This window comes from Cajanus cajan, chromosome 2 (assembly GCF_000230855.2).
Source record: "Cajanus cajan strain Asha chromosome 2, NIPB_CcT2T_4, whole genome shotgun sequence".
In the NCBI taxonomy this organism is placed as follows: domain Eukaryota; kingdom Viridiplantae; phylum Streptophyta; class Magnoliopsida; order Fabales; family Fabaceae; genus Cajanus; species Cajanus cajan.
The window spans coordinates 7,673,108-7,745,196 of NC_138518.1; the positions used below are offsets into that span (position 1 = coordinate 7,673,108).

Here is a 72,089-nt window from a genome sequence, read left to right on the forward strand (position 1 = left end):
TTAAGAGATAGGATTGGCCAAATCCATTATTAACTTCACATAATCGATAAATTCAATCATTTTATATAAGCAATTGCTTTACCACATTATTTTCAACGTTATATTCCCAATGGAATACTTACTAAGAGGTTTTTCAACCATGCAACCTCATAGTCAATCATATCAAGAGAAATAAACTCTAACTCAACAATTATTTAATTGGTTGATCTCAAAGTAATTGCACCACATCCAAGTGTAGTGACATAACTACAAATGGATTTTGTCTCATTTTGATCAAAAATCAAATAATAATCATCATTGTATTTCTAATACAATGGAAAATCCACCATGTTGAATACCATCAATTTATGGTATCTTTCCAACATCTCATAGTATTAAAAATTATAATATAGATAATTTCACACTTCATTATGCAATTAAAATATTTAATCAAATAATATACTAGATCAATACTAGCTATCTTCTCATAACTTGAAGTTTCTCTCTCATGTAATGTCATGTAGGTCAAACTCATATATAATCATGTATTACCTCGAAAGTAAATAAAAAAAAATATACTAGTCATCAAATCAAGTATATGATCACAAAAATATGAGGGAACTTTAAACCAATATCTCAATATATAGCAAATATGTTCAACAACACATAAAATAATGTACCTAAAGCTCATCATATATAATTATATTGGTGTTAAAGGGAAGTTTCATCTCATTTATGAAAATTAATAACAATAATAAGGTGTATTAATAATTAAATATTCTCATCATGAAGAGAATCTAAAAATATTCATTGCCTACATCATTTCTCATATGATGTCTCGCAATTACTCTTCTCATCCTCTCATCACACCTCATCTTTTCTCTTAAGTGATAGTATTTTTCAAGATCATACTATACCACTAGTTATATCTGTCAAAGCTATATTAATCAACCTCCAATATTATAACTATACTTTATTTTTTATTTATTTTATAAAAAATTACCTTTTGACTTTGCAGCTAAGCCAAGGAAACCTCACTTGCACCCAGTCACATTCCGTAACAAATTTCATATTGTTTAATGTAGTTGTACTCACCGATCAATATACCCATTAAATCCAAAAATTACAAAATTTCAAAGAGATTTTCATGGACAACATAAGTCCTTAAGATTGTTGTATCAAATTGGCGGACGCAAGTCGTATAAACCTGGAACCTGAAACACTGAACAACGGCGTTAGTAAAATTCTCCCTGAGGCGTGTGATGGCACTGACCTTAAGGACTTATTCGCGGTATACGCGCAAGCCCCCCAGGATACAATAGGGTCGTCTCAGTAACAAGGAGCAGAACTGGCAGTCGAAGACTATGAGAACTCAGAGAGAGGTAGAGAAAAGCATTCAGGTTCTTCTTAATTAAAATTGTCGTGTCCTGTATATATAGAGTCTCAAAAACCCTAATAGGATCTGACCGTTTAAAGTAATTAACCCGAATTAATTAAAATAATAAATCTGGATAATTAAAGAAAATTAATTCGGATTTGTAACGGTAAGATTTTAATGACAGAATCAAATTTCAATTTGAAATATGAAAAACTATCTTTTTCAGATAAGGTTTCCTTAATTAATTAAATTAATTTAATGTAATCAAAATAACAATATTTCTAGATCTCATTTTATTTTGGAATATCATATATGTACAACATTAACTTTGTAGCCACGAATTACCATCGATATTGCTCGATTTGACACTTTTGATGATTTTATGAATTATCAACGTCCCCATGATGATAATCGACATAAACCATGAACTCTAAACTCCAAACACCTCTTTCCTTCCAAACATAAATTATTTTAAATATATACTAAATTTGTCCTCCATAGCTGATGCCTATTTTAAAATTATTTACATTCTCACCATGTCATGTTAAATATTTTATTTTATTTGTTCAATTTGGCTCTAAATTATAATCTTAAATATTCCAATTTTTCTACTAGATAATTAAAATAGCTATTAGTGTGATTCACATTGAAATGTGCAAAATCAATGTATAGTAATGACTAATAGTATGAAGCTAATAAAATTTCGAGCTTGTTACGCTAGACAAGTTTAGTATATTGTTCAATGATGTATAAGTGAATAGTAATTATTTTTATTAAAATTATTTAAAATTATTAAAATACCCTTTTTTAATATGATGTCTCCTTCACCATACGTGTGGCCGCATGACCATCTTTTCACTCAATTCAACTAGAAATTGAAAAAGGTTTTCAAACACACTTGGGAAAGCATTTTTATCAATTCAACTAGCAGTGAAGTTACAACTGATGCTTCCAAGGTAGATTTTATTTAACTCAAAATTGAGTTTCAAGCATCAAAACCAAATAACATATTCTCCTTTTTGTATTATATTTTTAAAATATGGATGTCTAATAAAATATACATGTTTTTTTTTTAAATATAACACTAAAACTAAATTAGTGAATTTAAAACAAAACAAAAAAAACTTGAAAGAATCCGAGCCGTGAATAGTTCTATTTATATATTTTTATTAGAAATGTTTATTTCATTTTGTATACATTCTTTTTTCATTTCCTACATAATTAAATAAAAAAAAATTGCTTCTTTTCCAATCAAATATTTTAAAACTGATATATTTTTTTATTTACATTTTCTTCTAAATTAAAGATACTGAATAATAATTGTGTAACTTACTTTCAGGAATTTGAACTAAAAAAAGGAATTAGAATTTAATTAGTTGTGTTGGTCATTAATTAAATCACCGACTTTGCAGGTAGTGGTAGAGTGAAAACGGAAATAGATCTCCTGATTTTATAGGAAAAACGTTATGATAATTTAATATATTTAAATTATTAAATTTATAATAATAGATCAGATTATAATATGTATATATTTAAGTTAAAATATATATTATATATGTGTTATAATTTAATTTATTTTTATAAATTTAATGATTGAAATGTATTAAATTATCATAATTTTAATATTTTTAAGATAGAGAATCCGAAGAAAACGTGTAGGAAGAGAGTGAAGTAGTGAAAGAAAAGTGTTATTTGTAGCAGGCTCTAGCAGTAGATATAGATGCTCCTTCATCCTTATCCGAAGCTACCTTTTGCTATAACAAAGTAAGGATAAGTCTCTCACAATTTAAAATTACTGAAATAAATAATTTATTTTATTTTATTTAGTTCGTGGCTATAAATTCGTTATTATTAAGATGATTCTACACATGGATGGAAGCTGTTATGAGGAGCTCATGTTCTGAAGCTTCCAACTGTTCTCAACATGACCCAAATTCTCCTTCCAGCACTGATTCAGGTACTTTCATGATTGTTCCACCTTAGTCACAGGTTCAGGTGTTAACAGGTGGAGCTATTTTCAACTTTGTATTTGATGAGTTTGATTAAGATTAGGGTATACTTGTATTGTTCAGTTAATATCGGTTGTTAGTTAGCATATGTATGTTTAAGACCCGTCTAAGGAGATGAGTTTGTTGTCTTTCTGTGTACACTCGGGATCAATTTTACCCTTCAAGTTCAAACTCTCTTCTAATTTCTACTTTCTACTTTCTGTGCAGTTTCCAACTTATAACTCAATTGGGAGTTTCATGTCTCAACAATTGGACGATGTATTGAATGTGATATTATTTGGTAAGTATTTATTTACTTATAGTTTAATATATAGAGAGGTTTTTTTTTATTTTTTTTATTTACTTTTCATTCTTTTTTGTTATAATTATTTTGATTATTAAGAAATTTGGTATAAGATTTTTTTGGAAAAAAAATATTCATGATATATCAATTTTAAAAATGAATTATTTGTCAAATTACCTTCTTATTTTTTGAATTAGTTTTTACTTGTAGACCAATAAAAGTTATTTTATCACTTAAAATTAATTTTAAAGTATTAATTCCAAATATGTCTGTTCACTTGAAATTTTTTTATTTTTGCTTAGTCATGGAAGTAAATTGGTTGTTTCAGCTCATAAGTATATTGAAGTCTTTTATTCATAAAGTCTCTACGTAAAAATAAAAGCTTTTTTTTTGAAAAAAAAAATTAATATAGAATTCTTTCAAAATCTAAATTCAAGTCTTAGAAGACTAAATCGACTTTAAGTCATTATGTATCATCTAAGAAGATTACAGCGATAAAAAAAAATAATAATAAATAAATAAATAAATAAAAAAAGTTTCTTTTGAATTTTCTTTGAAAGATAATTTTAAAGAAAAATTTAAGAAAAAAATATTAAAGACTTTTTTTTTTTTTTTTAGTTTTGAAGATGAACATGAAATAGAGAAAATAAATAAAATAAATAGTAGTTGTAACGCATATTTTTATAGTTAATATAAAATAAATTACTCACCAGTCATATTTATGTAATTATTACCGTAATATTCTGAAATTTTGATACAATATTATGAGTTTTCTTTGTAACGCCTAATCATATTAATATTAATTTCAATAATATACGTATATATATATATATATATAATATTTATAGATAGAAAATACATGTATAGTAATAATATTATACATAATAACATACTAAAAATATTTACCATTACGTGCATAGTTACTTATTTTTATATATATATTATATATTATTAAAAATATTTACAATACGTGCCTATTTATATATTATAATTTCTTTTTCTACTTCTTTTATAATATTTAGATGGATGGTTGAAACAAATTTATAATTGTATTCACATGGTTAGCGGGCGGTAAAAAGAAAGTGACTATTATTGGGCCGTCGATCATTGTAGGGATTTCTTGGTTTGGAGAGAAGGTAAAAGTAGGGGTGTTCATGGATCGGTTTTTTCAAAAAACTGATCCAAACCGAACCGAACCATTTTATAAAAGTGGATCAGTTAACCGATCCATTTTTTATAAAGTAGATCGGTTTGGTTTTTTTAAAATATAGATCGGTTTTTTTGAAATTGGATCGGTTCGGTGCGGTGCAGTTATCCACTTTTTTACTCATATATGGATCGGTTTTTTTAGAAAATCAAACCGAACCGAATCGATCCACTTTGTAAAAATGGATCGGATAACTAAACCGGTTTTATAAAGTGGTTCGGTTTGGATTTTTTTTCAAAATGGATCTGATTTTTCAATATGGATCGGATCGGTTATGGATCGGTTCGGATCAATTAAGATTTTTTGCACACCCCTAGGTAAAAGTCGACACTGCCACTCCTTTAAATATGACAGCGTTTGCTTCCACATCTACACTCCATGTAGTTCCAGAAAATACTGCAGATATTACTGAGGGAAAAAGTCCTGGAATGTTGGGCGCATCCATCTATATATAAATTAATACAAATTTTAAACAAAAAATATAAGGAGCGAAAACAATTTTTAAAGAAATATTTATGATCACGTAACATGCGTAGAAATAGTTAATAATAGAAAAAATATATAAAATTTTGAATTACACTTGCAGTGACTAGTAAGGATAAATGAGCATTACAATATCAACCAACAAAAGGATTTTTAATCTTAATTTAAATTCTCAAGGTCAAACTTTCAACTACAAATAATTTAAATTTTATCTTCTATGACCATGGAATAATATTTATCTTTAAAACAAATCAAAGATATTTTAACAAAATTATATTATAGTTAATCATAAAAACAATTACGTTAAATAAATTGGAGTATTTATCATTATTTAAGCTCTAAATAAATAACATACACTTTAATGAAATATATTAAGAGCATCAATCAAGTAAATAATAATGATAATTATTATAAAATAATTAAACAATATAAAATATGAACATATTAATAATTATTATGGATAAAAATAATCATAAGTTAAGCAAATAAATGAGGTTAGGGACACCCCACTAAATAAATATACATAAAAAAATAACATAAATAAATAAACATAGTAGTATATAAAATTTTAAAGAGATAAAGTTCTCCTCCCCTTAACTTAAAGTTGTCTATCTTTCTTTCTTTTTATCTTTCTCTTTCTTTCTCACTTTTCTCTTTTGCTCTCCGATCACTACCTCTTTCTCTTTTTTTCACTACCTCTTTCTCTTTTTTTTTCTTACCCCGATTTTGTTCACTCTGTAATATTCCTAAACTCAGTAGTATAATATTATAAAATTTTCTTGTTATTATTTTATTAGAATAATGATTTTAAATAAACTCTAACATAATATTCTGAATTTTATTGTTAATCTTTTATTTTTAGAATAATGATTTTAAATTTTTATTTTTATCATATTTAAAATAGATAAAGATGGATATTTTATTTTGATACTTTATAATAGAAATACTTATTATCCAATTTTATTTTTTTAAATAATATGTGTATTATTATATATAATTGTTAAAATTTTAAATGTTTATAAATGATTATATTAATTTTTTATATATAGATAAATATATTATAAAATAAAAATAAAAATCTGCTAGATAAGAATCTACTGCAACTATGTACGAAACTTATACATATTTATCACCTTATTGATGACTTCTTATCTCTAAGTAACGAGATTCCAAAAATTTATCAACTATATATATATATATATATATATATATATATATATATATATATATATATATATATATATAAAAGGTTAAAAAAATAATAAATAAATAAATAAAAATCTGCCTATAAATAGGTCAAGGAGGGATCAAGACAGTAACGGTAGTGAGCAGAAAAAAAATAGTGGAAAGAGAGCACTAGAGTGAGATTGAAAAAGGAGAAAGAAAGGGTTAGAGAAGCGTAGTAAAATTTTCTTCGTAGTTAACTTGTGATAATTCTACCTTCTAAGATAAGGGGGAGGAGAACTTTATCTCTTTAAAATTTTATATACTACTATGTTTATTTATTTATGTTATTTTTGATGTATATTTATTTAGTGAGGTGTCCCTAACCTCATTTATTTGCTTAACATATGACTATTTTTTTTTATAATAATCATTAAGATGTTCATAGTTTATGTTGTTTAATTATTTTATAATGTTTGTCATTTTTATTTAAATCATTGGTACTTTTAATATATTCTTTTTACGTAAATATATTTATTGTAAATGATAAATATTGTTCTATGACCATAGAATATAAAGTTTGAATTATTTGTAGCTAGAGGTTCGACCTTGGAAATTTAAATGAGTAAGGACTTATGGTGAAATACCCTGTTTGATATTTGGTTGATATTATGATAATGTTCATTTATCCTGACTAGTCACTATTAAAATAATTTAAATTTTATTATACTAATAAAAAATTAGTTTTCATGTTTACTATAGATAATCTTGTTCTTTATTTAATTAATTATATTTATTTAATAAGTGTTCTCACTCCTTATTTTTTTTGTGAAAAATTTAATATATCATAATATATATGGATCTACAGGCTATACCAGGTCCTTTTACAGTAATTATCACTGCCATTTTTCCCGGGGGTAATTGGGGTGTAGACAGTATCTCCAACTCAGTCACTTTTCAAGGCATAGGGCTGTCTTCGTTCGTCTTCTTTCCCGATCGAGAAAATCCCACTATCATAGATGGACCTATTATAGTGACTTTCTTTTTACCACCAGCAAATCATACAAATCCTATTGTAAACTTATTTCCACCACAAATGTAAAAACTATCGTAGTAGTAGTGGAAAAAAAAATATAATATGTAAGGCATGTACTCTCAATAATAGTAGAATAATATGTATGTAAATATTGAAAATAATAATGTAAGATATGAGTAGTTTATAGTTATGTATATATTTTTGCAAATATTTTAAGATTTTTATAAGTTAATTATGTGTATCTGAGTTTGAAAATTTCCTTTTATTACTTATTTGTGTTCTCAATCTAAAACAAAATATATATATATATATATATATATAAATTATATGCAAATATATAAACGTATAAAATTAGGGTTAATATTTATATTTTAGACGTTACATTTTAGTGGTATCAGAGCAACGTTCCATGTGTAACTTGGGGAAATGTGCTAACCATGTTTCTAGTATGATAAACTAATCTATAAAATTTCAGATGAACAATACGGGCCTATAAATAGGAGGAGATAGTGAACGGAAATTGTGTGAAAAGAAAGAGAGTGAACTGCGTGAGAAAACGTAAAAGAAAAGAGAGAAAGAAAGAGAAAGATAAAAAGGAGAAAAAAAAAATAAACGACTTTAAGGTAAGGGAGAGGAGAACTTTATCTCTTTAAAATTTTATCTACTACTATGTTTATTTATTTATGTTATTTTCTATGTGTATTTATCTAGTGAAGTGTCCCTAAAATCATTTATTTTCTTAACATATGATTATTTTTATCCATAATAATTATTAAGATGTTCATATTTTATATTGTTTAATTATTTCATAATGATTATCATTGTCATTTACTTGATTGGTGCTCTTTAATATATTTCATTTACATAAATGTTATTTATTTAAAGCTTAAATACTGATAAATACTCAAATTTATTTAATGTGATTGTTTTTATGATTAACTATAATATAATTTTGTTAAAATATATTTGACTCATTTTGTTATTATTTCTTCAAGTATTTAAAGATAAATATTATTCTATGGCCATAAAAGATAAAATTTGAATTATTTGTAGCTGGAGGTTTGATCTTGAGGATTTAAATGAATAAGGAGTTAAGATTAAAAATTCTTTTGTTGGTTGATATTATAATGTTCATTTATCCTGACTAGTCACTGCAAGTGTAATTCAAATTTTTATATGTATATTTTCTAGTGTTAACTATTGTTACGCATGTTATGTGATTATAAATATTTCTTTGAAAATTGTTCTCACTCCTTATTTTTCTTGTTTAAAATATTTAATTAAATATGAAAAATAGATGGATCTACTAATCGTTCCAGGCCCTTTCACTTCCGTTATTACTGCAGTTTTTCTAGGTACCAGTTGGGGTATGGACGCATCTGCAAATGCCGTTACATTTCAGGGAATAGGAATATCGACTTTTGTATTTTCACCAATCCAGCAAAATCCCGTTATCATAGATGACCAAATAGTAGTCACTTTTTATCTACCTCCAACAAATCACGTTAATCCAATAGTGAACTTATATCAACCCGACATGTAAACAGTATATAATTAGTATAAGAAATAAGTAGATTATAAGTATGTACATTATTATAATTTTTTTTTGTTTAATATATGATGCAAATATAAAGTTCTAAATGTAAGCAAGTTTATAATAAAAAAATTTCTTTTGTTTTATGTATAATAATATTAATGATATAATGTACTTAATTATTACATACGTATAAAATTGGGATTAATATTCCCACGACTAGGCGGTTACATTTTAATGGTATCAAAGCAACGTTCCATGTGTAACTTGGGGAAATGTGCTAACCATGTTTCTAGTATAATAAACTAACCTATAAAAATTTCAGATGGCAGGAAGAAGAAATATAGAACTGACTGAGGCTATGCAAGCTATTAAGGACATGGCTGCCGCCTTGTTAAGAAATCAACGACCGAAAGGAATGGGGGAGTCATAAGGATTGGTTGAATTTAGGAGAAATAAACCTTCTCATTTTGACGGAGGGTATAATCCTGAAAAGGCTGAATTATGGATTAAAGAAATAGAAAAAATATTTCGAGCCATGAACTGTCCTGATGACCAAAAAGTAAATTATGCAGTATTTATATTAGTAGGAGAAGCAGAATATTGGTGGGATAGTACTAGAAGACTATTAGAAGGCGGAGGAATAATTATTATATGGGAAGTGTTTAGAGCTAAATTTTTTGAAAAATATTTTCCTAATGATGTTAGGAGGGCTAAAGAAATAGAATTTATGCAATTAAAACAAGGGAATATGATAGTGGGAGAGTATGCTTCAAAGTTTGAGAAATTGGGAAAGTATTCTGTTTTCTTTTATCACCTTGATGAAAGGATGAAGTGTATTAAATTTGATGATGGACTTAGACCAAAATTAAGAAAGGTAGTAGGGATATTAGAAATCTCTGTTTTTCCCACATTAATACACAAGTGTCAATTTTTGGAAGGTTTTGATCATAATAAGGATAATAGATCAAAATCTTTTGGCCCTAAGTTTAATAAGAAAATGAATAATGAAGGAAAACCTTATGATCGTCCACAATGGAAACCCCAAACTTCTCAATTTGCAGGAAATTCCAGTAGACCCATGAATAATCAAGCTAAGTGTCTTAAGTGTGGACAGGGTCATTATACTAAGTATTGTCATCTCAAAGGACCTGTTTGTTTCAAGTGTGGAAAGTCTGGTCATGTGTTTTTTGAGTGTGGACAACCAAAGGCACCCGCGAATACTTCTGGACCCAAACCGAGACCTCCTACGACTGGGAGAGTTTATACCATGACCGGAACTGAAGTTTCTCAAAAAAATGATTTAATACAAGGTAAATGTTCATTAAAGGTAAAACTTTAAATGTATTGTATGATTCAGGCGCAACTCATTCATTTATCTCCAATGATTGCGTTAAACACCTTTAATTACCAGTTTCTTCTTTAGAGAATAATCTAATTGTTTCAACCCCTACAAACAAATCTGTAATTGCCAATAAAGTTTGTTTAGATTGTCCTATTTTTATTGGTGATAGAAAATTTCTTGTAAATTTGATCTGCTTACCTTTATCACAATTAGATGTGATTTTAGGTATAGACTGGTTATCTTCCAATCATGTCCTTCTCAATTGTGCAGAAAAGTCTGTAATGTTTTCTGATTCTAAGGACCTATCGATTTCATTATCCAAACCAATAAGCAAGTTTTCGTGGGGTAAAGTTCAAGGATATCTAATCTTATCTTCTATGGAAGCTAAAGAGAAAGTTGACTTGAAAAACATAGCTGTTGTTCAAAATTTTCCTGAAGTTTTTCTTAATGATATTCCTAGTTTGCCACCTAACAGAGAGGTTGAATTTTCAATTGATTTAATACCTGGAACTAGACCAATTTCAATGGCACCTTATAGGATGTCACCTTCTGAATTAGCTGAGTTGAAGAAACAATTAGAAGAGTTGCTTATCACCTTGGGGGGCTCCTGTTTTGTTAGTTAAAAAGAAAGATGGAAGCTTTAGGTTATGTGTAGACTATCGGCAATTAAATAAGTTTACCATAAAGAATAAATACTCTCTTCCTAGGATAGATGATTTGATAGATCAATTGAGAGGAGCCACTGTGTTTTCTAAGATAGATTTAAGATCAGGATACCATCAAATCAAAGTGAAAGCAGAAGACATACAGAAAACTGCATTTAGAACAAGGTATGATCATTATAAATATCAAGTGATGCCTTTTGGAGTAACCAATGCACCTGCAGTGTTCATGGATTATATGAATAGGATTTTTCATCTGTATTTAGATCATTTCATTGTGGTCTTTATAGATGATATCCTCATATATTCTCGAACTCATGAAGAGCACGAAGAACACCTTCAAACTGTTCTCCAAATTCTGAAAGATAAACAACTGTATGCCAAACTTTTTAAGTGTGAATTTTGGTTAGAGGAGGTTAAGTTTTTAGGACATGTGATTTCCAAAGATGGAGTGTCTGTGGATCCGTTTAAAGTAGAACTATGGGAACTCCAAAGACGGTGATAGAAATTCGTAGTTTTTTGGGTTTAGCAGGATATTATAGGAGATTCATTGAGGAATTTTCTAAAATAGCTATGCCTTTAACTCAACTCACTAAGAAAGGACAACTCTTTGAGTGGACAGAAAAATGTGAGAATAGTTTTCAAGAGCTTAAGAAAAGATTAACCATTGCACCAGTCTTAGCCTTACCCAATCTTAATGAACAATTTGTCATATTTTTTGATGCCTCAAAAATGGGATTAGGGTGTGTTCTTATGCAAGATAGAAGGGAGTAGCATATGCTTCTAGACAATTGAGAGCTCATGAAAAGAATTACCCAACCCATGACCTAGAACTGGCTGCCATTGTTTTTGCGCTCAAGCTGTGGAGACATTATGTGTATGGTGGTAAGTTTGATATTTTTAGTGATTATAAGAGTTTAAAATATTTATTTGATCAAAAGGAACTAAATATGAGACAAAGAAGGTGGATGAAATTTTTGAAAGATTATGATTTTGAATTACGTTACCATCCAGGAAAAGCCAATGTTGTGGCCGATGCACTGAGTAGAAAATCTTTACACATCTCTATATTAATGATTCATGAGATGAATTTGATAGAAAAATATAGAGATATGAGTTTATCAACTATAGTAAGTCAGGATAGAATACAATTGTATGCAGTTCAAATTACTAGTGACTTACATGGACAAATTGGTGTACACCCTAGGGCAACAAAAATGTATCAGGATCTCAAGAGAATGTTTTGGTGGCCTAAAATGAAAAAAGAGGTAGCACAATATGTAGCTACATGTTTGATTTGTCAAAAGGCCAAGATAGAACACCAAAAGGCAGCATGAATGTTACAACCCTTAGATATACCTTAATGGAAATGGGACAGTATAGCAATGGATTTTGTAGTTGGTTTACCACGAACAATCCATAAGTTTGATTTCATATGGTTATCGTGGATAGACTGAAAAAATCTGCTCACTTCTTACCCATTAATATTAGGTATTCACTAAAAAAATTGACTAAACTGTACATAAGGGAGATTGTACGATTGCATGGTGTACCATCTAGCATAATATCTGACAGAGATCCTAGGTTTACTTCTAAATTTTGGGGAAGTTTACATCAAGCATTGGGAACTAAGCTTTGTCTTAGCTTTGCATATCATCCTCAAACAGATGAACAATCAGAGAGGACCATACAATCCTTAAAAGATTTATTGAGAGCTTGTGTGCTAGAGGTAGCATAGGTATGGCACCCTATGAATCTCTATATGGGAAAAGGTGTAGAACTCCTTTGTGTTGGTTTGAAACAGGAGAAAATTTAATCTTGGGTCCTGAATTGGTGCAACAAACCACGGAAAAGGTCAAAATGATTCAGGAAAAATTGAGAACGACTCAAAGCAGGCAGAAAAGTTATGCTGATAAAAGAAGACGACCTCTTGAATTTCAGGAAGGTGATCATGTATTTTTGAAAGTTACACCAACAACTGGTTTTGGTAGGGTAATGAAATCAAAGGAACTCACACCTCGATTTATTGGTCCTTACCAAATCCTTAGAAAAATAGGTTATGTTGCTTACCAAATTTCTTTACCCCCTTTTCTTTCTAATCTTCACAATGTCTTTCATGTGTCTCAATTAAAAAAAAATATTTCTGATCCTTCTCATATAATAATGCCTGATACGGTACAATTAAAGGATAACCTTACATATGAAACAATGCCTGTAGAAATCACAGACAGAGAATCAACCAACTGAGAGACAAACAGATTTCATTGGTAAAGGTCATTTGGAATGAAGACACGGGAAACGCTACGTGGGAACTGGAAGAGAAAATTAGGAAAAATTATCCTTATTTATTTTAAGCAATAAAAAAATTTCAAGGACGAAATTTATGTAAATAGGGAAAAATTGTAATATTCTCAAATTTTTACTCTTCTTAAGATAGTAATCTAAATTTATAGTTATTATATCTATATATATATATATATATCTAATAGAGAATAAGTAAAATATTTTATATAATTACAATATATTTAATTTTTATTACAAAATTTTCAGTAAAATAAAATAGAATTCTATAATATTTATTCACAATTTTATTATTATTATTATTAATTTTTTTAAGACTCTTAAATTTAGTTAATATATTTAAAATGAATAGATAAATACTAGTAGGTTATTTTTATTTATATTTAGTAAACTAAATATATATATATTATATATATATATATATATATGATATCCAATTATATTATAAATATTTATAATATCTTATTATAATTAGATAACAAAACAACTTATTATAAGGTAATAGACATATAAAATGGAATGGTTGAATGGTTTGAGTAGTTATGCATAGAGACTATAAAGTATAGGTCATAGGTTCAACTCATGTTGGGTCTTTATTATATCTATTTTAGTAATTAAATAAGTTTTTTATTCAAAATATATATAAATATCTATATATATATGCAATAATAATAATTTGCAGCGCTATCTATATATATATATATGCAATAATAATTTATACGGAATAATAATTTGCAGCGCTATCTATATATATATATATATGCAATAATAATAATTTATACGGAAAAGGCAGTTACGTGGGCAATTATGTATATTACGTGTATTAGCAATAAATGAATGAGATTACGTGTCCCTGGTGCATTGCCTTAGAAATGAATTTATAGTGTCCCTAATTTATAAATGAATGAGACTACGTGTCCCTGGTGCATTGCCTTAAAAAAATAAACGACCTTAAGGTAAGGGGGATAATAACTTTATCTCTTTAAAATTTTATCTACTACTATGTTTATTTATTTATGTTATTTTCTATGTGTATTTATCTAGTGAGGTGTCCCTAATCTCATTTATTTGCTTAATCTATGATTATTTTTATCCATAATAATTATTAAGATGTTCATATTTTATATTGTTTAACTATTTCATAATGATTATCATTGTCATTTACTTGATTGGTGCTCTTTAATATATTTCATTTACATAAATGTTATTTATTTAAAGCTTAAATAATGATAAATACTTAAATTTATTTAGCGTAATTGTTTTTATGATTAACTATAATATAATTTTGTTAAAATATCTTTGACTCGTTTTGTTATTATTTTTTCACGTATTTAAAGATAAATATTATTCTATGGCCATCGAAGATAAAATTTGAATTATTTGTAGCTGGAGGTTTGACCTTGGGGATTTAAATGAGTAAGGAGTTAAGATTAAAAATCCTTTTGTTGGTTGATATTATAATGCTCATTTATCCTGACTAGTCACTGCAAGTGTAATTCAAATTTTTATATGTATATTTTCTAGTGTTAGCTATTGCTACGCATGTTGTGTGATTATAAATATTTTTTTGAAAATTGTTCTCACTCTTTATTTTTCTTGTTTAAAATATTTAATTAAATATGAAAAATAGATGGATCTACCAATCGTACCAGGCCCTTTCACTTCCGTTATTATTGCAATTTTTCCGGGTACCAGTTGGGGTATGGACGTATCAGCAAATGCCATTACATTTCAGGGAATAGGAATATCGACTTTTGTATTTTCACCAATCCAGCAAAATCCCGTTATCATAGATGACCAAATAGTAGTCACTTTTTATCTACCTCCAACAAATCACGTTAATCCAATAGTGAACTTATATCAACCCGACATGTAAACACTATATAATTAGTGTAAGAAATAAGTAGATTATAAGTATGTACGTTATTGTAAAAAAAAATTTGTTTAATATATGATGCAAATATAAAGTTCTAAATGTAAGCAAGTTTATAATAAAAAAATTTCTTTTGTTTTATATATAATAATATTAATGATATAATGTACTTAATTATTACATATGTATTAAATTAGGATTAATATTCCCACGACTAGGCAGTTACAACTATAAATACATTTACTTTTAATAATGACATAGCACAATTAAAAGATATAATTGGTTGCCAGTGTAAAAAAATTTACACGGGCAGTGTATAGGTGATTAACTCTATATATTTTGTGGTGTAAGTAATTTCACAGTAGATAATTATGCTCAGGAGAGTAGCATTAAACGAAGGAAGAGAAAGTGAGAAAAAAAAGAGAGAAAGATAAAAGCAATTTTATTTCTTTTAAGGAAAGGGAAGGAGACTTTTATCTCTTTTAAATCTTTATGATTATATTTATTTTATGTTTGTCTATGTAACGCCTAGTCATATTACATATTAATCTCAATATTATACGTCTATATATATACATATATATTTATAGATTAAAAATATAAGTATATTATTAATAATATTATATGTGATAACAAAGAAAGATTTTTCAAACTCTTTTACATATGATTAGTTTACAACTTACTTACATATTAAACTAAAAATATTTATCACTATGTGCGTAGATACTTATTTTTTTACATATATATTACAATATTTACAGATTTGGCTGGTGCAGATTTACAATAGGATTAACATGGTTTACGGGAGGTAAATAAAAAATAACAACTATAGGGTCATTGATCACAGTTGGAATTTCTTGGTTTGGAGAGAATGTGAATGAAGACACTGTCACTCCATTGAAGGTAACCGAGTTGGCTAAAGCATTTACACTCCACGTAGTGCCAGAAAATACTGTGGATATCACTGAAGGGAAAGGGGTCGAAATCGCTAGGGAATCCATCTATATTTATTTATTTATTTTTATAAATTTATTACATATATTACACAAGAAACATAAGGAGTGAGAATAATAATCCAATAAATATCAATAATTACACAATTTGCATAGAAATATTTAATACTAGTAAATATTAATTTTTTTATATAAAAATTTGAATTATACTTGTAATGACTACTTAGGATAAATGAGCAATAATAAATAACTAAAGGTTATTTCACATTAAATCTTTACTCATTTAAATCCCCAAGGCAAATCTCCAACTACAAATTAATTTAAACTTTCATTCTTATGACCATAGAATAACATTTATCTTTATAAATGAATGAAGATATATCAATAACATAAGTTTAAGATATTCTTAATAAAACTATATTATAATTAATATTAATATCAAACAAATACTTGAACTAAATTATGTAAATGGAATGTATTAAAGAATATTAATCAAATAATTGACATTGATAAATATCATAAAATAATTAAACAACACAAACTAGGAACACCTCATTAATTATTATGAGAAAATTATCATCGATTAAGCAAATAAGTGAGGTTAGGGACACCTCACTAAATAAATATATATAAAATATAATATAAATAAATAAACATAATAATATATAAAATTTTAAATTTTACTTTATGTTATATTTATTTAGTGAGGTGTTCCTAACCTCATTTACTTATTTAATTTATGATACTTTTAACTCTAAATAATTAATAAGGTGTTCTTGATTTATGTTATCTAATTATTTTGTTATTTATAACTGTCATTTATTAGATTAATATTCTTAAATGCATCTCATTTATGTAAGCTATGTTATACCAAATTTTAAATAATTAAAAATATTCTAAATTATTTAGCTTAAATATTTTTATATTAATTCTAACTATAATTTAGTTTAAAAAAGCACTACATAGTATTGCCACCTTTTAGGATAAATCGATAATAAATATAAATATAAAGAAGAAAATTAATTAAGTGGCTAGTATTTTTGCCTATTTATATATAGAATACCCTATCTTCAGTCTCAGCAAGTATGTTATGAGATATAACAAAGAGGAGTGCACCTTCTTATTTGGAGGCAAGGTCAGTCATTCTGCTTTGATTATGCTGTTAACCACGACTAATATGACTTAACCAAGTCAGATGGCCTCAGATATGACAATAGGTACATTCTTGTCAAACATGTTAATAATCTAGGTTTCCCTATAAACATATTATATTATCTTAGCAGGAATTAGCTAACTATGACACAAATATTTGTGTCATATTATTAGATATATAATAAAAACTCTTATAAATATTTGTGTCATTAAGGGTATAAAATAATGAGAGCAACCATCTATATGCCATTAAAAGAATAAACTAAGGTTCTAATATAATAAAACTCTAAATTGTATAATTTCAAATGATAGGTAGAAGAAATAATGAATTGACATGGCTCTAACTCTATTAAGACAAGAAAAGAAAATTTAAGACATGTTCAAACCACAAGGATTAATTGAGTTAAAGAAAAAAAAAACTATCACAATCTGATGGAAGATACTATTCAAAGAAAATTGAATTATGGATTAAATAAATGAAAAAATATTTTGTGCTATTTATTGTCTTGCTAACCAAAAAGTAACGATGTCTTCATATTAGTGGAAAAGTTAAGTATTGTCTTAAATATTTAAATAAAAATAAAATTTTAACTTAAACTTAGATTAATAAAATAAACGTATTTGTATTTATAATTTATTAGAAAACGAAAATGTAAGGAATACGATCATAAGAATTTCTTTGAAAAAGTATATATTACTTTTATTTTATATCTTTAAAAGATTTTCTTTTAAAAGAATAAATCTGAAAAATAGTCCCATTAAAGAACGATCCTAAAATTGTTGTCCAAAATTGTTAATAGTAATTAATATATAATCATTTTGGATAAGTGTGGACATGTCACATAGAATCTATTTAGATACAAATTTAGAAACATTTTTGAATTTTTATTTCTAAAATATTTTTTATTTTCAGTAGAAAAATTATAAAAACATTTATAGTATGCATCTAATCATGTTTGTAGAATATTAGAAATGGTATAAGAGACTAATAGTTTTGTTCACAAGGTTGAAAGGTTGAGAGACCAAAAATTTTCAGGGCCGAAAAGTCCAAAAAGTCCAGTGGGCCAGCCCGTAAATCTTAATATGTTTTTGCTTAATGTATATCTTAAATTTTCAAGAAAGGGATTCATGTTCAATTTGCAAAACTTTAATATAACTACAATTCTGTTTAGATATAAATTTAGAAGAATTTTTGATAATTTATTACTAAAAATCGAGTTTTTTTTTCAAAAAAAAAAATCTCTGAAATTTTTTTTAAAATTTGTATTCATATATAAGACACTCAATCTCAGTTAAATGATTTTCAAGCTAACATTCATTTCTTCCAGCAACAAATTATGAATAGCTTTAAGCATTTTTTCTTCTTATTATAAGTGATAGTCTATGACACCTTTATGATGATTTTAAAGAAAGAGAGGAAATAATTATGACATAAAATTATAGAAATCATTTTTTACATAAGTGATCATTATATTTTTTTTATGTTTCATAATATATATATATATATATATATATATATATATATATATAATATAGAACTACACTCTAATATATAACACACCTATTACATCAGCCAACAAAAGGAAAGAAAAAAAAATGACTACTCGTCCAAACTCAGATGGATTAAATCATATTTAACAGAATGTTTTATCTAAAAATTGGCACACGAATTAGTTTAACTAGGAACATACTTAAAGCTAACAATATAGTAATCATTATATTATCATGATAAATATCATTTTTTTCAATAATATACATACTTTGAACCTTTAATACTCTTGTAAAAAATGTTAACGACACTTTTTCTAATACTCTTATTATTATTATTATTAATTAAAATTTATTACAAACCAAAAAATGTAATATTTTTTTTTTGTTTTTATAAGACAATTTTGAGGTTTTTATTAATCCTCTTTTATTTTGACTCCTTAATAAATGCCAATTAGTTGTCAATGATAAATTAATTAATAGTTAAGTGACATGAATTGGTATAACTGATAAAAAAAATAATTAATGTCATCTTAAACTTTTAAAATAAAAATTAAATAAAAATAAAATTTTACTAAAAATCTGACAATTAAAAAAAGAACAAAAGGAGTAAAAATCACAATATTTATGTCTTACATTTTATTTAATAAGTCTCTTTAGCGGTAAGACCCATAGATATTTATAACTTTTAACCAATAATAAAAGAAGTATTATTAAGAGTATTAGAAAATGTCACCAAATATTTAAGATTAAGTGACTTTGAGTCTATTTAAAGATAGTTCAGCGGTAGGGGTTGATCCACGCTTAAGCAAGGTCAGGGATTTGAATCCTGCCTTGTGTATGCAGTCGCGTTAAATCTTAGGGCCAGCTATCCCATCTTTTGAGGTACCTCTAACGTAGCGAGAATATTAGTCACTCCTATTGACGGTGGATACTCAAGGGACGAACAAAAAAAAAGTATTTTTAAGAATTTTTTTATTGACAAATATTCTTTATTTTTAATAAAAAAATTCTAAAAACATTTTTATCTTATATCCAATCATCTTAAATATTAGATGCATCAACCAGATCAAACACGTGTTAAGTGGTGCTTTTAAAGTGTAATGCGGTAGGGCTTTTAGTTCTTGAGATGTTAAGACCATTTTGGAATGAGTTCGTTTTATGCAGTTGTCCAACAATAAGCAGTAGTCAATTCAATTAAAAATCGTTAATGAATCTAGATTATGATACAATATGTGATATTAACAATTTAACATTAAACAATATTGATATTTTAGTACAGGTTAAATATTTATTATATTAATTAAAATTTATAAATAATACTTAAAATTTATATAAATAAATATTTTTAAACATATAAATTATATTCTAAACTTTTAATAAATAATTTATAAGAATTAATTTACTTCAACACATACTTAACAACAATAATTAAGATATTTAATTATTTTATAAATTCCTATATTTATTTTATTTGCATTATCTCGTAGCCAACAACAATAAACTATTTCCTAAAAGTGGTTGAGTTCTCCAAATATTATTTTCTCTCAACATTTTCTTATTTCTCACATAAACCTTTGTGATCAAATGTACGTAAGTACCAACGAGTCAACAGTTTGAATAGTATTAGATTCAATTCTTTTAAGTAAAATTTCAAAATTCAAATATTTTGAAAAAATAGCACAATTGAAAGAAGAAACCTTACAAAATGTGACTAACTAGATTTTCTAACAAAAAATAATCTTCAGTGAAGTGAATGAATATTTCACACGATAACAAATTAAACTCTACCTTTTATGAAGTTTACATATGAATGCTCATAACTGTACGTTCAAATGATGTTTTAGAGATCCAAAGAGAAACACGAAAATTAATGGAAAGTAAACTGCAGTGATGCTACACGCACATGGACAAGGTCCTACCAGTCCAAAAGCACAACATCACATTCCCGCAATTCCCGCATTTGAATTCTCCAATAAATCAAATTAATTTAAACAAGTTTGTGACATATTTCTGATCAATAACATGCAGAAATACACCACATTTTGAAAATCAAACACAACCACTACCTAACTCGAGAAACATCACCCTTTGATCAATTTGAGGCCAACAACTAATATCACAATGCAACCAACAATTTCAATTACCTTTGAAGAAAAAAGATTGTAACACAACATGAACACTTATCCATTAGTGTTGTTCAATGGTGGTGTGTAGTAGTATGTATCATTACCAGAAATGAATGAATGCATCCCATGCTGCTCCAACGGCAAAAACAAGAGGCATGAGAAAAATGTGGCCTCTAGAGTAAAGGGTTGGTGCCCCTGACTTTATAGGGGAAGCCTTTGGTGGAGGTGGTAGCTTTTCAACATGAACTGCTACCTTCATGCCACTAAAGCAGAAACCTTTGCCACTGATGAGATAGTAAGTTTTGGTCACATTCAGTGGAACCACATCTCTTCCAGCTCCCCTAGTCCAGTTCACAAGTGGATGATCAGAGTTGCAACTTTCATAATCTGTCTTGTTCACTTCCAGCACACTCATCTGGTTCCTGTCATACACAAAAACTGCCAAACTAACCAAGTTAGCATGATAAAAGTAACTAGGCACCATGAAATCCATCTATCCCCAAAGCACACTCTTGGTTCGGAGCTCAAAATTAGCACACAACCACACAGGTATGTTCATTCCAATTTCCAACTACAAACAACTATTTCTGTGCTTCTATTAACAAAAGTTATGGTAAAAAAAATAATGAACATCTATAACGGCGTGTTGGATTTCATTAACAAATTAAGCCACCAATTGAGGGTAGAAATCATTCCATTTATTCTAGTTTACCTCAATTTTGCTGAGAATTTGATGGGAATATTCATTAACTTTAGTTTAAGAGTAAATTACACTGACACCCTCTGAGATTTTGTGAAATTGCACATAACTGACAACTCTCATCTTTCTAGCATTTACAGCATCCTCCCTTATTAAGGAGTGTCAGTGTAATGTTTACCAAGCAATTAAATTGGGTTAGTGTAATGTCCAAGGAGTACCGGTATTATGCTTCTCAAACAATTAAAGGGGTTAGTGTAAGATCAAAAAAAATATTAAAAAAAAGTAAGCAGTGTGTCTGCAATTTCACAAAACCTAGAGGGGTGTTTATGTAATGTACTATTAGGTTAATTCGGGGGCGCATAAACTTGAGCAGCTATCTTTAATTCACAGAAAATAGCAGCATACAGGGCATCTTAAGATAGCTAAAATTGTTTAAAAGTTAAACAAGATCTGCAACTCTCTACATTTGTTTAACATTTCAAATGCTTGGTTGATATTCCAGATTTTTGTTTAACCAATGATAGTGTTATTTTCCTGACCTTATCTACAACATTGGTGGTGAGTATCCAGTACTTACCACCACTGGGATCTGAGAAAGTAGCACAAGACAACAAAAGCATAAAAAAAAGGATCCAATTATCCAAACCCTATTTCTTATTTACACTCCCCTCTTGACAGAAAATGCAAATTAAGAAAAAAAACGAAATGGGACAGAGAGAGGGAAGAGAAACCCCAACGGCATTCCCCTAAAAATCCCATTTTTACACCTATTTTACATGTTAGACAGAAACACACAATACAACAGCATCCAATGTCATTTCCTTTTCTTATTCAGCCAACATGGGTTCAATAAAAGACTCAAAGATTAATTAAAGACACACAAAACCAAAAGATCTGAAACCATCTGATTTAGACCCTCTTGGTTCAAAAGATAGTAAATTAAGCAACAAAAAGCTACCAACTTTAATCAACTCACCCTATTCCTGAACCAGTTCAGATCCGGTTCACAGAGAGGGCACAACAACAAGAACCATGAAAATTGAAAACAAAGATTCATGCATAGAGAGAGAGAAGAAGAACTTACAGAGCCAGTCATCAAGGTAGAAATGTTTGCCTTTGGTCCATTCAGTGTAGTTAACATTGGGGTTCCAAAACTTGTTGTTTCCAACAGTCCACTTTGTAGCAGAAGCTTCTTCTGGCAACAGCACAAGAATGGTGAATGCTACAAAGAGAAGCAGCATGGGTGGTGATAGCACCCTCTTCATCCCTTCCATCAATAACTCTTTTGCTTGCTTACAGTTACCCTTCTCCACAGTTCAACAAACTCTCTCTGGAACACTCTGGCTGTCACAATGTTCTGTTTTTTTGGCCTTTTGAGGAACCTTTTGGTTCTTTTAATAGCATGTAGTGTCGAAGTTGTATTTGCTTATTTAATTTCATGGGGCTGTTGCTTTCTACTTTCTAGATCTACCATTGATTTTTTATCATCAAAAACTGAGGGAAATTCTACACATTTTTTTTTTTTGTATTGAGATTTTTGAAGTGTACAATGGAAATTGTACATCTTGTGTATTATAGAAAATAATTATTTATGGAAAATAATATGCTGAGGAATATTGAGAATTTATTTATTATTATATAAAAAGGAGTTAAGAAAGATATAACTCTCCGTATTCGATTAAGAAATATTAAATTACTGTATTTGTTATTTTCATATATAAGATCATTTTATTTTATTTGAAAATCTTAAATAATTAGTGAAGAAAAATATGTAAAAGTATTTTAATTAGAATGTAGCGTAAATAATTTTTATATTTTAATTTAATAAAAAAATTATAATATATAATGTTTATTTTAATAGTTACTTTAAAAGCTATATCTAAAATTATTTATAGTTGACTGAGCATATTTCTGACTGGAATTATTTAAATTATTTTAATAAATAATTATCATGATTTAGCCACAAAACAATTTATCAAAGAGTTAGTACTGAAATTCTTTCGAAACTACTTGTTCAAAGTCTCGCATCAAGTATGTCAACATTTGTAAAAAAAAAAAAAAAAAATACTGCTCACTTCAGTTGTTAATATATCAAATACTACATTATTTATAATTAATTTTAGAGAATATTTTTTTATATGTAATGAGAGTGTAGAGATTTTATAATGTTATTCTATTTGAAATCATTTTAAGTTTAATATTTATAGTAATATTATAAGAATTAATAAATTTCTTTCATTTGATAATTTGTGATTAGATCACAATGTAAAAAAGTTTTGCATAATCGATACATTCTAATTCAATTATTAACTTATATATTTGCCAGCTTTACAAATAAGAAAAAATTAGTTTTAATCCTTATATTATTATTTGTTAATTTATATATCCTTATGAAATTAAAAAAAAATTATTATAAGTATTTACTAATTACATGATATGCATATAGATATACCATATGTCACATGACTTCCCAAAGTGGTCGCATAACATATATCTACGTACATGTTACAATATTATTAATTTATTAATTGTTGATAAAAAAAATGTTTAGGCAATTTTTTTCAAAAACACTTATAGGAGGCAAAAATAGAAAGAAAAATGATTAAATATTTTTACAAACTAATTTATAGAAGTCATTTTTTATTAATTTTTTCAAAGTTTTATTTTTAACTCACGCATTAGCTAATTTTAATTTGTGAAAAAAAATTATTTCAAATTTTCTTCTTATTTTTCTTTTGTAGAAGTATTTATAGAAAAACATATTCAAACTAGCTCAAAAATCATTTAAAAAAGACTTAAATTCTTAAAGAGCATAACTATCCAAACAACCTCATAAAAAAAATTAAAGATTAAAAACAAAAGGTTGTGATATTTACAATCACATAAAATATGTCTAAACCTTTTATATTTTACAAAAGTGTAAATCAAGGCAGAAAGTATACATATTCAATTTGTTCTTTTTCTTTTTGGTTTGACTGTATTATTGTAATTTCTTGAAAAGTATACTTTCTTTCTCTTAAAATTTATTTTCCCTTTTCGACATCATAAGATTAAGATGTACCTTTTACTTCTATGATTTTTTTATGCCTATCTTATATTTGGTAAAGAGGTGTATAATAAATGCATAAAAGGGTATTTTGACTCCAAATAAATAAAATTAAAAGACATGACTCAAGTCAAAACATTGCAAGCTGTAAATAAAACAAGGGGGTTGCTACTGTACCCCTAATAAATGAGGGGTTTAGGTACTGTATCTGATGTGTATGTACACATCATTTAAATGCTTAATTATACAGTAACCCTTATTTTACCGTGATCTCTCTTCTTCCCTCCGTCTCCTCTGCCCCTCCCTCCTCTCCTCCGCCCCTCCCTCTTCTTCCTCCTCTCCCGCCCTGTTGACTTCTCCACTGCTGCCACCCACTCCCCTCCACTAATGCCTGCAGATTGCGCAAGGGAAAGGCCTGTGCAAGGCCTGAAGATGAGGAGACTGAAATCGCCGAATCGCACGGGTTTACTTGGAGAGAGAGGGCTTTTGCAAGAACAGTCATAGGGCTCGTTCTTTCACTTTAAACTGAGACAAATTTCCTACCCCGGCAGCTTTCTCGTAAAATTAAATTAGGGCATAATAAGAAAAGCCGAAGCAAAGCATTCAAAAATATGGCTAGTAACAAATACGACTTCGTCCACTGCAACGAATAAAACAATAAGATGATAGGGGTATGCAACTCCACCTGTTGTGTTCTCCACAACTCGCCGGCAATCGTGGTCTTCGCTTTCGCTATCTCGTTCGCCGGCCCGCAGAAAGGGAAGAAACAGGAAACCAGAAAGATTTAAAAAAAAAAAAATGTAAACTTCATATTAATCATTTATCTGACGTGGATGTAAATTTTAAATAATTAAAAAATTATAAATAACTTAAATTTACACGTAAGTGGCACATCATCAATAGTACCGGTATCCTTCTTTTATAGAGGGTACCGTAGAAATTCTCATAAAACAAATAGTAATAACATTAAAGTATATCCTAGGATTGCATGTATATCCCTGGTTCTCATCAAGTCTTGCCTCCGCTGTAAAAGGAAAAAAGAAACATAAAAAAATACATTCACTCTCTACATGCTTTGTGTTTGGTAAAATAGCTACTTACTATACTTATTGTAAGATATATACTTGGAATTCCTTGAACTTAACTCGTACTACGAGCTAATGTTTTATTGTAGGATCATGAAGAACATGCATTATAGTTCTAAGTTTTTTTTTTTTTATCACCATGTTTTCAGAGTTACTCACCAACTTAATTTGTTGAGAATTAATCTATGCCAAAAAAATTAATTAATAATTTTTAATATAATTTCTCCTCTCAAATATTTTCTTTTATTTAAAATTTAAAAAAATTGAGTTTAATATCACTCAAATCAACATCTTATTAATAGTCTTACGTACAAGTAAAAATGTAATGTGATATATTTTAACTCATTTTTCTAGAGTTAGGTAAAATTTATTTTGATAAAATTGAAAGAAAAATGATATTAGAACGTGTTTTTGTATTGAAAAGTGCTCAAATTAGTTTTGAAGATAAAAACAAACAGTCCAAAATTGAGCTTCCATGCATTTCTATGGGCAATTACTTCATGTGGGGAAGTGTTGATTACCTCACAATTAGCAATTCATTGTGAGTTCGAATTGTGTGAGTAGAAATTAATGAGTGGAAAAAAAAATGTTCCATGGAATTGAATTTTAATTATATACCAGCATAACCGATAACTTTCATGAAAAAAGAAAATTCAAAAACAGCCTATTCTCTTCAATAAACAGAAGAGAGAGAGAGAGGGTAAATGTATTAAAGATGAAAGTCAAAATATGTTGTTTTATTCATAGTTTTGCCACTATTACTCTAATCGAACATTATATTCTAAACTTTACTTACCTTGAAAAGCAAACGCTAATTAAATGGCTTGTGTATTCTTTGATAAATGGTTAGAAAAATATTATTAATAAATGAACAAACACATATCAATTTGACAGCTAGATGAAAATATAATATAATATAATATATTCTAATGTTACAATCCTTATCTTGTCATTGTTATTTATGTTGTGTTGGTTGATACGAACATGGTGTCAAAATGGGAAATGGATCCCCTGACTTTGTGGAAGGAAAGTTAGGGTAAATTAATACATTTCAACCGTTAGATTTGTAATAAATGATCAGATTGTGACACGTGTACATTTAAGTTAAAATATATATTGTACACGTGTCACAATCTGATTTATTTTTATACATTTAACGGTTGAGATGTATTAAGTTACCATAACTTTATTTCCCCAAAGTCAGAGAATCCGGATCCGTCAAAATGACCAATACCTTTTCTTCTTTAGCAAGAGCGTGGTCCAGGCTTTCCTAAAATCACGAAACCACAACACAACCAGTACATTGAATACGACATGCAAACTTTCGCTGTCTCATAACTATTTTTATATTTTCAATACGAGTGTAGTGTGACGATTACTTCCTCAATCTGTTTACAATTTGCTGTACACCACATACAAAATTGGGAGAGTAAGTTACCAAAAAAAAATTAAAAATAAAAATGAAATCATAACATTATCCCATGACTCGTGGAGGGTGAACAAGTTTGTGAAGTTTTTTTTTTCTTTTTTTTCTTTCAAATTGTTTTCATGTTGTGGGTTTGACCTTTGTGCAACAGCTAAATAAATGGATTAATTTGTGTAGATTTCAATTACAAAAGTAATGGGCATAGCATAAATGATGGTGTTTGGTTGGCCAATTTCCTCTCCCAAAACCTTTTTTTGATCCATTTGGTGGGGATCGTAATTGATGGGCGAGGAGTAAGGGGTAAAGTGATATTGCTTATTATTTCATATTAGGGGTGTTTGAAGTTAAATGGCATAAATTATTTAAACCGAGTTATTCAACCTGCCTCTTTTAGTTGCAATTTTGATTCGAGTTGGTGAACAATTTGAATTGGATAATTATGATGTTAGATCATGCTTGGCAACAATCATGAAATGTGTCCTTTGATTCCTCAGTAGAGCCAGTGTATCATTTTTGGATTAGGAGTATCATCTGTGGTACACCAAGAAATGCGAATAAAATAAATCCTTTAAATAAAACTAAGGCCATTCACAACTTGTTTTAGAAAAGTTAAAAAAAATTAATGAACAAGAAACTTAATCGGGGATTAAGGGTATGTTTGAATAAATTAATAAAATGAGGGTTGAAACAAAAATAAACAAACACAAGCTAGTGTAACGATCTGACGTGCCGTCACACTACGAAACAACATTATACACTACTGGAATATATATACTAAAATAGTATAATAAAATATTTACAGCACAAGTTGCTAATCAAGCAACCAACAACAAACAATTATATACAACAAAGAATGCTACTATAAGGTAGCCTACAAAAAAAAAATCCATCTCCAGGCACCTCCTGTAGCCTCTAACAGCTATCTCCCAGCCTATCCCTGCCCTGCTCCCATACAACGTATGATCATCGCAGTCCAAACCACATGAAAACATGCAAGGGTAAGCTAGAGACAATAAACAACTCATAAATATCAAATATGAAACACAACTATATAATCATCTTCACATCCTACACAATAAATAAACAACAAATATATTATACATCTTAACATCAATTCAACTTGATTTCACATATCAACGTTGTATCAACACCTCAACACAACTTACAACATAACAACACTATCATCATCCTCAACAGAATCAACATACAACACAATCACAACTTAACAATATAATAACATAGATACAACTCTTATCAACAACAAATCAACTCATCAACAACTTATGCGTCGCCATGCATTTCAACTCGGAGATCTCCAACAACTGAGGTTGAACAGTCTAGGTGGCATAAACCCTACTGAATCTAGCGTTTGACCTATCTCAACCAGGTCAGGTATAGAACAGCGTTAGGAACTCTGAAGAGAACTAGGTATAAACAACAATAGGCAATTGCTCAGGTATGCCACTTAGACTTGGAGGTTCAGTACTACTGTCAGGACAGAAGGGTTTGGGTATGAGCCTACCACGACCTTAGCTAGCATCACCAATCCACATATGGAGTTAGCTCACCCACTGTCCTCCAAGTATCACGCACCCTCCAGTACCTAGTCAAAGACTACATCTCTAACTAGATACCTTACTCAAATTGGTCATTCAACCATGACATGGATCGACTACTTCCATGTCGCCCACACAGTACTAAGGGATTCAACTTTAAAACAACTTTCAACTTATCTCCTTAGTATTATGTATCTCAACATAGGACATATATCTTCATCATATGTCCCCAACTTTTCAACTTTACAACAATAGACACCATAACAACTTTACAACAATAAACATTTGGCCGCTTGTAATCGGTATAGCTCGGCCTAGCCCCTATACCGTGGTCGCTTTGTACACGTGTGCCTCGACCTTTCCTACACACGGGATCAACTAAGTCCTAGAGGAGAACAACACAACGTCTACTCCAAGGGACAACTTCCCAAGGAGGGTTTTTCAACAAATTGGGCTCTCAAGCACCACAACTATCTCAATCTACACAATGGGATGAACAACTTCGAAAACATCTCCCCTAGTCCTAGTGATCAACAACTCATCATCACAGCTTAATCAACTTAACAACTTAAACAACATACAACTTTTCAACTCATCATCTCAATCAACATTCAACTTGAACAATATAGTTTATCAGCACAACAACTCATCAACATTTTTTAACAACACATTTTAACAACACAACGTCTCATTTCAACTTTAAACAACACAATCATCATAAAATAATATATTTTCAACACATGGTATAACATACAACTCTTCTCTAACAACTTAACAACATAGTCTACTAATAACATCTATATAAATCACACACATCTACACACTTCACATCATGCTTCTCACAACTCACAATATTATCATCATGCACTTCACAACTTTCAACTATATCATCTCATCATGTTTCACAACATAAACATGTCCACACATAACATATAGCAACTTTATCAACTTAATTTCAACATGCTTCAACAATATCATAGATCAACACACAACTTGTAAACAACTTCACTATACTCAACTTGCATCTCTTCATTTCACTTTCTACTCATCATACATCTCAATATAATTATACAACTCCACATGAGTTCCTAAACTTACATACAACCAAACAACATACAATCTAGCTTCCCTTACTCGAAGATTGGCTCAGAATAACCAAAAACTGAGAAGAAGTAGAATTTCCTTTCCGAAGCTCAACCCAGGACTTCACTCCACCCAAAGCAAGCTTCCTAGTCCAGAGTCCTTCTCTCTAAAACTTCTTTCTAAAAACCTCTCATTCTCCTCAACTGCACAACCTCTATTTATAGAAATTTGAACTAACCAGAACGGCCCGTTCCAAATTCGGAACAGCCCATTCTGGGCTCCTTCATCATGTGTCAAATTCACATGCAGAACAGTCCGTTCTGAAATCGGAACGGCCCGTTCTGGCACGTCTAGAACAGCCCGTTCCCAAACCGGAACGGCCCGTTCTGGAGTTAAATTTAACTCACAATGACCACTTTGGAACGGCCCGCTCTAGTCCAAGATTCATAGGCCTATTTAATAGTTTAGAACGGCCTGTTCCAGTTTGGGAACGACCCGTTCCTGTTTGGAAACGACTCGTTCCTGTTTGGGAACGACCTGTTCTAGGCTACTAAATCACCCTTGTTTTAGTATTTTGGAACGGCCCGGTCCAATCTAGGAACGCCCTGTTCCAGTCTACTAATTACGTTACAACTAGCATAGTTCATTAATATATGCATTAAGGGTATGTTTGAATAAATTTTTCTAACAACACTTAGAATAGGGGAAATAAATAAATTTTTCTATAAGCTAAAAGTAATTTATATAAAATTAAAATCAAGATTTTGAAGAAACTAATAAGAAAGAATTTCTATAAATTAATTTAGACATAAACTAATAGAGAAGTTTATGTCATTTATCTTTTCTTTTTCTAATTTGTATAAACTAATAGGAGAAGCTTATCCATACAAATTCTAATTTGTATGTCGGACACGTTAAACATTAAAAAATGCCTAAACACACACTAGTGCAAAAATTGGATTTAAAATCGAACTTTTAAGATCGTTTATAAGGTAACCGATCTTAAAAGTGACGCGGTGGCAAATTTGTAAATAAAATGAACACTTTTAAGATCGGTTAAAATTTAACCGATCTTAAAAGTACTTTTAAGATCGGTTAAAAAAGAAACGATCTTAAAAGTGACACTTTTAAGATCGGTTACAAAAGAACCAATCTTAAAAGTACTTTTAAGATCGATTATAAAAGAACCGATCTTAAAAGTGTCACTTTTAAGATCAGTTATAAAATAACCGATCTTAAAAGTACTTTTAAGATCAATTATTCTATAACCGATTTTAAAAGTGCTACTTTTAAAATCGGTTATTTAAGAACCGATTTTAAAAGATCTATTTTTAAAATCAGTTATTTTAGAACCGATTTTGTATGTAATATACAAAATCGATTCTTCAATAACCGATTTTAAAAGTATCGTCAGAAATCTTTTATATTCCCCTCTATTCTCATTCTCTTTAATCTTTCCCTTCATTCTTATTTTTAATCTGTGACGCTCTCATTTTTTAAAGTCTCCAATAAGGTAAATTTTGTTGTCGTTTTCGTTTTAATTTTCGTCTTCTCATGTTCTTATTTTGTCTCTTTTCGTTTTCTCACGCTTTTTTTTTTCTCTATTTCAGGCTCATTTTGGCTAAATTTTGAACCTGGAACGGCCCGTTCTCCAAGGAGAACGCCCCGTACTTAAAATTAAATTTAGGTCTTTTGATTAAACTGGAACGGTCCGTTCCAGTTTAATTTTTTTTCCCAGCCAGCCTTTTAAGATCGGTTATTAAACAACCAATCTTAAAAGTTAACTTTTAAAATCGGTTGTTTAACCGATTTTAAAAGTCTAACTTTTAAAATCGGCTCTTTCAAAATCGGTTAAAGAACCGATTTTAAAAATTAAAAATAACCGATTTTAAAAGTCTTTTTTTCACTAGTGACAAACCAACTACTATTAATTTATAAGAAATGCCTTTGTAAAAAAAAAATCTCATGCAAAAATTCCTCCGCGTTAGTTGGACCATTTTATCACCTCAGGACTTAATGACACCATTTTCATAAATAGTAGGCAGGAAAATTGCTGTTTTAAAATGAAAACCACCAAACATAGTCATTACTGCCTTCACTTTTTCAAAACAACCACATGGAAACTGTTCACTTCTTTTTACTGTAATATATACTAGTAATACTAAAAAAATTGAAGTTACAATGCAATCAACACAAAAGAAACATAATATAAAAGGATGCCATAAGTTATTACATAAAATCCCGATATTAAATTCCTTGTATGTTAATTACAAAGCTGGTATTTATAGAGAAGATTCAGATAAAACTATCAGAAAATATAAAATACCCTATGAACATTTGTAATTGGAAAAGTACGTGTAATGTTCAATCCAACCTTCTCAATAAATAAGCAACTTGAACTTCCTTTGTCAATGGCATGATCCAGTCACCATATAGATCAGCAATCAAGTTTGGATTTATTTTGTAGACCGGCTCAGTTCGATGTTCCTTCATATTTACAATCACCTCTTGCCCATAAGTCTTGGTCTTCATGTCAACTCTCCTCTTAATTGCCTCTTCAACTTCAGGATATGTTAGCAATTCCATTAACTTGTCCTTGTCCTGAAAAGTCACCGTGATAAAACAAAGTTGATTCTATGAAAAATCCAGCCAGCAGAAAAATGAAATGAAACCAAAAATTGTCCCTTAAGGAATGCAAAATCTTCAAACTTGTAGGCATGTCCATCAAAATCAGTACCATTTACCAGTAACCAAATCGATTTATACATGACCCAGAGAAACTTATGACACAAATTAACATGATTAGTTGATAGTTAATTATAATGTTTCCGATTTGAAGCAGATTTATGACGCAAAAATTAGCATTATTAGTTGATCGTTAAGCATAATGTTTCCAATTTGAATTAGATGTACCATCAATAATGAGTTTCCAAGAAAAGTAGAAAAATAACAAGAATTGTTTTAGAGCTTGCCAGTCTGGCCCTCTAACAGGTATTTGTATGTACCTGTGCTATAATGGCCTCTTTATATGCTTCAGGATTAGCTCGAAATTTTGCCTCAGCTACATATTTTCCATAATGGATTCTCTTTGAAATAACCTGGAGTCACAAGAAAACAAAAGTTTCCATCAATGTAAAGGAATTTATGATTACAATCTAAACTTACTTGGAGGGACAGATATTGCTGAACTTTTCAACATAAAGCAAGCTAAATGTTGACTAAGGAAACTAGCAAGTTGCAATAATTTGTAAAAATCCCAGTTCACAAAATTTATAATTGGCATAACAAAATATTAGCGTATGTTTCGACAGGAAATTTTAGAAAATCAAAAAATTTGAAATTTTTGATATTTGAATTCCCTTGATTTTAATTTTTATCATTCATTAAATGATCATATAGGAAAGTATTTGTAATGGGTATCCTCCATTGTTTTCTATCACTGGTATTTTTTTTTCAATGGGGGAAAATATGACTTATTTGTTATGGGAACTTTCATGCAGATCTCTACACAAGGCCTGTGCATATTGGAGAGCATGATATGAACCTAAGCAAGAGTAAACTGGAAGGCAAGAATGCCTAGTCCTCTGTTTTCTTTAGATTGGGGGGAGATGTTATGTAGACGGCTAGAGAGAGATTTGAGGAGTCACCACAGATTACAGATTTGAGGATCAGCTTTTTTTGTTCTTCAACAAAATAAAATATTGTTTCACAAACATCAAACCAATTCGTCTTGACATTGCACACGTAAAAAGCTAAATACCGAGGAAACTAAAAAGGATACTTTAAATGATGGTATAGATAGATTTATATATAATAATAGATAATAGATAATAATACTTTATGCTTTGAGATCCACTAATATGAAGTAAATTAAATAATCGAAAATACAAACTGGTACAACCCCTGGACATAATTTTAATTTGGAAATGAATTTAACTAAAAGGAAATTAATAATGTGTACCTGCAAGCATATTACATCACAAACAGAACTGGATCCAGAGTTTCCATCATCTCCTTCCTTGACTATTTGTGGGATAAGAACTCTGAAGTATAAACTCCATACTTTATCATTTATATTAATTGAATCAGCAATAGGGTGCAACACCTATTCATATATGACACAGGAATTCAGCGAAAAATCAATTAACACAAAGATATAACAACAAATTCATTAAACACACAGAGACAGAGAGAGAATTAAACTTTAATTTTTTTAATTAACAAGCTGATTAATTTTCCATTTACTCTTCATTTTAATGATATTATTACTTTGTGCAAATGTTTTGGGCTGAAATAATCTAATACCTTACACTATCATACAGTAGAAATTTCCCTACTTGGTAAACATTTTTTCCTTTTCATGCAACTAGAATGTTTTAATTTCACCGTAATCACAAGGACATCCTCTTACACCAATCCTACTTTTAAGACTCTCTTCCTTTAAAAGAATCCTTTCACACTAGATTTTTGCCAATTTACAATCAGTTTTAAAATTCTATAAAGACAGAGAAACGAGTAATTGACATGTCACCTTTACGCCTACATAGCTAGTCTCACCACCGGTGTTATGATTATGAATGGCAATTCGTAAACTCCTACATGCTGCCTGAATGGACTTGGACAGTAGGAATTTACAGACTTCTACACATTGTTATTCTATCTACGTGAAAGCATAGTTCTATCCCCAAGTGAACATGACAAATTTAGTGACTACAAAATCTCAAGGGAACAACCTTGATTACTGCTAAGGAATATGTTTTACCTGAGGGTACTGCAAAGGTGGTAACACTGGTTCAGGCAAGCTATCTGGAAAGAATGGATGCTCATCAGGGCTCTTGTACCTACCCACCTACAGAACAATTGGAAACACAGTCAAGAAAATTACCATTTATATATTTATACATATCAGACATTTGTACCTTTAATTTATCAATTTTTTTATAAAAACGTTTAGTCATTCATTTCTTTTAAGGCTTAGGTCCACACCTTGGCATGAAGCTTCTCAGTTTCCCTGAGCATGTACTCTACCAATGAGCCATGAAATCCATCCATGGAGAATGCATCAGGGTCATATGTATCTTCATTGTAACAGTATTGTGATCGCTCCAAGAGACTGAAGATTATGCTATCCTCTTGACGAATTAGAGAGCGCCTTATATAATCAAGTGTCAAGTTCTCACTCTCATCAATCCTTTTCTTTAATGGCACTGACCTACACAAAAGAAATAAGATAAATTTAAAACATGACTGAACAACATAGAAGCCCCACCCCACTTCACACAAAACAAAAACTGAAAACACAACAATAAGAAAAAATGAAAAAAAAAATGAAAAGAATAAAATATGAATTTATTTCTATGCAATGATAATATAAAACTAACAACGAATCAGAAATCCTAATAGTTATGATGATATTTAAAGCAGGAATCGTAAAAATGATCAACATCATCATGCATGAATCACTAAGATCGGCCTAGTGATGAGGATCGAAATAAGTATATGAGAACTTAAGTTTGTATTTATTATAGTTATTGTAATATTTTCTACTTATTAAAAAAAACTTAATATTTTCTCATAATATATTTAATGAAAGGGAAAACATCTTCTATATTAAGAATAAAAAAACAATTCCATACATACACTTCATCCTGAGGTAATTGAGCAGGTCCCTTGTTAAAAACATAAATAGGAAAGACCATTGCTGTTAAATTTTCTGATCAAGAAAATGCAACTAACCCAATTACATGCACTTTCCTCTTTGCTAATCCACCAATTCCCGTTGAACCCCAAAGGTTGGGGATCAATTCGATAGACAAATTCAAACACATGCACCCAATTGCAGAAAGAAAACAGAACAACCAAAAATCGGAACTTGTGGATTAAAAAATAGATTTTGAGAAAAAAACCAAAATAGAAATTTGAAGAGAGAGAGAGAGCAGAGTGGGCCTTACTCAACAGAAGGCGAGTGTGCCCGGAGAGAAAGATTGGATTTTGAGGCAAAAGGCGTAGTGGGGTTGAAGAAAATTGAAGCCCTGCGAGTGGTGTGATGAAAAGCACAAGTGGGTGTTGAAGGGGCTCTTAGAAGCTTAGACTCCATTGGAGAGAGAAAGAAAGTGAATTGTAGTTTTGGAAAGTAGTGTGTGAAGAAGAGTTGGGATTAAGAAAGAGAAATTAGTAGCATATGGTGGCTGAGAATTCAACCGCAAAATGCATTCATGTAGAGAGTCCTGAAACGTAGTAGGTGTAGCTGTGTGAGACAGTACCAAACCCTGTGACTTGTGATGTTAAAAGTTTGGTAGGGGATTCCATTTTCACATAATAAAATATATTTAAAAATTATTAATGTTTGATAGATGAATTAGTGTTGTGTTTGAACTTTAAACTTAAAAGTCTTGAACTCAAATTTTATTATTGTAAGAATGATTGATTTTTAAAAATATTTTTTATTATTTAAAAATTTAAAGATAAAATCATTAAAAAAATTAAATAAGATAATCTCTTTTATTATATTTTTTTTTATCGATTTATAGATATAAATAAAACTCAAATTAGAACTGTTATTCGTAAAATCTAATTTTTTTTATTTAAATCAAAGTATCCCTCGGTTAAAAGTTAAACACAAGGGGATCCAAGTATTAGTATACATTTAAGAGTTCAACTTTTTTCCACAAATTTCATTAAGAATAACTTTCTACAAAAATTGTTATTCATTAGATTGATTTAGACTAATCATCATTATAATACTGTGATTATTGTTATCTAAATGGTTTTTCACATAAAGAGACATCATTCCGACATGTAATTGCATGATTAATAGTAATTATATTTAATATTTTATTCTTATACTAACACTTTTTTAACCAATATGTATAATTTATTGTGTTAGTAGCATTTAAATTTGGATATAAAATCATGATCACACGTACACTTTATCTAAATAGGATCAATCCAATAAAAAAAATTAAATCCCTTTATTAAACTAAAGAAAAAATCAGTGTTAATAATTTATTAATAGATTCGCAATTAATTAAAGATATAAAAAGAAAGTGTTAATTAATATATTTTAAAGTATATCTTTGTTTGATATATTTAAAAGAAATAATATTCACATTTCTTTATTATATATGAAAGGGAATGTAGTGTTCTTTTAAGTTATACTACTCTCTTATATTTGAATTTTTTAAAAATATCATTCCCTTCTATACACAAATATTATTGGTTGTCAAATATTTCTTTTTTAAGATTTATGTTATTCTATTTCCTCATTTAAATTATTTTATTATTTATCCTATTCTTTTGTCTTTTTTTTCAATTAAATTAAGTTATTTTTCGTGTTCTTATTTTGAGATTGATGTGAGGCATTGGATTTGGAAGGCAATTAGTGTGCCGTCAAAGCTCGGATCAAATTCCATATTTACACATTGTTTGCCATAAAAGAAACATCAAAGGAATATAATTAATACACATTTTTTAAGAAACTTTTCTTTATTTGGTATATATAAAAATTGAAAGGAAAAGAAAAAGGAAAAACAAATATAAATTCCATGCTAAATTCTCTCGCTCCAATTTGGAAAGAAAACAAAAAACACAATACTCAATGATTACATAATTTGCATCATATCATGTAAAAGCAAAATTATTATATTTTAATTTTACTAGGCTCATTTATATCTTTTAAAATATATTTTTATTTTCTGTCATTATCTGCTACCAAACAACTAAATAAAATCATCTCATTTTTTCTTCTTTTCATTTTCTTTTCTTTCGCTTTCTTTCATTAACTCAACAAATAAAGTTACAATATCACTCCTAGTTTTGAAATTTATCACAGTCTATTATAGTCAACTTTTGTAAAAAAAAACAAAAAAACAAAAAAACAATGGTCATCAGTCATCGCCAACGTCAACGGTAATTGTAAAATTAAAACTATTACTAAATTTTAATTATTTTAATTTATTATGTTAATAATTATTATATTAAGATATATTTTATGTTTTATCCTTTAACTTTCAAAATACTCTCTTCTGTATTTTTTTTTTATTTTCTCTTCTATTTTGTAAACTTATTTTTTAAACAGCTCGCACACTTAAAATAATTACTCAAAAATTATTAAAACCTTTTAATTATTAATTATTCACACAAATTTGACATAATTTTTTTTTTACATAAGACACGAAATACCCATTTTACACTAATGTTAATAAAATATATTTTCTTTTGGTATAATATTAAAATAGATTTATAATATGTATGATTATAATTTTTTAAAAATAATTAAATAATCATTGTTTAATTTATAATTAACTAAACGGAAAAACATATATCATGCATCATGTTTAACGTTTACTACCAAAGTTTTTAACTATTATCTCTCATTCAATAGGTTTGACCTATCTAACTTACCTACTCTTTGTTTTTATTATTATCCCTTGTTAAATAGGTTTGACACTTTGAGTAAAACCGATTAGGTTTTTTTTTTTACTTTTTATTTTTAACTATTAGATTAATATTTCTCTTTTAAATTTTTGTTAAGTGTTCTAAAATATTATAAAATAATTAAAACTAAAAAAATATAAAATATAAAAATAAGAAGATCTTTAACTTTAGCCTTAAAACTTTTTTTCTTTAATATACATATTTTTCATTTTTATCCCTATATTTCTTTTCTGTCTTTTTTTTTTTACAGTTTTTCATGATGTGTCCATTAAATAGACATCGTTTCAAATAAATTTTAGTTTTTTTTTGTTTGTTCTTGGAGGATTCCTGCAGTGACTAATCACCTCGCTAAGTTGGAGGCACCTTAAAGGGTGAGATAGCTGGCTGTAAAATTTAACGCGGCTGCATACACAAGGCAAGATTCAAACTCCTGACTATGTTTAAGCGTAAATCAACCCCTATTGCAGAACCACACACTTGGGGTTCAAATAAAGTTTAGTTGTTTTTATATTTGATACGTCATGTATAAATAATAAAAAATAACAGCAAAGATAAATAAATAAATATATATATATATTATAGGAACAAAAAATATTTAAACATAAATATATGTTTTTAGTTTTTTATATTTTATACTTTGTTAAAATATTTTATTTATTTGTGTAACATTTTAACATATTTGTCAAAATTTGAATGAGAAATAATGATGTAATAGATAAAGTGAAGAAAGTGACTTTTATTTTTGAAAATTATTGAATCCGTTTCTCAATTTGACCACTCTAACAGTGCATGTGCAATTAATTTTTATTAATTAATCAGAAAATGATTATGATTCGTAGGTGGCGTGCGTCCACAAATACATATTCTGTTTCCATCTGTCCACGTCACTTCACATGCTTTTACTTTAATTTCTTTAATGAGTTTTTGTTAACTTGTGAAGTATAATATTGGAGTCAACTTTTAACAATTATCTTTTATTTGCAATTAAATTTTTAAATGATTAAAACGTGAGATATTAATGTATTATTTTGACAACTAATATTTTGATTCATCTCCTTTATTTTCTGTTTTAGTTCGATCTTTTGACTTCTTTCAAATTAATTTTCTGATTAAGTACTCTTACATTTGTTCTTCAATCTATTTTAATAACAGGGTATCAATTTTTTTTTTTTGTTTAAAGTTAGAAAATCAAATCTATTTTTTCAATACAAATAAAACTACCAATGTGGGTTAGGTTTAGCAAAAAAGATTGTTAATCCTCCATAACATGACAAAATAAGGTGGATTGTCCACATTTAGTATTTAATACTTAATATTATTTCAAACAAAATAACTTTTGAAAGAATAATGTGTGAAAAATGTAACGACCCGGCTGGTCACTACACACTGCACAACAAAATGACACCACAAAGAAAGAACAAGTATATATATATGTACAGACATCTAGAATATATATATATACACAAAGTCCAAATCTGTGTCTACAACAGAGTACACAAGTACAACTCAAAATAGGCCAACTAGTGGCTAAAACATCAAAAACATCAAAAGAATCAGCTCAACTGCCAGCTATAGTCTAGCCTCAACTCACCAAACACATGAAAACAACAAAGGGTAAGCTAGTGAAAAGAATTCAGCATACATTTATATATCATACATGAATGATAAACAGCTACAGCTATCAGCACATCATCAACATACAACTCATCAGCTATACAACATAAACAACAATAAAACATACAATGCGTCGTCACGCATATCAGCTCAGAGATCTCCTACAACAGCTCAGCCTTACGGCCTAACAGCTCAGCCTTACGGCAATAACAGCTCACAGCACAACACAACTCAGCAATATACATCTAATACAGCTCACATCATAATTCGTCAATTTCAACTCATACTCAGCATAAAACAACATTCATCATCATTTAATTAAACCTCACCTCCGCGCCCGGCGCACTCCTGGTCGCGCCCGGCGCAGCACAACTAGCGAGCACCAGGGGCCAGCGCACCCGGCGCAAAAGTGCCCGCGACCGGCGTGACCCATCCAGAGAGCCCAAGGCTCCTTCGCGCTTGGCGCAATACAAATTGCGCCCAGCGCAAACCCAGGCAGAGACTCCAAGGAGTCTCACACGCCCGGCGTGCCCAAACCCGCACCCAGCGCAGGGAAGGCAGAGACCTCCCAAGGTCTCGCGCCCAGCACAATTCGAATTGCGCCCAGCGCCCCCCCATGGCAGAGACTCCCAAGGAGCCTCCACGCCCAACGCGACAATGATCGCGCCTGGCACCACACCAGAAACCCCAACCATGTTATCTACTGATATCGCGCCCGACACAATCCAAGTCGCGCTTGGCGCGGGCCATCCAGAAGCTCACATTCTCAAACTCGCCCGGTGCACACATCTTTGCGCCCGACGGGCTTGCCTAAATGGAGCCCCCAGATGGTCACGCGCCCGGCGTGAAGAACGGCGCTTAGCGCGAAGCTCAGCAGCAACCCTCAACTTTCGAAAAAATCTTCAAAACATGCAAAATCAACCAGAAAACCAACATGCAATCCATCTAAAAGTCCACATTTTCATCAAACATCCCGAAAAACACCTCATTTTCAGCATGCAACCAACAACAATCAAAACCCTGAATTTTCACCCTAACCCCGAAAACGAATTTCTTCAATCTCAGCACGAAATCATTAAACCATCAGCCTACAAATGAGTTTATGAACTCATTTCCAACAAAAAATAGTCCAAAAACTAGCTTCCCTTACCTCGGTGCAAGGAATCCGAGCTTCTGGGAAGAGACGAACGACGAACGGAGGAGAAGAGTGACGGAGAAGAAAGGAAACAGCACAAATCCACACGGCTCGACCAGAAAATCAATACCTACTCAGCACCTTGAATCCAAGCAAAAGAGGAGAAGGGAGAGTTTGAGAGGAAAGAAGAGAGTGAACCAGCAAAAGTGAGTGAGAAGAGAGTTTGGGAAAGAAAAGAAAAAGGAAAGGGGTCTCACAGAAAAAAAAAATTATAAATGTATTATTTAGATTAATTTGGGTACTCATGTTGATGGTCACCTTGAATGATTTTAAATCAACTCTTTTAAAAATAATTTTAACTAATTTTAATTCAAATGAGAATTCTTGTTTTTCTCTATTATGATTTGTTTGATTTCAAGAAGAAAATATCACATAAGGACGAAAACCAACATTAGAAGTCTTTTATCCATCGTTTGAAGAGTTTCATGACGTGAGAAGGAAAAATAAATATGTTGATCCACTTGCTATTCAATATCATATAAGAGAGAGAGAAACACTAATTATGTGCTTAAAAATCATATAGAATTTTATTATACTATTTTTTATTAGTTAAAAAAACTAAGAAAATTTTGTTTTTTATTTATGTTATTTATATATGTATATACCACTTTTGTATAATATTAATTGAGGAGAAATCAAATGACTCTAGAAGTAACTCTTACTTAAGTTATTTTACTCAATAACTCGTGATATATGTTGAATTTCAATAATCTAACCGTTAAATTAAAAGTTCTTAATACATAGATCTAGTTTACAAATTTTAAAATTTTTTGAAAATTATTTGAATTTATATAACGAAGTATCATATGGTCTTCAAATTTTTTAAAAATTTATAAACTTAAATTATACATTAAGAACTTTTAATTTAATAATTGGATCATTGAAATTCAACATAAACAATGAGTTATTGAATGAAGTAACTTAAGCAAAAATTACTATTAGAGTCATTTCATCCTTCTTCATATTAATTGACTTAAATATGTTTTTAGTCCCTTAAATTTAGGATAAATTTATTTTGGGTATTTCAAATTTAAAACTGATATTTTTAGTCTCTCAGATCACTAATAACATATATAAAAGTAACAAATTGAGATAATTATATAATACCAATTGATTTTAATATGATATTTTTACTAACAAGAACACTAGATTTTATGCAATAATATTTAATAGACTTCCTAACAAAATTTGTGTATAAGATCTAATACAAGATTTTTGATATTACCAGATTAAAAAAAAACTAATTTTAAATTTAAAAGACTAAAACAAATTCACCTTAAATTTGAGGAACTAAAAATATATTCAAATCATATTAATTTTATTTATTTTCACTTTATTTCTTATAAAAATCTATAAAATCATCTTTTTCTTTTTAGATTATTTCATAAATCAAATATTAGGAGATTAGATATGAGACAAATTTATCTTTCTCATTCCCTTAACTTGAAATTTTGATTGAATTATTTATTTAAATTTAAACTCATTTTAATCAAGACTCAATAATGAGACAAAATTATGTCAACTATATTTATTAAAATGATATATCAATCTTGATGTTGAATAATTGAATTGTAAAATAAAAATATAAACTTAAACTAAAATATATTTTATAATATATATATATATATATATATATATATAATATTAATATGAATATAATATTATATTACACAAAATATTATGTATTAAATAAAAAAAATTTATCAACATACAACTATTTAATAAAACTATTTTTTAAAAGAAGATAAAACATCATATTGAATTAAGATGAATAAAAATATTTTTTAAACTTGTCACATCAATTCAGGTTGTAAAATCTATACCCACCAGAGAAAGAGATGTATCTAACCTAAATAATTTTTTTATTCTTTCCTTATGTATAAAATTGATATACAACTTGTATTTAATTATTTATATGCATTATTCTAAGATATAAATATTTGAATTACATTCCATAATATTTTTCCTTAATTCAAACACTTAATAGAAACAACACATATTTCCCTCCTTATATTTCCAAATTCATCTTTGTTATCTCGTTTGGCAAGTGTACCAAATCGTATACGTAGTTCAATGAAAGTATGAGTATCGTCTCCTAAGGGACTTGCGCAACACTTTGCAATTTCACTTGGTATAATAACTAAGCTGTCGAAAAACAATAAGAGTTTGATTTGCTGCAGTAAATAATGTAAACAAGCAATAACAATTCTTTTTTGTGTTTTGGTAAACACTTAGAGTGCAAAACTTGATTCTAATGCAATATTAATAAATTGTTGGGGTTTGACTTCACTAAACCTTCCTCTCATGCTTATCACTAAGTTCACAATAGTTATTATTTAGAATTTATCAATCACTCTCAAAAGTAACCAACCCTAATCTCTTACAAGTTGGCATCTAAGTTACTAGCTTAAACTATCAATCTCTTGCATAGTTTAACCTAGAAACCAACTTTAAAAACAAGAGCTTAAGAAAGACCAATGGCATTTACTCTATCTCTAGCAATAAGCACCATTAGCTGCTCTATTTCAAGTCAAAGGTTTAAAATCATTTCTCAATCTCTTAAAAACCTTAAGTTCAAGTTAAGGGTGATCAAGCCATAACAAGCATTATGCACAGAAAAAGAGCAATAAAACTGAATAACAACTTAGATTGATAGCTTAGAGTTTACACATGAGAATGGGTTTAGTTACTTCAAACCCCAACAAGGGTGAGTTTAGTTACACATAGACATGTAGAACTCTACAAATGATGAAGAAAGGAAGAAGCTTGATCTTGAAGGTTCCAGAGCTCTCCAGCCGCCACACAAAGTCCAAGAATGATCCTCCTTACTTCTCTCTTCGAAAATCCCACTTTTAGGTCATAAAAGCTTTTGTCTTATGTGAATAATGACATGTCAGCACAATCCACGCTAAGCCTCAGTTCCACGCTCAGCGTGGGAATCAAAATTCTGTTCCAGGGATTCTCTGCCATGCTGAGGCTAAGCGTGGATCTGGGGCTTAGCCTGGGAACTTAAACAAAAATTCCTTCAACTTCAAATTCACCACTTTGTGCTTGACTTCCTTCCTTCTTTCCTAGCTTTCTCCTAAACTACAAAACAACAACCAAATACTTGTAAGTTACCTAAAAACATGATTAAAAAACAAAATGTGATCACCTAACAATTTAGATATGTTTTGAGTTAAAAACAAAGTCTAAAGCAAGGAAAATTGATATAAGTATTTCAAACTAGGCCATAAACTTAATGAAATCATAGCACTTATCAATCTTCCTTCAAATTTTTTTGATAGAAAATATGTAATTTTGATGGACAGGAAATCAATTCCTACTTTCCTATGGTAACTTGATCCTAATGGAGTCTCAATAAATTTATTTCTATCATGAGATGCTACATTCTATGGAAGATTAATGATTAATTTGTTGTAAATCATTAATTGCACATGTTTCTTCAATTCACTCAACAACTCATTCAATAATGATACCAACCAAAGAGTTTGGCAAGTAACACATGATTCAGCAACATATTCATATTTAGCCTCACATGTTGATAAGACAATTACTGATAGAAAATAATACAACACATCATGCATAATAGCTATAGATACAAATTATAGCATGTTTATATGACAATATATAATTTGAAATATCATATTAATGATCTGAGTCCATTAGAGTCACCTCAGGAAAAAAAGGAAATGATCATGAGTTGAAAGTTTTCTGTTCACTTTCTAAGAAATTGAGTAAATGTGTACATTAGCTTAATGAGATAGTCGATATATAACTCTCTAACAACAGTTAAGAACCTCTCAACGGACTATTCATAGTAAATGGTCCAACCCATCATAGGGTCATTTTCATTATAAGGTCTATCAACTAAAGTTCCATAACAGTTGTAATTGACATATAATTGTCAATTAATTATAATTGAATAATATTTTAATGATTATTTAATACTAGTCCAACTATAATTAAAATAATTTAACGATTACAGATTCTTTCTTAAAGCAACAAGAGATTAGTGCATTTAGAAACTTAAAAACATAACCAAATGTACTTCTCCTATCAACGTTGTCCCCACACTAGCTTAATGAGATAGTCAATATATAACTCTCTAGCAACAGTTAAGAACCTTTCAACGGACTATTCATAGTAAATGGTTCAACCTATCATAGGGTCGTTTTCATTATAAGGTCTGTCAACTAAAATTTCATAATAGTTGTAATTGACATATAATTGTCAATTAATTATAATTAAATAATATTTTAATTATTATTTAATACTAATCCAACTATAATTAAAATAATTTAACGATTGCACATTCTTTCTTTAAGCAACAAGAGATTAGTACATTTAGAAACTTAAAAACATAACCAAATGTACTTCTCCTATCAACCTTATCCCCACACTAGCTTAATGAGATAGTCAATATATAACTCTAGCAACAGTTAAGAACCTCTCAATGGACTATTCAAAGTAAATGGTCCAACCCATCATAGGGTCACTTTCATTATAAGGTTTATCAACTAAAATTCCATAACAATTGTAATTGACATATAATTGTCAATTAATTATAATTTAATAATATTTTAATTATTATTTAATACTTGTAAGACTCGAGACTCCCTCTCTTTTCTTCATTTTACTCCTTCCACCCCTAAACTCTTTCATTTTTCTTTGGATTCTCAAAGGTGCTGAGCATTAGGTAGACAAGAAAGCTTCAAAGCTCCGAAGTCAGATTTTTGTTTCCATTTCTCTTTTTCTCCTTCTTCCTCGTACAAGCCGGATTCAATGTTCTTCCTTCCCGAGGTAAGGGAAGCTTGAAATTTACCATTGGTTGTTGCTTGTAGCATGAAAGTGGTGTTGTTTGATGGGTTGGCTGAATGGGTATTAATTTATATAACATTTGAGTTGAAAGGGAGGTGTTGAGCAGAAGGGAGAAAATGTGGTGGTTTGGATCCGATTCTTGTTGCATGTGGGATATGTGATGTTTTCTGAGTTGCATGTTGATGGTAGAGTTGTTTTTCTTACAATTGCATGTGTTGGGTCTCTTTGGATTGTAGGTTTTTAATGGATTTAGGTGAAAAACGATGTGGGAAGCCGGGGAAGGACAGAAAGCTTTGCAATTTGCGCTAGAGCATTGAACCAGCACTGTAACTGTGAGAGAAAACATAGAGGCCGAGACCTGGAGTTGCAACTCGAAGTTAGGCACTGCAGCCCCACAAGAAAATGAAACTGGCAAAGTTGGAGCTGGAGCGCTGCAGCGCCAAGGGTAGATGACCGAATTTGGTCTTGGAGTCTTCATAAAAGTTGTATCCTTGGATGTTAGCTTTCTAATGACACTAGAATCACCCAAAAAGAAGGTCTAGAACTCCAGTTATGACCTTTTTAGTGAGCAAAGGTCAAGCTGTCAGGATTTAGGCTAGTTGTTGCGGTTTTTATATTTTTTAACAAGATAGATGATGGAATTAGGAATTTATGTCTTCATGAGAGTTGTATGAAATCTTCTTATATTTCATATGAGATAAGGATGAGCATGATAGGAGTAGTATAACTTCATATATGCTATTTTATGTGAAGGTTGTCATTTCACAATAAGTGATTTGGTTAAGTTGAAAGTTATTTTGAGTGCTTAGGTTGATTTATGTTATTTGTGTGTGTAAGTGGGCATGATAGATGAGTTGTAAACACATATTATGAGTTGTATTATGTGATGAAAATGTTGTGTTTTGATAATAAATGATAAAATATTGAATAATGATGTTGTTGGTGATGCTTTTGTGATGAAGATGAGATGTAAACGAGATGTATAAGTAGCTATTATGTGTTGTGAATGTTGTAAGTGGTTAGAGATGATTACATATCATGGGTTGATGTGTTGTATGTTGAAAGATGATGTTGTGTAGTATGATGAGGATACTCAGTAGTGAGATGTGAGATGCATGTTGTAGTTGAGTTGTGAAGTTATGTAGTTGTGTAGAGGTGCGAAATGAGTTGAAGAGTTATGCGGTGAGTGAGTTATTGTGATAAATAAAAATATGTTAAATATGTGGTATGTTGTTGAAGTTGTTTATAAGTTGTGTGTTGACTATTTATATGTTGTGAAATATGATGAGATGATCTAGTTAAGAGTTGTGAAGTGCATGATGATAATGTTGCGAGTTGTGAGAAATATGATGTGAAGTGTGTTGAGATGATCCAAAAGTTGTTAGTGGACTGTGTTATTAAGTTGTTAGATGAGAGTTGTATGTTGTTATAAAGTTGTATGTTGTTGTACTATGTGTTGAAAAGATGCTACTTTGTGATGGTTGAGCTGTAAGTTGTGAGTTGAGCTGTTGAGTTGACTGTGTTGTTTAAAGTTGAAATGAGTTGATAGTTGAGCTGAGGAGATGATAACTGTGTTGTTTTGCTATGACGATGAGTTGTTGATCACTAGAACTAGGAGAGATGTTTTCGAAGTTGCTCATTCTATTATGCGGATTGAGATAGTTGTGGTGCTCTAAGAGCCCAATTTGTTGAAAAAACATCCTTGAGAAGTTGTCCCTTGGAGTGGATGATATGTTGTTCTCCTGTAGGACTAAGTTGGTTCCGTGTGTGGGCAAGGTCGAGGTACATGTGTATAAAGAGACCACGGTATAGGGATCAGGTCAAGCTACATCGATTACAAGTAGTCAATTAGAGTAAAGTATGAAGTCGGGAACTTAGTTTCTAACCAAGTATCGAAGGGTTGTAGTATTTGGAGGATAGTCAGTAGGTTAATCTCATAAGTGACTTAATTGAGCTAGCTAATGTCATGGTATGCCTAAACCCAATTGTCATATCCTGACATAGTATTATACTTCCTTGTTTAAGTGGTAAAGTCTGAGAAACTATTATCATGTTGTGAATTTTTATCCAAATTTGTTGTTTACCTAGCTAGCAAGCCCAAAAAGGTTTTGTGTTGTCAGTTCGATAGGACCTAGCTACTTAAATTGCTTACCTGTGTTGTAGGAGATCTCCGAGTTAAAGTACGTGACAACGCATATGTGTTAATGAGTTGATATTGTGATGATATGAGTGTATATGTTGATGTGTTGTGAAGGTGTTGTTTATGTATTGTGTGTTGTATGTTGAACAAGTTAATGATGATGATAGCATTGTTAAATTACCTATGTTGTAAGTTGCTTTTAAATATATGTGTTGTTGAGAGGTGTGTAATATGTGTTGTTTGTTGTTGTGTTGAATATGGTGACTATTATGATGAGTTGTATAGTAGTTTGTGTTACATATTTTAAACATATGTGTGGATTTGTTGATACTATGTTGATTAGTGTTGATGTGTTGAATTAAGTTGAAATGATGTTGAGATGTGTAGTATATGTGTTGTTTGTTACTTGTGTTGGATGTGAAGATGATTATATAGTTGTTGTATTGCATATTTAATTATTATGAGTTGTTTATTTTCTCTAGCTTACCCTTGCATGTTTCCATGTGGTGACTGCGATGATTATACGATGTATGGGAGTAGGGTAGGGATAAGCTAGGAGATAGCTGCTAAAGGCCACATGAGGTGCTTAGAGTGGATGTTCCTTTTATAGGCTATCTTATATTAGCATATTTTGCTATTTATAGTTGGATGTTTTTAGTTGCTTGCTTAGTAACTTGTGTTGTAAATATTTTTATTATACTATTTAATATATATTCAAGTAGTGTGTTGTGTTATCCTGTAGTGTAACGGTCATGGCAGGTCATTACAATGCTAATCCAACTATAATTAAAATAATTTAACGATTGCACATTCTTTCTTTAAGCAACAAGAGATTAGTGCATTTAGAAACTTAAAAACATAATCAAATGTACTTCTCCTATCAACCTTGTTCCCACACTAATTTTAGTTAGAACAACCCACAAGCATATTTCCTTGATATTGCTCCTTGTTTGGAAACAAAACTCCATACTCCAAAGTTCCTTATAGGTATCTCATAATCCTTTTTGCAACATGCAAATGAGATTTCGTTGGATCATCCATGAATTGTTGCACAAATAGCTTAAATACCTTACAACATGTTTTAATAGAGTACCATCAAAACTCTCTTTATTGCCTTTCTCAAGTTTTACATTTGCTTCCATAGGTTACAATTTCAAGCCTAAAAAATAGCTAAGCCCTTCCATGTTAATCATTTCAGACTAAGATCATACACCATCTCCTCCTTTCCTTTTATCAGAAACATGAGTGGTCATGTGTGCAAATACGAAAATGTATAACATAAATGTTAAAACTAGATCGAACCAACCAAATTTTACTTGAAAAGTCAACAACCTAGTGAGCTGATCTAGATTAGAAACTGGTTTTAAAATAATAAATTTTTAAATTGAATTGTATTGGTACTAAAGAAGGACTCAAACCTTGTCCCCCACTAGTAAGAAAAAACTCACCACTAGGCTAGTTATCAATTTGATGTCATTTCTTACAAATTTATTATACATATACAATTTTATTAAATAATAAAAATTATAACTAAGCTCTTTGTTTCCAAGCACATTCCAAACCTTATCCCTCCATAATAAAATAAAACACACGTCATTATACTAAACAACCACTACATGTTATATTTTACATATACATTTTATTTTTATATTAAATTTTGTTAACTATATTAATTTTTTAAAAGAAACCATTTTTACTAGTTTAATAAATGACTTTTTTAATTCAACCTTTAAACCATCAAACTACTGTCTAGACCAATTTGATTTTTATAATACTGATTTGAAGCCTATTGTAATGTTACAAAGCTATCTTTAAGACAAGAATTATTTTTCATGTATATACTTTATTTTAACCATTCATAATTCATATCTTTGATTGATGTGATTTGAATTTTTAACGATACATATCTCATGCTTAGTACTATTTGACTTGATACCTGAAACAATACTAGACAACCTTTTTTTTTTATAATAGATTTAGTATAAGTTTTGATACCATTTTAGAATATTTTGTGCATTAGGAGTATCCTTGATCAATAATGGAAAACTAATTCCTCTTGAGAGGTAGCATTTTGGCATTTTGTTTCTTTAAACAAAAATTTCTTTAGAAAATCAAACCCTTGTTAGCAAAATGTTTAAAGACCTAACTATTTACGAACTCATGGATTTTGTTGATATAAAATAATACTTTTGGTCTGAATCATAAGCAACAAATCGATTTTTTTATCCTTAATTATAAACAACAATCATTAGTTTTTAAAATTACTCCCTCTATTTTTTTTCATAGTCGTTTTGATATTATTTTTTTTGTTCTGTTTTCATTGTCACTTTTCTAAAATTAATTATTTATTAAATTTTTTTTCATTTTTACCCTTGATAATTAATGTGTGTTTACTGAAAATGTGTTTATTCATTTTCAATGTACCTATTTCTTCACCAACCACCTAAAGGGTATAATAGGAACATAAGTAATAAATACTTTTAAAAACTAAAATATCAATCATTTCCTTAATTCTTGTGCATAAATCTTAAACGTCAAACTAAAAAAAATGGAGGAAGTATTTTGAGTTAAATTTGTTTTATACCTTTCAGTTAACTCAATTTCCTATATATTCACTTATAATTAACATTAACTATATCAACCACCTAAAATAAATAATATATTTGAAATAAAATTTAAATTTATGATATTATTAATTAAAAATAATTATATTAATTATTTTTTAAAATTTTATTAATTTGTTCTCTATTACTTATAATTAGGACCATAGGTAATACCATAAATTAATGAGTCAAATAAAATTACATTAATATCTTCCAAAATTTTATAAAATTACATAAAATTAATAATCAAATAAAGTTAATAATCAAAGACTAATATATATTTATAGGACGAGATTCTCTTATGCTTTTTTAAACAATTATAAGATGGTCAGATTGAAATGTTTTTGAAATAATCAAGTAAAGTGAATGTGATGTATAAATAATGAAATATTTTTAAACAATTAAAGGAGGTGAGTTGTGATAAAAAGAAAAAGATGTCACTGGAATTCAAAGTTCAAAAAAATTGATAAATAACATTAACAAATGCTAAGAAGTAAGAACACATTTTTTGAGAAAACACTATCTTGAATTAGTTGACATTTATAAATCTTATATCCTATTAAATGAATTCCTTTTTTATTTTTATAATTAAAAAGAAAAACTTAAACTAATAAAAAAATGTATTGAGAAAAGTTTGTTAAAGAAAGTGTTAGTAGCATACAATCACATCTCAATAGAAAAGCAGCATAGAAAGAAAGAGTAAGGTAAGTGAGAAGGAAAATGATGGAAGTGGCATCAACGAAGCCAAAGTTCGACATCGTCATCTTCGGTGCTTCAGGTTTCACCGGCAAACACGTCCTCAGAGAAGCCCTCAAATTCCTCCCCTCTCTCAATTTCAACTCCCTCGCCATAGCGGGCCGCGACCCATCCAAATTGGCCCAAACCCTCAAATGGGCGGCCCACCCCAACCCCCCGCCGGAACTCCCCATCTTCGCCGCCGACACCGCCGACACACCCTCCCTCCGCGCGCTCTGCGCTCGGGCGCGCCTCCTCCTCAGCTGCGTCGGCCCCTTCCGCCGCCACGGCGCGGCGGTGGCGGCGGCGTGCGCGGAGAGCGGCTGCGACTACCTGGACATCACCGGCGAGACCGAGTTCATGGAGCGCGTGGAGCGCGAGCACCACGCGCGGGCGGTGGCGAGTGGCGCCTTGTTGGTCTCCGCGTGCGGGTTCGACTCCGTTCCCGCCGAGATGGGCTTTCTGTTTCACTCGAGGCAGTGGGTGGGCCCGGCCCGGCCCAACAGGGTGGAGGCTTACTTGGGCTTGGAGTCGGAGAGGAGGATCGTGGGAAACTTCGGGACGTTTGAGTCTGCGGTTATGGCTGTGAAGGATTTGAAGGAGATGGGACAATCTAGAATCGATAGAGTGAAACCTAAGGTATCATTATACATCAAATTGGGTTTATAATCCTAAAATTAGGTTTCATAAATATTATTTCATCTATATACACTTTGGAAAAAAATATTGTAGGATAAATCATATCTTTTAAATTATTTTATTTTATTTTTATTTCATTAAATAAAAAATTAACATGATACTCTTAAGAGATAAGATTAGTTCTCGGTGTAAAAAAATTTTGTTAGTATTCTATATGATTTTGCCAAATTTTATTATTCACGTATGGTTGCAGATTCCTGGGCCCCCACCTAAAGGGGAAATAATAGAACACCAGAAGAAAATTGGTCTTTGGGGGGTAACACTACCTTCAGCAGATGCAACTCTTGTTGGAAGAACACTTTCAATTGTAACTGAATCCCCTGATGGTCTTCCTGGGGTGAATGAGAGTGCTGAGATGGTTGAAAAAAGGAAAGCCTTTTGGGCATCTGTGAAGCCAGCTCATTTTGGTGTGAAATTAGGCTCAAAATCTTTGTTGCACATGTTTGGGTTTATTTTTATTGGAATGATCATTGGTCTTTTAGGAAGAACCTCTTTTGGAAGATGGCTTCTTTTGAGATATCCTTCGATTTTTACCCTTGGTGGGTTCAGTAAGAATGGCCCTTCTGAAGAGGAGATCGCGAGTGCTTCGTTCAAGATGTGGTTTGTTGGACGTGGTTTCAGCGATGAGAGTCTTGCGGCGCAGGGGAACACAAAACCTGACATGGAAATTATAACGAGAGTAATGGGACCTGAAATGGGTTATGTGACCACCCCGATTATTCTGGTTCAGTGTGCTCTCGTTCTTCTCAGCCAGAGAAACAATCTACCAAAGGGAGGAGTTTACCCTCCAGGGATTGTATTTGGTGCAACTGATCTCCAGGAAAGACTTCAACAAAATGGAATATCCTTTGATGTCATCTCCAAAAGCTCGCTTTCTTCTTGACTCAGCAGTTTTGACTGGAAGAGAAGAAAAAATGACTGATCAGAATGCAAAATATAATAAAGTAATGAGAGAATTTTTTTTTTATGTTTCTACATGTTGTAAGGATACTACAGTCATATTAACACATGGCTTGATCTCACCAGCTGGATCATCAACTGACAACATTTGTTCTGGTGGATTTGTCAGACATCATAGTGACTGACTTCATTGTCTGTGGAGATCATAAATAGAAATTGTTTAATAGTGGCAGATAGCTAGTAGACACCTAATTGAGTTTTGGAAATGGAGAGTTGCAACTTTGCTTTCCTCTTATAGCCTTGTGAAATGGGCAATGCCAAGTATGAAACTGATTTTTTAGTTATTCATTTGGATCAGTAGGAAAGATTGGTATGTTTGAATGCTGCTGGTCTGAAGTATGATATTTTTTTGGCATGCAGTAGTAACTTTGGAACAAAACAGATGGTTAGTTTGGTGGCTTGTATCGCTGTGAAAGAAACAACGATATAAAGTGACAATAACCTAATAAAACTTTGCACCTACTGAAGAAAGATTACAAAAATCCTAGAGCTATTATTATGAATGAAGATATTGATTTAGTTATAAATGGAGAGTTGAGTCTGAAAAATGGCTCACCGTATTGAATTCTAGTGCAGGTTTTCTGAAATGGGTAACAGAATAAATGGTAGAGTGTGCTAATTCTCTCTAATCATTAAGAAATACAATAATGGAAGAGCTACAATTACGGTGTTAATTTTCTTAGTTGTAGAGTGTATGATTGAAGACACTATTATTTTTTTTAAAAAAAAATAATACATTAGTCCCTTAAGTTACAAGTAATAGTTATTTAACTCCTTCAGAATATAAAAATGTTATTTTAATGAAATCGACAAAATTCAATGATTTAAATCTTTATAATTAGGATTGCAAGTAGTAAGATGAATGTCGTTTAAGCTGAAATGATAATTAAATAATTTGAGACTAAAATAATACTTTTTTATAAATTAAGAGATAATATTAGTCAAAATTTAAGTAGGAAGGTTGAGAAGATCTTAGATCTAACTGTCCAGATCCTGGCACTACCTAGGGTTGTGATTCATCTTTTTGTCATTGATGAGATTCCTAATTCCATGTTTGTTGATGGATGTCAGATATAAAGTGTCGGCAAAAAGAAGAAAGCATTAAATGCTTCTCACACGTTTCCTGTTATTTGCATGGCAGCAGTCCAAAACATTATCCCACCAAATTACTTGAGTCAGAATAATCTCACAAATAACTCAAATATCTCAAGTTGATTTAGGTGGGGAATTCTACCCAACTATTTCTAAAAAAATAAAAAATAAAAAAATCCGTAAAATTCAATCAATGATGTAACAATATTCTCAATGGAATTGTGTTGTTTTTAGAAATTTATCCGTAAAATTCAATGATGCAGCAATATTCTCAATATTATGTGTATTTTAATATTATAAAAACATCTTTGATATTTGAATTTATTTTGTGTTTTTAATGTACTTTCTTTTATGGACTTTTCATTTTGCGTTTTTAATATATTTTTTTATATAGAATTTTTATATCATAGGATATAAAAACTTATTTCTATTTTTTTTAATAAAAAATACTTAACTTAAGTTCTTAATTGCTTTTTCGTGGGTTTTACAATGAATTTTTTTCCCCCTGCAAGATTTGTCTCTTTGTCAATTCTTATGTGAGAACCAGTTCTATATGTGACAGTCAAATCATTGCACTCTAATCATGAAAAAAATAAATAACAATGAGTCCTTATATTAAGAACTCATAAAAAGTTCTGATTGAAAATGGTCTAATATTAATAATTTAACATTTATAAAATTTTATTATTTTAATTTATTCTTATTTAATATAATAATGTTTATTATTAAGAATAAAGTATTTATGAATCTAATTAAGTTTTAATGCATGGATAAAAATAATTAAGTTTTAATTTATATATTTTATTTATATTTGAAAATAACTATGCAATGTTCGTTTAATTTTTTTATTTAGAAAAATTATTTCATTTAAAAAAATACTTGTAAAATGTGTGGAAAACTTGTTAATTTAATATATCGAGATTGATAGAATATTTATTTTCACATGAGTATGAAGCATGACATTTAAGTTTAAAACTTAGTTATTCTTGAAGAATTTACATTTACGATTATTATGCTAAATGATCATGCTCTTAATATTATTAATATATTTGGATAATTTAAAAATGATTTTTCATTTCAGTTATAGCAATTATTTTAGTTAATATCATTTAATTTATTTTATACTTAAAGTACAAGTAGCAAATATAAACATGAATATATAAATTCCTAGTGAATAGCAAAAATGGATACGAATATATAAATTCCTAACGAGTACGAACATATGAACAAAGATGATAATTAAAGTTTCTATATGCATAAATACAAAATTGAATACAAATATAAAATATGCAATCATGAACATATATACAATGATGTTCTCGGTGTAGTTTAATTCAGTTTTCGGCCTAATACTTAGAGTGTAGATTAGTTTGATTTTTAATTTAAAAATTCACATGAATCAAATAAAGAAATAAGTATAATATATTTTTGGTCTATATCGACAGTAAGATTTCACATTGTTTATAACGTCTAAATATATGTATAAAATAAAATATTACTATTAAATAATTATATATACAATGAGAATATACTACAAAAAAAAAATCCCATATTATATACATAACTAAAAATATGACATAATATCCTATACAACAACTAGGTAGTCAAATTTTATCAATCAACTAAATAAAATATCAACTCTCCTCCTGAGTCTCAATCAAAAAGAAGTTCACCCAGTCCAGCAGAACACCTAATCCTGATCTACTCGCATACCAAGGTATGGTCATCATAGCCCCAACCACAAAGGGAAAACATGTTAGGGTAAACTCACAACAATAATCATAAAAAACAGCGTCAACATATAATAAACAACAATAAAATTCAACTTGCAACTTGAAGCAACAACAACACATACAACAATAGGTATACAACACCATCTAATAGCAATAACATTTTCAACAAATCGTACTTTACTCAAATTGGTCGCTTATAATCGGTATAGCTCAACCGGGCTCTTATACCGTGGTCTTCATACATGTGTGCCTCGACCTTGCCCACACACAGGACCAACTAAGTCCTAGAGGAGAACAACACATCATCCACTTTAAGGGACAACTTTCCAAGGATGATTTTTCAACAAACTAGACTCTCAAAGCACCACAATTATCTCAACCTCCACAATGGGATGAGTAACTTCGAAAACTTCTCATCTAGTCCTAGTGATCAACAACTCATCATCACAACACAACCACACAATTTTTTTTTATCACAATAGCTCAACTATCAACTTATTCATATAACATTATATGCAACTTGAATGCAACATCAACTAATGCGTCGTCACGTATATACAACTAGAAGATCTCCAACAACTGAGGTTATGCAATCTAGGTGGCATAAACCCTACCGAATCCAGCGTTAGACCTATCTCAGTCAGGTCAAGTATAGGACATCGTTAGGAACTCCGAAGAGAACCAGGTATAAACAATAATAGTTGATTACTCAAGTGTGCTACTCAGACTCGGAGGTCCAGTACTACTGTCAAGGTAGAAGAGTTTAGGTATGGGCCTACCACGACTTTGGCTTGCATCACCAATCCGCATATGGAGTTAGCCCACCCACTACCCTCTAAGTACCACACACCCTCTAGTACCTAGTCAAAGACTATATCTTTAACTAGATACATTATTCAAATTAGTCATTCAACCATAACATGGATCGACTACATTCATGTCGCCCACACAGTACTAAGGGATTCAACTTAAAAAAAAAAAAACTTTTAACTTATCACCTCAGTACTATGTATCTCAACATAGGACATATATCTTCACCATATGTCCCCAACTTTACAACTTTACAACTTTACAACAATAAGCATCTTTACAACAATATGCATCATAATATCAACTTGAATAAACAACTTGAGAAACTATAGTTACACAATATCAACTTTACGACTTCACAACTATAGACATCCTTCATTCAGCTTTACAACAATAGTTATCTTGATAAGTTTAAACCAACTCAATGCAACTTAATAACTTTACAACAATAAACTACTTCAACTTATACATCTCAACTTATTAATAATTCAACAATAGACAACATGTAAACAACTTAGTTTCATCAAATACACAACATATAAACAACTTAAGCCAACAAGTACTCAACTCATCTTCATTAGGAAACTTAGCAACTTTACAACCTTATAAACAAATTCAATAGTATTAATCATCTTTCATAAACGATTGAAACAAATTTACAACATAAACAACTTATATCACAATATCATCAACAATATCATCTATCCGACATATAATAGATCAACACAGAACTCGTAAACAACTTCAACAACATACAACATATTCAACACATAATGCAACTCAACCAACATGTTTAAAAATTCATCTATCATGCCAACTTACACAAATAAACAAGATAAATCAACTTAAGCACCCAAAACAACTTTCAACTTAACCAAATCACTTTTTGTGAAATGGAATCCTTCACTTAAAACAACATATATGAAGTTATACTACTCCTATCCTACTTATCCTTATCTCATATAAAAGATAAGAAGATTTCCTACAATTCTTATGAAAACATCAAGTCCTAATTCCATCATCTACCTTGTTAAAAAATGTAAAAACCGCAATAGATAGCCTTAATCCTGATAGCTTGACCTTTACTCACTAAAAACGTCATAAATGGAGTTATAAATCTCCTTTTTGGGTGATTCCAGCACCATTGGAAAGCTAACATCCAAGGATAAAACTTTCATGAAGACAACAAAGTCTAATTCAAAAAGCACCAAACCGCTCAATGCCTCCCAAAGTGCTCAGCACTTTGCCTCCAAGGATCCTCCCTGTCACGTGGCCTCCAAAGGGCTCAGCCGTTTGAAAGGCATCCAACCCTTTAAAATGGCTCAGTCCTTTGATTCTAGAGATCCCCCTCTGTCACGCGACCCTCCAAGGGCTCGACCCTTTAAAATGGATCAACTATTTGATGATAGAGGGCATCATGTTCTTCACCATTTTTGAACTACAACCTGCACTCAGAAAATTCCCAACACATGCAACCACCTCCAAACACTTGCAACTATATCAAACAGCTAAAAGCAACTCAGAACAACAAAATGTAACTATATGATCATCACAAACACTTTTCAATTGCATCCCAAAACCCATTTTAACTTCAATTTGCACCCAACAACTCAACTATTTCAAGGAAAAACAAATGCATGAAGCTTCCCTAACCTCGGAGGAAGGAGAATCCGACTCTGAGCTAAAGAGAAAGGAGAAGAAGAAGTGGTCGCACTACTCCAGGATTGAGGAATAACTACAAAACTTCAATGAATTCCTTGCACTCCTAAGGTTCAACAACTTGCAAATAAGACCAACAATGTATTAATTTCGGCTAAAGAGTGAAGAGTGAAGGAAAGAAGGAGCTTTAGTCCATTTGAGGTTCAAAGAGGAAGAAGGAATGGAGAAAAGGAAGGAAGAAATGAGAGGAAGGAGCAACACATGCAGGTCTTATAATGGTCAAATAAAGAAATTAAGTATAATGTGTTTTGGTTTGAATTAAATGTAGACGTTTGTTAAATATATTTTCGTTGATTAATAATATATTTTTTTATATTTTTTTTCAAATTCCTTTCAATTTTACTCTTTTAGAAAATACTTTTTGATGGTATAACTTTATTCTTTTAAAAAGTATTTTTCAAAAGTATCTTAAAAAAAACTCTTAGAAAAGTAAAAATATTCTATCAAAAAATACTTTTTAAAAGTAAAAAATATATTTTCGAAAAATAATTTTTAAAATAATATACTTATTCTCCTGGAAAGTAATTTTCAAAAGTATAGTTCTACTTTTTAAAAAAATACTTTTCGAAATTATCTTATAAATCATACTTCTAGAAGAGTAAATATATTGCTTCTAAAAGTACTATTCAAAGATATATTTTAAGAATTACAAAACACAATTTTATAAATTAATTTTTTATGATAATAAAAAAAATATTATTTATAATCGATCATTCATTATAAAATTAACAGAACATACATTTTAAAATGACACTTTCAAAAAATCTATTTATCCAATATTGAATATATGGGAAAAATTAGGGTGCACAAAATGATAAAGTTAAAAATGCAAAAAAAAAAAATAAAAGAAGAATTATTTAAAGAATGATAAAGATGAGCGATGAGTATTTTGATTGCTAACGAAAAAAAATATGAAAGAGTGAAATAAAAAAATCAACAAATAATGATTAGAGAAGGGATAAAATAGCAAAAGAAAAAGAAAATAAAAAGTGAACGAGTGAAGAAGATAATTTTTTAAGTTATTTTTTTTCAAAAAGGAATAAATTAGAAAGTTATTTAAAAAATTCTTTTAGAGAAAAAGTAAAGAAAAGAGATATGTTAATTAAAAATGAGACATGAATATATCATTTGTCTTAAATGTATTATGAAACCACTCTTCTGCAATTTAATTTGGTTAATTTTTCATAATTTTAAATATCTACTATTATGTATTAGAAAGAATTATCAATTCAATGTGATGCATAACATTGCTTAAATTTTGGTTGATAAAGTCATTTGTAACTTTAACCTCTGGTTTACACGCACCAAATTTTATAAATGAATAACTAGAACATAAAAGAACAAATATTGAATCATAACTACGACATACAAATTAAAATAGTTAATAAACTTGAAAATAGGCATTAAACTTATAGTAAAACAGTAATATGTTATCATACAAATTATTTGGTGTCAGGCATTAAAATTAGACTTAAATATATTTTTAGTTCTTTAAATTTAAGATAAATTTATTTTTATTCTTTAAATTTAAAATTGTTATTTTTAATCTTTATAATTTTAAAAAAAAAATTAGTCCTTATATTCAAATTTTGATAAGAAATTTATCAATTATTATTGCATAAAATCTACCTATTGGTGTCCTTGTTAGTGAAAAAATCACATTAAATCCGATTAATATTGTATAACTGTTTTAATTTATCACTTTTAGATATGTTATTGGTGATTTAAAGGATAAAAATAGAATTTTTAAAAATTATAGAAATTAAAAATAATTTTAAATTTGAGAGACCAAAAATAAATTTATCATATATTTAAGGGATTAAAAATATACTTAAGTCTTAAAATTAAATTAAAACAATACATATTATTTACTGTGAGATTTTTAACTATTAAAATAAACAATACTTTTTGCCAAAATATAGATTTATTTGTTAGTATACATTAATTTAATTACATTTTACAAGGCAAATCATATTTATATATAATTAGTGGTTTAGTTTGAGTTAGATTCATATTCTCAAATCATAAACTAAACTGAGTTGTGCTATTAAAAAAAAAGAAGAAACTTACATGTAATTTTTGTTTTTATTTTTCATCCTTATAAATTATTATTATTTTTAATCATTCCCGTAAAATATTTCATTTTTTGTTCTTGTCGTGAAAATTCGTTAAAAAAATATTAACTTAATGATTTGATCACAAGTTACGTTAATAAAAGGTAATTTTATCATGAGTAAAATCAATGTAATGTGATTTCATTAGTGTCATATTATCATGTGTTACATCAAATGATGTCACATCTTTACATGCCATGTCAACAGCATAAGAGAGAGACCAAAAATGAAAGAAAAATTTTATTAAAAGAAATGATCTTAAAAAGATGAAAAATGGAAGAAAATTACATGGATTAAAAGAAAGAAACTTCGTATACATTAAATATAATGTATAGATTTAATTTAAATTAATATAAATTAAAAATTAAATAAAACATTTTAAATTATATTTTCACCTTTTCTTCATTTTTAGTTATTCAATATTATAAGGTCACTTATATATTCAATAAACACTCAAAATTTTTATTCACTACTATTGCTTATTTATTTATTTTTTTTAAATGCACATATCTCACAAGAAAAAATACATACTTTATATTTTAATAATAGTTGGCCTTAACGTATTTTAATTATAGATCAAAAGGATGTCATATTGGATCCAACCAATCTAATAGGTTAACCCATATAACCTGTCAACGCAAGTTAGGTTGTATTTTTCAACCCTATAATTCACACAATCAAATCCCTACATTCCATCACTCTAACATATTAAATGATGAGTTGAGTTGGATTAACTTTTTTATTGATCTATCGAATTATCTATATTTTTTTTTGACTTTGACTTATTAACTTATATTATCTTATTTGTTATTAAGTGATTATTAAGACTTATTTATGATTATATTGTATATTTATTTTATTATTTATGATTGTATTGTGAACTTTTTTTTTTAATATTTTCATGTCTCTTGTCGATGTGAGACTACAATTAAAGCAACTCACAAAAAAGATTACAATTGAGACCAACTAATAGTAACTATTATTAAGGCATAAAGCGTATATTTTTCCTATGATGTATGTGTAGGTTAAAAAAAATGAAAATGGTATACTGTGAATAAGAAAATTTTGAGTATTTGTACAATATGTAGGTGACTACCTTATACATTATATTTAACTTATATGATACTTTTTTTTTCTTTATTTTATTTAATCCATGTAATTTATTTTTATTTTTTATCCCTATAATTTTTTTCTTCATTTTTTGTCCTTGTAATTTTTTCTTTCATTTTTTAGTCTCTTTACTTTGTTACTAACATGACACTATTGCTTATGTGTCATGATGCTAATGTGACATCATGTTGATGAAATACATGATAACATAAAAACATCATAATAATATAACACTAATATTGTGAGTTGTGACATTATGTTAAATTACATAATGACTATCTTTTATTTGCATCCATGCAATAACATTATTAAATTAATATTTTTGTTATAGACTTTAATAATAAAGACAAAAAATGAAACGATTAAATTTTTCAAAGATGATTCCAAAAAATTTAAAAAAAATAACTAAATTACAAGGATGAAAATTATGTTTAAGTATTAAAAATAAAAATAAAACCATTAATTTTTATTTTCCTTCGAATTTCAATTTTGGGGTTAAATGTCAATTTATATTTAAATTGGTTCGATTTTAAACGCATAATGATACTATAGTATCCGTCCATTATCATCCTATAATTAATTGTATTAAGTAGAAAAAAAAATAGGAATAATAATGCTGACGATAATAAAAATGATCTGCTTTCCCAAAATTTTGATAAGTTAATGGAGGCCAAAATATTATTGTAGATTATGAATTTAGGTTTCAACTGGCAGGTTATTAATCAAAGATTGTCCTATGTTTGTAATATCGTAGTATTCAATCGGATGAGTTTTTATTAACCGTTTCAAATATCTTTACAGCCTTAAACTTGTAATAATATTAAAATTTTCCAAAAATGATTGAATAGATGAGATAAAGGTTCAACATAGTGTTCCTAAGTCCTAATCAATCAACATTTCTCCATTTGTAGGCTGAATAGTGGCCTTGGTACTCTGCAGGTTTAGTCCTTCGTGTTTCTTCATTTCCTGAGACCTCACAAACTCCTCAATTCTTGCTTTTAGCTCATCATCGGGAATCAACATATCCACAGTAAGATGAGAACGGTTGAACGGATCAGTCTGCACAAACAACCAAACAGAAAAAAGCATAAAACAAGAAACCTCTTTACAGTAATCAGGAACAAAAGGTCAAAGGTATGTACACTATCACTAAGAAGGTGCCTCTGAATGACAGGACGATCAACCGTGATCCTTGAAGAAGGCAAGATAACTGGATCCTTCATCAAAGTGTACTGCAATGCAATATAAAAAAGGATCATGTATGGTGTGCCAGAATTAGCTTCTCTTTTAATAGTTTTATTCAACACACTGAAAGAAGCGGAAAACTCACTTGAATTGGATCAAGGAATTCATCTGGTATTTCCCCTAGAGTAGCTTCAGCATCCATGGCTTCTGAAGCAGCAACTTTAGCTTTAGCACCAAGTTGAATAAATTCCTGTATAATTCTCCCATCCTCACCAATTCTGTGAAGGACATCTGCTGCAGCACTAAACAACTGCAGTGCAATACCAGTCAGATTGCATTTGCTTATGGTAATACAGACAACAAAATTTCTTGAAAACAATATGTAATATCTCAAAAGTCCAACAAACTCGCCTGATCATTGTATGATCGGCCATCCTTTGAGATGGCAGACGGGAAGATGGAATTCGTGTCACCCCTAGCCAGATGAACATATATGTGTACAATCTGCAAATGAATAAATTAAATTTAGTAGTTTGCTATGAAACATAAAGTTAAGTAATATATTTGTGTCACGTATTGTGCCATGTAATATAAACGAGATATAAGATTTAGGTTCCAACCTCCTCCCATCCCTCTTTCAAAAAAACCAATCAAACCATTAATATTTAATATAAAAAATAAAATAAAAAAAGAGAGAGAGAACAAAAGGGTTCTGATATTTTGCAAGCCTAGGGCAACAACTCATTATAAAATGATTCAACCAAGTTACTATTGTTGGGAGAAGTTTCCCAACAAACTAGAAGTTAAGCACATAGAATAACATCTTACACAAGAAAATAAAGTAGAGCCAGCATATGCAGAAGATTCTGGTAACAGAGGTAGAAGTGGAGATTTAATGATTTTGGTAATATATAAACAAATCCATTATGAAATGACACGACCAAATTACATTGTGTGTGTTTGGATTATAGTTAGAAAATTAAGTTGAGTTAAATTAACTTTATAAACTTAAGTTTAACTAAAAGTGGATTTAATATAACTTTATTTATGTTTGGATACCTTTATTCTAAAAGTACTTTTATTAAACTAGACACTTGTTTGGATAATAGTACTCTCTCCGTTTTTTTTTTCATTGTCTTTAAGGTTAAACACAAGAATTAAGATAATGATTGATATTTTAGTTTTTTAAAGTATTTATTACATATTTTCCTGTTATACCCTTTAGGTGGTTGGAGAAGAAATAATATTAGAAAATGAATAGACACATTGTTCAATAAACATGCATTAATTATCAAGGGTAAAAATAAAAAAGAAAATTAATAAGTCGTTGATTTTAGAAAAGTGACAATGAAAAAAAACAACAAAATCTGACAAAACGACTATGAAAAAAAAAACGGAAGGAGTAGTTAAAAGTACTTTTAAATGTGTAATTACTAAAATGTGTATAAATTTTATAATATAATATGATTATTATTTAGTTAATTATTTTTCAATTATATTTGAATTTTTAATATTATATTATTATTATTATTATTATTAAAAATGACAATAATATTATAAAGTAAATTACAAATAATACTAAAATACTTTCATAACAACTGAATAACACAAGGGCCCAAAAGAAACAAATAATCAAATAAACTATCAATAAAAAAATAAAAAAAAATTCAAGTTGTTAAACACATAGGAACTTCTATGAATTTAATAGATATTAGTGTCTTATCTATCGGATAATCAGATTTTTTAGTAAAATAATGTATTGTATACATAACCTACGTTCACATTAACTCAAAAGCAACACCTTGCTGCTTTGGTTGAGACGTGCTTTAAAACAGAAATATCATTCAACTTAATTGGAGAAAAATTTACCAAACAAATCGATTCAACATTCAATAACAAGTGAATGTCCGTTTAACTATTTAAACGGTAAACCAAACATAGCCATTGTCATTGTAATACGTTTCACAGGATCAAAAGTCAAAACTGTATTATTTAAAATGGAACCGATTTCTAAAATGGAAGTCCTTCAAATTCTAGGATTAATGAAGATGTAAATACAACATTTTCAGAATCAATCCTATTGAAGGCATGTTGACTCGGTCTAGAGTTGGCAAAAGAATAGCATATCACCTCTCCAGTCATAATTAATCACTACTAAAGAGCACTTTAAATAATTTTGAAATGTAGCTGACACAAACCTGTTTTAATAAATGCTTTGGACGAAATTCATATTTCTCAGGATCCTTCAGACTGAGCGATCTTCTTTGGGGACCCACCAATTGCAGCAAAAAGTAATTGAGCATGCTAGCCACTCTTTCAACCTTGAAAAAGTGAAAAATAAGATTAAACTCACGAGGAGAATAAGAAATTTTCCTAAGAACCTCATAGTTCAAGCACACTATTTTATGACATAACAAGATTAATAACATGCCATGGTTGGAATGAGAAAAAAATTACCATCTCAGGGAGTAGGAATGGAGCAATAATCTGCTCTGAAGTAAATGCAAGCATACTGACATCTTCATTTGCCAACTTCATATCTATCCGGATAATCTACAGAAGTATCCAGCGCTAAATGCTTTATTAAATGATTTTTAAGAAACAAGTGCAGATACATAATTATATATTGAAACAAAAAGTCAACAGACATTTTCTTGAGAATGGAATAACCGGGTTCTCTCCTGCCTCTCTTGAACTGGACGACGCTCCCACTCAGCTGTATTTGACATCTCAGCCTCCAACTCTTTTATCTCAAGAATTTTGTTCAGACTCTCATCAAGAAGATAAATACTATCATTAATCAGGAAGTTTAAGAAATTCAGATAGACACCCTTCTCCTCCTCTTTAGCAATCTGGAAAAAAAATATAGGAAAAAAATAGATTAAAATGAGCATGGTGAGATAAAAAATAAAAATCAAATCAAATATCTTCCATACATCATTACCTGTCTCCAAGCATTACGATGACTAGGAACTTGCCACAGGTATTCAAGGAGTTCGGCAATATTATGGCGGATGTTAAATTTGTCATAGAACTGTAATGGATAAGTGACAATTAAGACGATTAGCTAGGTATGGTATTCAACAACCCAGAAACGCTAATGATTTCAAATACTGAAACTCAAGGAATGTAATGCCTATATACATGTGAGAAAATAGGGAACCATAGGCATCACAATGTGAGCTATATAAAAATTAAAAAGTCGAGGTGGAACAGTTTGAAACAAAATTCACAAGTTTTGCTGACATTGCTAATCAATCACATGCATGAGATTACAATAAATCATTTATTTGTTCGTCTTAAGTCATCATTAAGTAAACAGAATCACTAACATGAATCCCCTTGTTGATGTTCAAGTTTGAGTTTCAAGAAAATCAAGAAGATAATTGATTTCCATACAATTCAACTACATTCCTTGTATTTATGTAGAAATTGATGGCATTAAGAGGAAAAAAAGGATGGCTATGCCACCAACAGTCTTGATATGCAGACTAACCTGTGTGTGAGAACCAGTGAACTCAATGTCAACATAAAGTTTTAGAAGATTCCTCACAAGATACTCAAGAGAGAGTTGGTGGCCTTCAAATAGAGTGGCTGTAGCAGTTGAACCACTGCAGAGAGGGAATACGGCAGGGGACACATGCAAACTCAATCATATAGCTTGAAGACTTGAAACAAATTTCCCCAATAATAATAATAATAAGCAAAATTTTCAATTTTATGCAGAAGAAAGGCACCAATTACCTCCTGCGGGGCATCCAGCAGTTCAAGACTTCAACCATCTTAGCTCTAAGGTATGGGTTTTTGATAAATTCAGGGCTGGCCATGAACATAATTATAAAATTCATAAACTCATCCTGCACAGAAATATAAATGTATTATCTTACATAAGAACTTCGGAGAAAAAGGATTAATCCAAGAATTAGAACTCTTTTGAGGTGAAGTCTACCAGCACAACTCCATCCAAGGCCTTTGGAATCCGTGAAGCAAATATTAAAAGTTCCATGGCATCTTCCACAAAATGTTCAGGCATGGTAGCAAATTCCATTGGGCAAGTTGGTGGTAAAGGCATCTTAAATCCACCAACTAAGCCAACCAACCAAACAATCATCAACCGGTAGAAGGAAAGCGCATTCTGGATAAGTGTGTTATCCTGAGGAAAATAACGTGAAGCCAGTAATTCAAAATGAGAACATAGCAAATTTAAAACTTATAAGCTAGAATTAACACTTAAAGTAACAAGAACTTGTCTACATCATATCATTGATGAATCAAGTATTAGATTTCAGTGAACATTTAATTTAGACGAACGTTATCTTTATAACTAGTAAGGTAGAATAGATATGCTTATCCTTTTGAAAGATCACATTAATGAATCTTTTCTTTATTATGAAACTAAGAAGCATGGGCCTTTTTAAATAGTAACTGTTATATAGTAACCATATCATATAACAGATTAACAGGCATTACAAGTACATGGACACTTCAAATACTTTAATCGCATCTTCAAAATAAATATTTATTTTTGAACTTCTATATCAATATACTGATTGGAATACCATGACAATTAGATAAATTTTAGCATTGTAATATTGTATTATGCTCATGATCATTTATAAAACATGAATTTTCTCTTGTGATTTACAATTTTTATATTATGTTAATTTTATATCAATGTCATGTCTTGTAATTTTTAACATTTTCCATATCCCTATGTACATGTCATATTGTATCTCTGTTCCCTGTCATATCTGTGCTTCCTAGCTAAGAAATAAAAAGCACCTTTAGGCTCCATCAATGCCCAAATTTCACAAAAGAAAATTAAGAAAAAGGGACACTGATGTAAGAAAAACTAGAAAGAGAACCCAATTTGTGACAAGGTGCAAATAAATAACACATACACATTATTTATATATAACACAGTCTACACGTATCCGGTATAACAAGGTTTAGTAAAAGAGTACAGCTCTAGAATACTACAATCTGTAGTACACCTTACACTCCCTCAAAGAAGAGGGTATCAATCACATGTATGCAGCTTGTTTTAAATGTAACTAATTTTAGAACCCATAAAATAAAAAGACTGATATGAAGATAATATGTGAGGTAGTTTGATTGTCATCTGTTTTTCCAGACGGCAGGAAAAGAGAAGTCACAGCCAAACAACTGCAGGAAAGGGACAAAGCAAGAAAAGAGGAGAAAACTAGTGTTTTATGCATACAGAGAAAGAAGGATCACAGATAGAGAAACCTTTTAGCAGAGAACTTCGAGAGTTTGAGTGAATGGCACTGTACACAATTAGTCTTATTTATATCAGAGCAAAGACCTATTTACAGACAATAGAAGTTGCAGTACAACTGTACAAGATTACATTTGTATTACATTAAGATCCTTTATACACTATATAACAATAGAATGTACAGCTACTATTGCTACAGAAACTACAAAGCTAATCAAGATAATTGATTTTTTCAACCCCTCAAGCTAACCAAAACAGACACATAACATGATGACTAGGAAGCACAGAAGCAAGAGAGAGGGGGGGGGACCTACCCTCAATATCTGAGCTTCATAACATAGTTTTTCCTGTGAGTATGACTCCATTTCTTTCTCAAGTCGATTAATATCCATTTCGGCCTGACGAGAGGGTGATCGCTCCTGCATGGCTTTAAGTGTGGACAGAGTATCTTCACACCTAGAAATATCCTGTATACAATGACTCCAGCGTTTATATTTTACATAACTTTACAAGAAATCATTCAAAGCAAATAAAAAATAAGCCAGCAATAATAGTTTGCCACCATAAAATAATAATACTATCAACTTTAGTTCTATCCAAACATTCATGCGATTTACCTGAACTAAGTGTTTGAAGTCAGAAAATGCTTTTAAAAGACCCAAGTTGAGCACTCTTGCAGTCATAAAGAAGCATTCACAAATAAATGAATATTTCGTCTTTTCACCACGTGCAGAATTTTCATTTGAGAGCTCACCAGCATTATTACTACCAGAACTACTGGCCTCTTGGGATTGTTGCAAGCGTTTCTGATCATCATTGTATTGAGTGGTTGCCCCAGTTGTAGCTGGGTTTTTACTATTAAGCCATTCAGTAACTTCTTCTGATGATGCATGAAGAGCAGTCAACCCACTAAAACAAGATCATGACCAAAAGTTACCTATAGGGAGATACATGAAACTTCCTTGAGAATTTTAATATTTACAACATAGCCCTCACCTTAGCTGCAATCGGTTTGAGTAGTGCACATATTTTGCATCAATTTTATCCCTTTTTGTTAAATTTGCATCTAAAAATGGTTCACATAGTCGAAGCATGACAGCACTCAGAGTTACAAACGTTCCTGAACTTGCACATGTAATAGTATCAACCTGTTTTTAAGAAAAATAAATAAATGTCACACATTCCCAAAAGACATAACCAAAACAACAGGAATAAGTTAAAAAAAAAATAAACTTCAACATGAATATGATGACAAGGAATGCAAAAAAAAAAAAAAAAAAAAAAAATCAAATGAGCAATTGAACACAATTTATCTAGTTTCACTGCATTTCAACTAAAAAAAATGAAGATAAGAAATAAATTTACCTGTATATGAGCCCTGGATGCATTTATATTGATCACCTTTGCAAGATACTCAAGTACATTTTCACGAGTATCGGCACTTTTAAGGAGGATGAGGAGTACTTCAGATAGGCCATCATATAAGTTGTTCATGACAGTTTTAATAGTGGTAAATGAAGATAACAAATCAGCCGGTCGCCTAGTTGATGCATCAGAAAAACACTGCTGCCTGGATTTTGAAGGAGAGAAAAAAACATTTGTTAAAAATGGAGCCTGGTTAAAAATAATAAACATATGGTAATGTAAACATATAGGCTTCAATAGGGAAACAAAAATAAAGAAGTGTTAGACACTGCCTTAATTGTGGTCACCACTAGCCAGCCCTAGTTGTGGTCCCTTTGGGGGCTGCCTTAATTGCAGCTTCAAGGGTGGTAGTTTAGTCCCGCATCAACTAAAGATATGGCTTAAATAACTTGGACAGTCTTCACCTTACAAGTCAGTTTTATGAGGTTGAGTTAGGTCCCAAACCTAAATTCTAAGTAGTGGAACTAGAATGTAGGGTTGCAAATAAATATTTTCCCATTAACTGGAGTTGGCTGCATGAATCAAATGATGCTGTAATGTTCTGTCATAAATCATGGCTATAAATAAATTCTTGACCTACATCCTAATTGACATTGAATTGCTATATTTTTCTTAGTCTCCCCAGTCTCTGACGACCAGACTACCGTCTATAATCTTCTCATTTCTGCTACATTGAGTTTATGCTTCCGTTGCCTTTTAATGCTCAACATTCAGTTCCATACAACATTGCAAGTCTTATAGAAATTCAGTAAAAATTTCTTTTAAGCTTGAGTGATTCTTTTTTATTACAAATAACACCTGATGCACTTTTCCATTTCATCCACCCCACTGAAATCTCTTATGGTCTCTACCTAAATAATGGACCCTAGATACTTGAACCATGTAACTTGTGGTAACTAGTATAGTTGGTTATTCAAGTCTAACCTATACGCTATGGCCCATGGTTGTTGACTTGTGTAGCCAAACTAACATTTCATATACTTTGTCTTACTTCTTAGGCAAAATCCATGATCTTCCAAAGCTTATGTCAACACTAACTTCCCATTTATTTCCTTCATTGATTCTTCAACCAAAATTATATTGTCTACAGTCAAAAAGCATGCATCGTGGCATCAGCTCTTGGATTTTCTGATTTAGGAAGTTCAACTATATGATGAAGAGATAAAGGCCCAGAATTTACAGATGGTGTACCCTATGGTTACAGGAAAATCCACTATAACCCCATTTTGTGCTCTCACCCTCATACACAACCTTAATTGCTCAAATATATGCAATACAAACACCTTTCTTCTCTAGGGGCTTCCACAAAATCTTTCTTGTCACTTAATCATGTGCCTTTTCCAAATCAATGAAGACCTCTGCTATCTCTCCATTAAACATCGCACCAAGTATCTTGTTTCCATGGCTAACCTCCAAGGCACAAATCCAAATTGATTTTCAGCAATGTGTGTCTCTGGTCTTAATTCCCTTGTAATTTGCACAATTTTGTATATCTCTTTGACTTGTATAAATAGGGATTACAGTGCTTCGCCTCCACTCTTCCGGAATTTTCTCGAAACAAGATTATAAGGTTGGAAAAAAAAAAAAAGCAACAAAAATGGGTCGTATGAATGAATGTCTGTAATGCACTAGAAAGAAGGAAGCCATCCTCCTAGCATTCTAACAACCAATCAAGTTTGACAGAGTGGAAGCAAGACTATCTTGCCTAACACAAATACCACTTGATATAGTTCAGGATGACAATGACAAAGGAGGGGAGATTAGATATAGTGTAAAGAAGCAAGCTGCTATATACAATATGATAAACAAGGGTAACCCACAATGGTAATTAAATATAACTATATTCGTCAAGGTAAGTGACTTTTTAATATTATTTTTTCTTTTTTTCGTCTAGAGAGAGCAGGGAAATTACTACTTGGCAGCTAAACACAAAAAGAAAAAAAAAATTAAAGATGCAATACTATAAACCCATATCACATCTCCATACATCTAAAAACTAGGAAGCTTCATGACTCATGAAATTGTTTAAATAATACTTCTCAAAGCCCAAAGCAAGGAATATCCTTAGGTTTCGCTTCATTAGCATAGACAAATAATCTGCTGAAGGACCAACATCCTGACCATAAACCATTTGTTTCTTTTATATAAACCCAAAGGATAGAATCAGCAAGTACATCAAAACTATACTCTAACCAAATTTACAAAAATAAAAGCAACCAATATGCAGTACTACCAACAAGTCATTGGTGATACTGGACTTGAATCTCTTAAGCAAAATCTCAGGTTTGAGTCTCGTGGTTGAAAAGAGAAACCTACTAAAGATAATCAGTCACGTTTTATGATAGAAATCAGTTATTGATGAAGCCGAAGATCCTTCGTACCAATGACAGTTCAAAATAAAATAAAAAAATCACATGCAATACTACTACTCTCTTTAGCTCCTCTGACCAAATCCAAAGCAGACAATGAGAAAACCAATGGTACCAAAAAACCATCGACACATGAATATCATCCAAACAAGCAAAATTGAGAAAGTTAAGCTCACCCAACATCAGGCTCGCCCTTGAAAAAGGCCTGATCAGGAAGA

General features: G+C 30.0%; 5 protein-coding genes and 1 long non-coding RNA gene across 8 annotated transcripts in view; 3 read left to right on the forward strand and 3 right to left on the reverse strand.

Moving 5' to 3' along the window:
* Positions 1-3,082: 3,082 nt before the first annotated feature.
* On the forward strand, positions 3,083-10,965 carry LOC109794302 (uncharacterized). Of its 2 annotated transcripts, none has more exons than XM_083067864.1 (3): positions 3,083-3,314; positions 3,574-3,646; positions 8,886-10,965. In XM_083067864.1, the coding sequence occupies exons 1-3, from the start codon at positions 3,282-3,284 to the stop codon at positions 9,080-9,082; spliced, it is 303 nt and encodes a 100-aa protein (XP_082923990.1). In that variant the 5' UTR covers positions 3,083-3,281; the 3' UTR covers positions 9,083-10,965. The 2 variants fall into 2 exon arrangements, 1 of the variants encoding a protein (XP_082923990.1); XR_014431292.1 differs by lacking the exon at positions 8,886-10,965 and adding an exon at positions 7,372-7,747 and having other exon boundaries at positions 3,111-3,314.
* Positions 10,966-20,595: 9,630 nt separating this feature from the next.
* LOC109788133 (early nodulin-like protein 17) lies at positions 20,596-23,066 on the reverse strand. Its single transcript, XM_020346796.2, has 2 exons — positions 22,761-23,066; positions 20,596-21,414 (listed from the first exon to the last, which is right to left on the reverse strand). Exons 1-2 carry the CDS (start codon positions 22,948-22,950, stop codon positions 21,077-21,079), a joined length of 528 nt encoding a protein of 175 aa, XP_020202385.1. The 5' UTR covers positions 22,951-23,066; the 3' UTR covers positions 20,596-21,076.
* On the forward strand, positions 21,391-22,921 carry LOC145954127 (uncharacterized). Its single transcript, XR_014431293.1, has 2 exons — positions 21,391-21,525; positions 22,674-22,921. It is a non-coding gene; the product is annotated as an uncharacterized LOC145954127 (long non-coding RNA).
* An 8,993-nt stretch (positions 23,067-32,059) lies between the features above and the next one.
* LOC109788131 (chorismate mutase 1, chloroplastic) lies at positions 32,060-36,167 on the reverse strand. 2 transcript variants are annotated; one of them, XM_020346794.3, is made up of 6 exons: positions 35,824-36,167; positions 34,859-35,084; positions 34,635-34,721; positions 33,834-33,977; positions 32,878-32,970; positions 32,060-32,473 (listed from the first exon to the last, which is right to left on the reverse strand). In XM_020346794.3, the coding sequence occupies exons 1-6, from the start codon at positions 35,967-35,969 to the stop codon at positions 32,237-32,239; spliced, it is 933 nt and encodes a 310-aa protein (XP_020202383.1). In that variant the 5' UTR covers positions 35,970-36,167; the 3' UTR covers positions 32,060-32,236. The 2 variants fall into 2 exon arrangements, with proteins under 2 accessions (XP_020202383.1, XP_082923991.1); XM_083067865.1 differs by lacking the exon at positions 35,824-36,167 and adding an exon at positions 35,609-35,756.
* Positions 36,168-51,287: 15,120 nt separating this feature from the next.
* On the forward strand, positions 51,288-53,359 carry LOC109788137 (putative mitochondrial saccharopine dehydrogenase-like oxidoreductase At5g39410). Its single transcript, XM_083067866.1, has 2 exons — positions 51,288-52,055; positions 52,309-53,359. The coding sequence occupies exons 1-2, from the start codon at positions 51,402-51,404 to the stop codon at positions 52,996-52,998; spliced, it is 1,344 nt and encodes a 447-aa protein (XP_082923992.1). The 5' UTR covers positions 51,288-51,401; the 3' UTR covers positions 52,999-53,359.
* A 9,045-nt stretch (positions 53,360-62,404) lies between these two features.
* The window catches only part of LOC109788132 (U-box domain-containing protein), a 10,727-nt gene continuing 1,042 nt past the window's right edge, over positions 62,405-72,089 (reverse strand). Inside the window, exons 1-16 of the mRNA XM_083067867.1 lie at positions 72,048-72,089; positions 69,443-69,647; positions 69,074-69,225; positions 68,695-68,986; positions 68,392-68,544; positions 66,788-66,991; positions 66,583-66,695; positions 66,335-66,449; positions 65,783-65,872; positions 65,487-65,690; positions 65,296-65,391; positions 65,037-65,159; positions 63,250-63,342; positions 62,984-63,148; positions 62,796-62,885; positions 62,405-62,712 (exon numbers count right to left, since the gene is read on the reverse strand). The exon at positions 72,048-72,089 is cut by the window's right edge and continues 1,042 nt beyond it. Of these exons, the coding sequence (XP_082923993.1) occupies positions 62,536-62,712; positions 62,796-62,885; positions 62,984-63,148; positions 63,250-63,342; positions 65,037-65,159; positions 65,296-65,391; positions 65,487-65,690; positions 65,783-65,872; positions 66,335-66,449; positions 66,583-66,695; positions 66,788-66,991; positions 68,392-68,544; positions 68,695-68,986; positions 69,074-69,225; positions 69,443-69,647; positions 72,048-72,089 (2,314 nt within the window). The 3' untranslated portion in view covers positions 62,405-62,535. The remainder of the gene's footprint in view (positions 62,713-62,795; positions 62,886-62,983; positions 63,149-63,249; positions 63,343-65,036; positions 65,160-65,295; positions 65,392-65,486; positions 65,691-65,782; positions 65,873-66,334; positions 66,450-66,582; positions 66,696-66,787; positions 66,992-68,391; positions 68,545-68,694; positions 68,987-69,073; positions 69,226-69,442; positions 69,648-72,047) is intronic.

Bases quoted from the DNA above. Each gene is read 5' to 3' on its own strand.
- LOC109794302 (XM_083067864.1), top strand. From the start codon at position 3,282: ATGACCCAAATTCTCCTTCCAGCACTGATTCAG. The intron at 3,315-3,573 runs GTACTTTCATGA...CTTTCTGTGCAG, and splicing joins TCCTTCCAGCACTGATTCAG to TTTCCAACTTATAACTCAAT. The intron at 3,647-8,885 runs GTAAGTATTTAT...TTATTACTGCAG, and splicing joins ATTGAATGTGATATTATTTG to TTTTTCTAGGTACCAGTTGG.
- LOC109788133 (XM_020346796.2), bottom strand. From the start codon at position 22,950: ATGGAAGGGATGAAGAGGGTGCTATCACCACCCATGCTGCTTCTCTTT. The intron at 21,415-22,760 runs GTAAGTTCTTCT...TTAGTTTGGCAG, and splicing joins CTACCTTGATGACTGGCTCT to TTTTTGTGTATGACAGGAAC.
- LOC109788131 (XM_020346794.3), bottom strand. From the start codon at position 35,969: ATGGAGTCTAAGCTTCTAAGAGCCCCTTCAACACCCACTTGTGCTTTT. The intron at 33,978-34,634 runs GTAAAACATATT...ATATATGAATAG, and splicing joins CACCTTTGCAGTACCCTCAG to GTGTTGCACCCTATTGCTGA. The intron at 32,971-33,833 runs GTACACATTATT...TTGTGACTCCAG, and splicing joins GTGATGTAATATGCTTGCAG to GTTATTTCAAAGAGAATCCA.
- LOC109788137 (XM_083067866.1), top strand. From the start codon at position 51,402: ATGATGGAAGTGGCATCAACGAAGCCAAAGTTCGACATCGTCATCTTC. The intron at 52,056-52,308 runs GTATCATTATAC...GTATGGTTGCAG, and splicing joins TCGATAGAGTGAAACCTAAG to ATTCCTGGGCCCCCACCTAA.